At 44.0% G+C, this 72,089-nt stretch overlaps 2 long non-coding RNA genes across 4 annotated transcripts; one reads left to right on the plus strand and one right to left on the minus strand.

The window, feature by feature from the left end:
* Positions 1-6,776: 6,776 nt before the first annotated feature.
* LOC140616422 (uncharacterized) lies at positions 6,777-38,487 on the minus strand. 2 transcript variants are annotated; one of them, XR_012016914.1, is made up of 4 exons: positions 38,337-38,487; positions 14,566-14,765; positions 7,501-7,653; positions 6,777-7,026 (listed from the first exon to the last, which is right to left on the minus strand). It is a non-coding gene; the product is annotated as an uncharacterized lncRNA (long non-coding RNA). The 2 variants fall into 2 exon arrangements; XR_012016913.1 differs by lacking the exon at positions 7,501-7,653.
* On the plus strand, positions 37,823-49,684 carry LOC140616423 (uncharacterized). Of its 2 annotated transcripts, XR_012016916.1 has the most exons (5): positions 37,823-38,049; positions 38,977-39,117; positions 42,542-42,618; positions 45,550-45,716; positions 49,404-49,684. It is a non-coding gene; the product is annotated as an uncharacterized lncRNA (long non-coding RNA). The 2 variants fall into 2 exon arrangements; XR_012016915.1 differs by lacking the exon at positions 42,542-42,618.
* Positions 49,685-72,089: the final 22,405 nt, after the last annotated feature.

Below are 72,089 nucleotides of genomic sequence, written 5' to 3' on the forward strand. Positions count from 1 at the left end.
TGGATGTCCAATTTTCCCAGCACCATTTATTGAAGAGACTGTCTTTCTTCCAATGGGTAGTCTTTCCTCCTTTATCGAATATTAGTTGACCATAAAGTTCAGGGTCCACTTCTGGGTTCTCTATTCTGTTCCATTGATCTATGTGTCTGTTTTTGTGCTAGTACCACATGGTCTTGATGACCACAGCTTTGTAGTACAACCTGAAATCTGGCATTGTGATGCCCCCAGCTATGGTTTTCTTTTTTAAAATTCCCCTGGCTATTCGGGGTCTTTTCTTTTCTTTTTTTTTTAATTTTTTATTGGTGTTCAATTTACTAACATACAGAATAACCCCCAGTGCCCGTCACCCATTCACTCCCACCCCCCGCCCTCCTCCCCTTCTACCACCCCTAGTTCGTTTCCCAGAGTTAGCAGTCTTTACGTTCTGTCTCCCTTTCTGATATTTCCCACACATTTCTTCTCCCTTCCCTTATATTCCCTTTCACTATTATTTATATTCCCCAAATGAATGAGAACATATAATGTTTGTCCTTCTCCGACTGACTTACTTCACTCAGCATAATACCCTCCAGTTCCATCCACGTTGAAGCAAATGGTGGGTATTTGTCATTTCTAATAGCTGAGTAATATTCCATTGTATACATAAACCACATCTTCTTTATCCATTCATCTTTCGTTGGACACCGAGGCTCCTTCCACAGTTTGGCTATCGTGGCCATTGCTGCTATAAACATCGGGGTGCAGGTGTCCCGGCGTTTCACTGCATCTGTATCTTTGGGGTAAATCCCCAGCAGTGCAATTGCTGGGTCGTAGGGCAGGTCTATTTTTAACTCTTTGAGGAACCTCCACACAGTTTTCCAGAGCAGCTGCACCAGTTCACATTCCCACCAACAGTGTAAGAGGGTTCCCTTTTCTCCGCATCCCCTCCAACATTTGTTGTTTCCTGCCTTGTTAATTTGCCCCATTCTCACCGGTGTGAGGTGGTATCTCATTGTGGTTTTGATTTGTATTTCCCTGATGGCAAGTGATGCAGAGCATTTTCTCATATGCATGTTGGCCATGTCTATGTCTTCCTCTGTGAGATTTCTCTTCATGTCTTTTGCCCATTTCATGATTGGATTGTTTGTTTCTTTGGTGTTGTGTTTAATAAGTTCTTTATAGATCTTGGAAACTAGCCCTTTATCTGATATGTCATTTGCAAATATCTTCTCCCATTCTGTAGGTTGTCTTTTAGTTTTGTTGACTGTATCCTTTGCTGTGCAAAAGCTTCTTATCTTGATGAAGTCCCAATAGTTCATTTTTGCTTTTGTTTCTTTTGCCTTCGTGGATGTATCTTGCAAGAAGTTACTGTGGCCGAGTTCAAAAGGGTGTTGCCTGTGTTCTTCTCTAGGATTTTGATGGAATCTTGTCTCACATTTAGATCTTTCATCCATTTTGAGTTTATCTTTGTGTATGGTGAAAGAGAGTGGTCTAGTTTCATTCTTCTGCATGTGGATGTCCAATTTTCCCAGCACCATTTATTGAAGAGACTGTCTTTCTTCCAATGGATAGTCTTTCCTCCTTTATCGAATATTAGTTGACCATAAAGTTCAGGGTCCACTTCTGGGTTCTCTATTCTGTTCCATTGATCTATGTGTCTGTTTTTGTGCTAGTACCACACGGTCTTGATGACCACAGCTTTGTAGTACAGCCTGAAATCTGGCATTGTGATGCCCCCAGTTCTGGTTTTCTTTTTTAAAATTCCCCTGGCTATTCGGGGTCTTTTCTGGTTCCACACAAATCTTAAAATAATTTGTTCTAACTCTCTGAAGAAAGTCCATGGTATTTTGATAGGGATTGCATTAAACGTGTAAATTGCCCTGGGTAACATTGACATTTTCACAGTATTAATTCTGCCAATCCATCAGCATGGAATATTTTTCCATCTCTTTGTGTCTTCCTCAATTTCTTTCAGAAGTGTTCTATAGTTTTTAGGGTATAGATCCTTTACCTCTTTGGTTAGGTTTATTCCTAGGTATCTTATGCTTTTGGGTACAATTGTAAATGGGATTGACTCCTTAATTTCTCTTTCTTCAGTCTCATTGTTAGTGTATAGAAATGCCACTGATTTCTGGGCATTGATTTTGTATCCTGCCATGCTACCAAATTGCTGTATGAGTTCTAGCAATCTTGGGGTGGAGTCTTTTGGGTTTTCTATGTAGAGTATCATGTCATCGGCTAAGAGGGAGAGTTTGACTTCTTCTTTGCCAATTTGAATGCATTTAATGTCTTTTTGTTGTCTGATTGCTGAGGCTAGGACTTCCAGTACTATGTTGAATAACAGTGGTGAGAGTGGACATCCCTGTCTTGTTCCTGATCTTAGGGGAAAAAAAGAGAAAAAGCTCCTCTAATATATCTAAAACACAATCATTCTTTTGTGGGCACCACGGGAGGGACTCCATGTGGTTAGACTCTGCTTTATTATTAGCTGGGTGGTAGTCCACAAGGAAGACCAAATTTTGCCGTGCCTGGTGTTCCAGCCATAGCTTGCTCGCTTGGCAATTACTTGATGAATTGCTTTTTCTGGGACACAAGCCAACTATGTCCCTATTGAAGAATCCCGACCCAGGCAAAGAACCAACAAAAAAGTAAACAATTTTATTTTATTTTATTTTATTTTATTTTTTTTATTTTTATTATTTATTTATTTATTTATTTTTTATTTATTTTTTTTTGTGAATTTTTTTTTATTGGTGTTCAATTTACTAACATACAGAATAACCCCCAGTGCCCGTCACCCATTCACTCCCACCCCCCGCCCTCCTCCTCTTCCAACACCCCTAGTTCTTTTCCCAGAGTTAGCAGTCTTTACGTTCTGTCTAGCAGGCAGAGGGAGAAGCAGGCTCCATGCACCGAGAGCCCGATGTGGGATTCGATCCCGGGTCTCCAGGATCAGGACCTGGGCCAAAGGCAGGCGCTAACCCGCTGCGCCACCCAGGGATCCCAAAAGTAAACAATTTTAGATGGACGTGGATGACATGCTGTAGAGGCAGTCTCCCATCAATACGAATTTGCTAAACATTTATGACAGATAGAACAATCTCTACATGTACAGATGGAAATATCACTCCCTTCCTAAAAGAAAAGACATCATGGTTTCAGGGGGCAAATTCTAGGCAGGCTTTTCAGAATGTGTTCCATGAAGTACTAGCTTTATGAAGTACTCCACTAAAAAAACACTTTTGTTCTCAATTAAATTAGGGAAACACTGCAATCTCACACCTTCTCTGGGACACTCTCTGGTACTCTAACCTTTGAATTATCTGAAAGTGTATTGTCTAACTTCCAGATATTAGTTTTCCTAGATATCACGTTGTTACTTATTTTCAATTTAATCTGGGCTGCAATCAGAGAATATATTTTGTGTCATTTCAATTCTCTTAAGCCTATTGGAGCTTGTTTTGAGGTGAATATGCTATGCGTATTTGGGAAGAATGTTTATTTTGCAGTTGTTGTCTTTAGTATACTAAATATGTTAGTAAGATCAAGGTGGTTAGTTGTTCAGATACTTTATGTCATTACTGATTTTCTTTTGGCCCACTTATTCTACCAATTGCTTAGATCATTTTGGAATTGTCTGCTTCTGTCTTTTATTTTGTCTGTGTTTGCTTCATGAGTCTTGAGGCTCATGTTATTAGTTGCATACTTATTTATAATTGTTAAGTCTTTCTAAAGAACTTTCCCTTTTATGACTATGGAATGACGATCCTTATCTCTGGTAATACTCTTTGTTTTGAAGTCTATTTTACTTGATATTAAAATAGCCCCTCTTGCTTCCTAATGACTACTGTTTGCATGGTACAACTTTTATTTTCAACCTATCTGTGCCTTTCTATTTAAAGTATGTGTCATGTAGGCAGGATATAATATGGTCTTGCTTTATAATCTACTCTCACTCTAAATTTTTTAATTGGAGAGTTTAGACTATTAATATTTAGCATAATTATTAATGAGATTGGGTTTAGGCCTACCCTTTTATCATTGGATTTCTCTTTGTTTCTTCTGGTTTTGATTCCTGTCTTCATCTTTTCCTACTTTGGGACATTACTCAAGAAAATTTTTAATTTTCTATTTTAATTCGTTTGATTTTGGGAGGCTACATTTTGTTCTTAAGTGGTTGTCATAGGTATTAAAATATACACATCTACCTTTCAAAGTCTACTTAGAGTTAATATTGAAACCTAAATTAGAGGAACACCGGGTAGCTCAGTGATTGAGTGTCTGCCGTTGGTTCAGGTCATGATCCTGGGGTCCTGGAATTGAGTTCCGCATTGGGAGCCTGCTTCTCCCCTTGCCTATGTTTCTGCCTCTCTCTCTCTCTCTGTGTCTCATGAATAAATTTTTAAAAATCTTTTTTAAAAAAAAAAAAAAAAAGAAACCTAAATTAGAAAGTTGGCAAGTTTTCATCTCCCCACACTGATCTTTGTATTATGGTGTCATAGGTATTATATTTGTATACGTTGTAAACTACAAAGATAATTTCATAATTTTTGCTCTCAACAGCCATGCATATTTTAAAGAACTCACGAGATGAAAATGGCCTTTTATATTTGCGAAGATATTTGCCATTTTTGAGGCTCTTCCTTCATTCCCAAGACCCAAGTTTTTTTCTGGTTTCATTTCCAGAAGAGCCCGAAGAACTTCCTAGAGCATTTCTTTTACAGCACGTCTGCTGCTGGTGGATTTTTGTAGCTTTTCTTCATCTGAAAATGTCTCTTTTTTTGCTTTGATTATTGAAGGATATTCCTGCTGTTTTCGGAATTCTGAGCTGATGATTCTTTTCCTGCAAGCACTTTGAAGATGCTATTTCTTTGGTCTCCACAGTGTTTGAAGAGAGATCCACAAGTATTCAAATTATTGTTTTCTGTACGTAATGTGTCATTTTTTTCTAGCTGCTTTCAAGATTCTTTTCCCCATTGGTTCTTAGCCATCTGGTTATGATGTGTGCAGGTATTTCTTAAAGAGTTTGTTTTGTTCAGGACTCACCAAGCTTCTCAAAAAGCTCTAAATTTATGTCTCTCGCCAAATTAGGGAAATTGATGGCCATAAACTCTTCAAGTAATTTTCTGTTCTAATCATTCTCTTCTCTTTCTTGGACTTTGTGAGATACATGTTGACACTTTTGGTATTGTCCCAAATAAACTGTCATTTATTTTCACTCTTTGCTGTCTTCACATTGGATAAGATTTCGCTGACTTTATTTCATTATCTATATTCTGCTATTGGATCCTCCACTGAATTTTTTATTTCATATACTGAATTTTTAGATTTCCAACTTCTTTTTTTTATGGTTTCTATTTCTTTGAGAACACGTATATTTTCATTCATTTCAAGTATATTTTTAAAGATTTTATATATTTACTTATTTGAGAGAGGGAGAGCACAAGCCAGGGGAGGAACAGAGGGAGAGGGACAAGCAGACTTTGCGCTGAGGGTGGAGCCCAATGCAGGGCTCAATCCTACAACCCTGAGATCATGACCTGAGCAAAATTAAGAGTCACACATTCAACCAACTGAGCTACGCAGGAGCCCCCATTTCAAGTATATATATATTTAAAAAAAAAAGATTTTATTTATTTATTCATGATAGTCACACAGAGAGAGACAAAGAGGCAGAGACACAGGCAGAGGGAGAAGCAGGCTCCATGCAGGGAGCCTGACGTGGAATTCGATCCCAGGTCTCCAGGATCATGCCCTGGGCCAAAGGCAGGCACCAAACCACTGCGCCACCCAGGGATCCTCAAGTATATTTTTATTTACCTCATGGAGCATAGTTTTTTTTTGTTTTTGTTTTGTTTTTTTTTTAGATTTTATTTGTTTATTCATAAGAGGCACACAGAGAGAGGCAGAGACATAGGCAGAGGGAGAAGCAGGCTCCCCAAGGGGAGCCTGTTGTGGGACTTGATCCTAGAACCCTGGGATCATGACCTGAGCTGAAGGCAGACACTGAGCCACCCAGGTTCCCCACAGAGCATAGTTTTAATGCTGCTTTAGAGTCTTTGCCTAATAATCCCAACATTTGGGTCACTTGGGGGTTGACATCTGTTTCTTTGTCTTTTCCCTTGAGAATTGGTCATGTTTTCCTGGTTCTTTGTATATTGGATAGTTTTGGATTATATCCTGGACATTGTGAGTGTTGTGTTGTGTACACTCATTCCTATCATAACACTAAGGAGGATGCTGAAGTTTGGTTTAGCAGGCAACCAACTCGGTTTGATTCAGACCACAAGTTCTGTCTTAACCTTCTGTGGGCAGCAGTTCACTTCCTAGCTTAGTTCTCAAAGACTTCACTGTGCTGCGGGTCTGTCTTGTGCATGTGTATTGCTTGGGAGTAAAGTTGGGACTTGGGAAGGTTTATGTACAGAATTAGGAGAGCCCCCCTCTCTGGCCTCCTCTACCCCCCAGCCCTCAGGAGATGTCTCTGCTTCCTCTGACCAGAAAGAAATAATTTCTACTGAAGTTTTCCCTACCGGTATGACCATCCCCTGCCGCATGTGGCAGTGTGGCGAGACGTCATCCTCAGAACAAACCTAGAGAGGGGGAGATGGAAGCTAACCTTGGTGGTCCCTCCTTGAAGTTTTGATTCCTCTCCACAATCCACTTGCTTTTATTTACTTTTCAGAGTCAGAGTCCTCAGGCATTATTATTTTTATTTTTCTACTCAAAAAGTTCAGTGGTCCTGGTATAATGCTCAGGGAATCTTCCAATAATAAGAGTCGAGAGGATTAAATTGCTGGAATCATGTTTCATTTAACAAATTTCTGTAAGGGAAGAAAAGGAGCATTTCTAGGACTCTTTAGTTCACGTTTTGGAGACTGGCAGCCTGTGTGCAGGTCCTGGCTCATGATGTTTCCAGCAGAATAAAGGATGGGGCAGGGGGAGATACTGCTTTTTATTTGTAAATGTTGTGTTTTCATTTCTGCTTTTATTACCTCCTATGTTTTAGCTCCAGAAAGCAGGCCAGGACATCTGGGTCAGGAAAAATATCTGGTAATAGGAAACAAGTAGGAGAGATTCTTACTGAGAAGAGAATAGAAGTGAGAGCAAAATGATCTAGCAAATGCTTTTTTTTTTTCTTTAGGTCTTATTTAAATTCCAGTTGACATACAGTGTAATATTAGTTTCAGGTGTACAATACTGTGAATCAACACTTTCATACAACAGCCAGTGCTCATCACAGCGAGTGCCCTCCTTAATCCCCATCACCTATTTCACCCATCCCTCCCCACCTCTCCTCTGGTAACCATCAGTTTGTTCTCTATGGTTAAGAGTCTATTTCTTGGTTTGACTCTTTTTTCCCCTATGATCTAGTAAACTCCTGTGGAGCTCCCAGGGCTTGCCTCATCCAAGTGTACCAGCTTTAATTTTCTGTGGTGAATCGTCTATATGAATTCTCATTCCAATCCAGATTCTGAAGAACTGGGACAGGGCTCTAATTTCATAAAAATTCATAAACATCACCTTGGTTTAGTTACTCCTTTCTCAGTGACATGAGGGAGTGGGCAATCGAGCTGCACAAAGCTTGTAGGAGGCTCAGGGTTGGGTGCCGGATGCTCTGAGTTTAAGGTCTGCCTTGAAGTGAACCTTTCCTTTGGTCTCTCTGCTGAACGCTTCCTATTATGGAATGAGACCAGTGAGCTTTTCTGATTCATGGATTTTCCACTTCAGAGAAGAGCTGTAACCATCATCTTAACAAATCACTTAACTCCCTTTGCTCTTTATTTCACCCCTGAAAGCATAAAATTCTAGCCTCACACTAGATCTGAAACCCAGGGGAGTGGTGATCTGGATGTTTGCTCTGTTCAATCCAAAATAACTCACATTTCCTTAGTAAACTGAATTGAAGAGAAGCTTAACTTTCTGTAATGCTTTTCATGCAGTCATTGCTAATTTATTCCAGAAACATCTATTGATGACTGGCTGTGTGATAGGCTGTCTGCCCAGCTCTGGGGACACAGAGGTGACAAGCATACTGTGTGGGGCCCAAGGTCCAGAGGGAGAGAAAGCGTTTAATGAGGAGATCATGAAGTTGCAGTGTACCACATGCTAAGAAAAGGGAGTGAAAAGTGCTGTGGGCACATGGCCGAGGGGCCCCTCATCTCCTGGGATTGTAGAACAGATCTTTATGTGGGGCCTTCAGCAGGAAAGTTCTAGGCATAAAACAAAATATCAGCAGTTGCTGCTGTTTTAGAAGACTCTCCATGTGTTAGGCTTGTGTTGACATGGTCTCTAATCCTCTCACTAGCCTGATACCTCCAGCAAGCACTAGTGATAGGAAGCTCCTTTGTGAATTCTACACTATGCCTCTGTCCTCTGTCCCCTGGCTGGGCCTGTGCCCTCCTCTGTCCTACTCATTTCCATGGCTCCACTGAAATTATCTGTTTATGCATCTGTCTCTCCCTTTACACTACACTGTAACCCCCTGAGGGTTTTGGACTCTCAATGTCTGATATAGTGTTGACATGCATAAAGCATCTAAAAATTTTTTGCGGAACTACTCACTGAAATGATAATAGCATATGAATAATAGTATAAAATAACTATATTAACCTGTTCACTTTATATATAATCCATATATTATTTAATTAATATACTAATAATATATTTGTCTACTGCTATGTTATGATTATTATTATTATTCAGAGATCCAACTTCTCAGAACATTTACAAATCTTCAAGCATTCACCATATTTCTTGGCTTTCCAAGTTGAAGGTGATTCCTTTTTATCTCTTCTCCCTTTTGATGGGATAGATTCAGCCAGGGGATGGTAACAAATGCCACTGGCTTTCTCAGGCAATCACAACCAAGAAGGGGACTTTGGGGGAGGGTTGATGGTGCCATCCCACCAGCAAAACCTGCTTTCTTTTCCAGGAAGATCCTGGAAGTGATCCTTTCTGAGTTCAGGAAGTTCCTGGAACCCCTCAGGTCCCTGGGTCTGAAGAAGAACATGTTTTGTAGGTATGGTCCTGCTCAAGACAGGGTGACCAGGTGTTCCCCTTCACCTCCAAGGGTGTGTCACCACTGCTCCCTCCCCACCCCATTTCCCTTTGCCAACATGGGAAACATCCAACATCTGCCATTTGCATAACATGTGCTTTTGTAGCTTAACATTCTCTATTTCTACAAATAAATGCTTTTACAATAAAACTGAAATGCCAGAAAAAGAGAGACAACCTACTTTAAGGTCACTGCTGCCTCCCAGCAAGGGTGTTTAAAAATAACCCCCAATCTGCCATGTGCTCACAACTCTCATTGTGCCAGCTCAATGGCAGGCCTAGTGCCAGCCAGGATAGCAGTGTGGAAGTTTCCAGGCTGTGTGTGTGTGTATGTGTGACTGAGAAGGTAAGGGACACTATTCTCAACAAGGTTTGTGGTCCCACCCTGTTGATCTCTGCCAAAGGGCAGAGTGTTGACCTTCTGATAGAATAGTTCTAGCCTCTATTCCCAGCTATGGGGAAACAGCTTCAGGTCCACTTGGAAATGCTCTGTAAGACAGAGAACTCTGAGGGACTGAGTTGGCCAACATAGGTATGTATGACAAGATGTGGCATTGGGTAGTGGGTAGATACTGGGTAGATTCTTCAGTGAGCACTAGGGCTACTGCTCCTAGGATCTGCTTCAGCAAGGCTGACAGAAAGTGGCCTAGATTTTGCAGTTGAATCCCAGAGATGGACTTTTCCAGTAATTTTCAAGCTGTGCTTACAAGATCCCTGGAGGTTCTGGGGCAGATCTTTAGTCCTCCATTTAAGCTAATGGATTATGTCTGTTACTTCAAATATGACCTTTCCCAAGGATTGTCACATTTAACCAGAGAGCACATTGTTAATGGAAGTCAGCGGTAGGCTTCCTGTGAGCCAAAAGGCGGGGGGTGGGGGGATGCGCTATCTGAAGGCCACAGGGCCCAGCACCAGTGCACAATCACCTCATCACCTCAGACAATTGCCTCATGCCCTTGTGTCCAAAAACTCAGCCTGTGCAACAATGTCTGCACTGCTCTTCTGCTCTTCTAGGCAGAGCTGGTGGACAACAGTAGAGATAAATGGGATCCCTAATTCCTGAGAGTTTCCTGAAAGACACCAGGGAATTGGGGTTGGAATCTTACCAGGCAGGGACAGCTAATACCTCCCTCCCATCTCTTTCTGAGAGGCCAGTCTAAGGGCTAATGATGGGACCAGTATCTTTCCAATTCAGATTTAAACAAGGACACCTCCTCCTTGTCTTTTGCTGATGATATCATGAACAGAATGTGTGTCCCATTACACCAGGATCATACCAAGATATTCATATCTATATGCAAAAGAAAAGGAAGAAGCTGGGAATGTCTAGAGTCATGGGAGCAATGAAATCCCTAGAAGGTCAAGAATCTGACATTTTTATCCTTGAGAATCTACTATGTGCCAAGTTCCATGATAAGTGATTTGTGTACATTACCTCACTTACTCTTACCCTGAGAGATAGGTAACACCATTCACATTGTAGAGATGAGAAAACTAAGTTGCAGTGAGTTTTGGACCTTGCCACAAATCTAGTCTTTTTGACTATAAAGTCTGTTCTCTTAACCTCTGAGGACAATCACCAAGGCTATGGACCAAAATGCAGATCAGGTCACATTTGTCCTCAGTGGCTTCCTGTTACATGTGACATTCTTTACCCCTGGTAATGATCCTTGTTCTTTATTTCCTCTAACACACACATGTACACATGCACACACCATCAATGATCTCAGTGTCCCAGTCAACAGCCAGCTGACCAACAGTTGCATGAATGAAGTCATCCTAGATTAACTCATCTGCCCCATCCCACCTCCAGCTAACTAAAGAAGAATAAATGAACACTGACAAGATTGGCAAATCTTGACCCAGATGAACAGAACTTCCCAGCTGACTTGAAAACTCTGAATAATGATAAATGTTTCTATTTTTTAAGCCACTGCATTTTGGGGTGGTTTGTCTTGCAGCAATAGCTAACCGGTACTGGTACATGTAACACAGCAAGTACACCCTTCCCTCTCAGACATTGTACGATGCTTGTTTCCTCTAATATCAGCCCTTTTGAAAAAAATGTATTCTCTCAGCCATATAAATCAGATCAAGCATAAACTGGATTTGTAACTTATCTTTTCACTGTGTATTGCTTGGATTTTGTGACAGCCAGGGTTGTTTTTCATATAATTTACATATATTTGACTTGCATTTTACTTGTTAAAAATAAGAAGCTAAGATCAGGAATCAATCGAATGTGGTTGGCAATACAAATACTCAATAACAATTGACTTTACTGTCAAAGTAATATCTTAAAATGTCAGGGTCAAATTTTAAAAAGTGTTTTTGTGAAAGTCTCGGTTACTCTCCAGGAAAGACTTTGCCTGCAGTGATTCAGAGAAGGCAGTGTTCTGCATCGCAGCTGACTTTGGCAAGTCAGGGCTTAGGAGTCTCCTTCTGCTATGAGTCTTGAAAATGTCATTCTCCCATGAGGAACCACACAGACTGTACTGTAAAATGTTATGTTTTTGTTCCTTATTTTAGCTACCAATCCCAGTTCTTCTGATCGCTCTATGATGTTATGTGCTGAACCACATTGTTCAAAATGTAACAATCTTAAAAATTTTTTTAAAAAGGAGTGATCTTTTACAAAAGATGCAGGGAGCAGTTTCAGCCAGCAGTGCTAGGGTCTATATATTTGTGTCCCCCTCTCCAACGCCCTCCCTTTCCCCTGCCTCTCCAAATTCCTATGTTAAAACCCTAAACCCAATGGGACACTATCTGGAGATGGGGCACTCGGGAATTAATTATTGCAAGAAGGTAGGGTCTTCATGAATGTGATTCATGCCCTAATAAAAGAGGCTCCAGAGGGGCGCCTAGGTGGCTCACTTGGTTAACGGACTGACTCTTGATTTCAGCTCAGGTCATGATATCAGGGTCCTGGGATCAAGCCCCATATCTGGCTCCATGCTCAGTGGGGAGTCTGCTTGAGATTCTCTCTCTCCCTCTGCCTCTGCTCTTCCCTCACCCCTAGTGCTCACTCACATGCTCTCTCTCTCTCTCTCAAATAAATAAATAAATAAATAAATAAATAAATAAATAAAAGAATAAATCTTTTAAAAGAATAAAAGAGGCTCCAGAGAGATCCTTTGTTTCTTCCACCATGTAAATGAGAAGGTGCCAGCTATAAACCAGGAAAAGGGTTCTCACTAGAATATAACCATACTGACATCTTGTCCGTGGACTTCCCAGCCTCTAGAACTGTGAGAAATAAATTTCTGTTGTTTATAAGTCACCCAATATGTGGCATTTTGTTATAGCAGCCAGAACAGACTAAGACAAGTGGTTTAGTCAGGAACCAGGCTGTTAGTTTCTAAGGGAAAAGTCATTGTTGAAAGAAAAGCATGCTATTGGTCAGAAGTGACCATTCCCCACCCACCCAAACATTTTGTCATATTTCTTTAGAATTATTGAATTAATAAAACTCCACAGGAGTGCTTGGGTGGTTCTGTCAGTGCAGTGCCCGACTCTTGATTTAGGCTGGGGTCAGGGTCTCAGAGTGGTGAGATTGAGTCCCAGTGTAGGGCTCTGCCCTCAGTGGGGAGTCTACTTAGGACTTTCTCTCCTTCTCCCTCTGCCCCTCCCCCGGCCCCCACTTGCATGGTGTCTCAAAAAAACCAAACAAACAAACAAAAAAACCCACCACAGATACAAAGCTTTCTATGCACTTGTTGTGCATCTGTTTCCACCTCCTTCCCCAGGGGTAATCACTAACCAGAATATCTGTCACAAGCATAACAATGTTACTAAGGATTTTTGTCAAACTCTCTGTTAAAATCCTGATATACTATGGCTAGAGCTGTAATAGCAACAAAAATTTTTTAAAATTAAATTAGTATAACATTCTCAGTGAACCAAAATTTGTTCCTAGTTATTCATCATATTGCATTATAAACTATATATAATGTATATAATACAAAATGTATTCTCAATTATGTTCTAGTACATTATACTGAATATTTACCCTGTGCTTGACACTGTGCAAAGGACTTTTCACATTTTCAGTCAATTCTTACAATGACCTCTTTGAGATAGATAGTTTTATCTCTTGTCCACAGACAATACAAGTTAGCTTCAAGAAGTTGCTTGTGGATGTAGAATCAAAAAGATTTACATGCACATGGATCTATCTGATTTTTGAAGCCCATATTCAATCCCACTCAGCTCTTTAAAATTTTTCTAGGTCTTTTTTTCAAAAAGGTTTATTTATTCAATTAGAGAGAGACAGAGAAAGCATGCACAAGTAGGAGAGGGGCAGAGAGAGAGAGAGGGAGAGAGAGAATCTGAAGCAGACTCCCCACTGAGCGGGGAGCCGCATGCAGGACTCCATCTAATGATCCTGAGATCATGATCTCAGAGGAAATCAAGATCTATGCTCAACTGACTGAGCCACCCAGGTGCCACCAAATTTTTCTAGATTTTTAAATAAAGCTCAGCATTAATCTAATTGGTACAGTTTTGAAACATGCTCTTTCCAACTTTTTAAAAATTGGAATAATCATCCCTGATTTCTAAAATTCCTGACTTCTAGCACTCCGCCCCTTCCCTGTGCTTCCAGAGGGAGTGGCTCTGAGAGTCCATCCAGAAACTCTAACTGAAGCAAGGGGAAAAAGCGCTCTTATTTTTAAGGTTCCATTTAAACATCACTGCACCTCCAGGGACACTCTCAGCCTCTCCACGCCCTCTGGCTCCAGCTCTAGCTCCAGCAGCTCCGGGGAGCAGCTCCACCCTGGTTGCAGCCTCCCTAACGTTTCCCCCCACCCCTCCAGTGATAGCACACTGTTCTGTTTTAGAGGCTAATGTAGTTCTGGAACTATTCTGATAGGCTTGGGTAGCAATTAGAATCCTGCTTGATGGCATGTGCTGGGAAGACCACAGGCCGGAGGTGTGGTAAGAACAGGTGTCCATGCACCTGGAGCAGTGGGAAGACCCCATCCTCTGTCTGCTGTCTTGGAGACAGCTATGAACAGTGCCCATATCTCACACTCAGCATGCCTTGGCATGGGCACTAAGCTCTATGTGGCTCTAGCCACCAGGGCGGGACTTGGTGGGTCAGCCCTCCACACCCATCTGTGTTCAGAGAGCCCTCAACAACTCCAGGTCACAGCGTGTCCTTGTGGGCTGAACACTGGAGCTTCTACAACCTATGCCAGAAGCTCTTAGGGAGGGGAGTTTTATGCTTGTATCTATGAAGGGTATCTAGGCAGAAGCACACATCCAGGTCTGTGAGGGGTGCTGGGATGAACGGGAAGCTCCCCCTCAAGGAGCTCAAGCCACACACAATGTAATAGTAACCATTTCAAAAGCACAAAAATAACCAAAAATAAAATTAAAAAAGCCACACGGGAGATGTAGCAGACAAGCTAGGTCTCTTCATCCAGGAATGATGAGGTCAGAGAATATGTACAGGCGTCTAGGAACTCTGGGCAGACTGCCTGGAGGTGGTGGCATTGTGCAAGCAGCCCAGCCACGTATGGTACTCACTTGTACTGCATGCAGGGGCCAGCACAGTCCCCCAGTTGTGTCTGGGGGCTACCGGTGTTCCTGTTTATTCCATACTGCAAATGCCTCCTTGCAGCAGAATGTAGAGGTACCAGGAGGCCCTCAGTAAGAAGAGATTGAACACGGAGAAGGAAGTGTGTCCTCCACAGCTCACACTGGGAGAGGGTGCTGCATCCTGCCCTCTGGGAACAGAAGCACAGGCAGCTCAGTGTTGTAAAATGGGATGAAGAGAATTCATTTTTATTATGGTAAAAATGCTCATCAATACCACTCAGGGCACACTCACTCTGTAGCAGGTTTTATGTATGTAACTAGTTATTAGCTGCAGCTGTACGCCCAGAATTCCATACTTCCCTCCATGCCAGCCTCGGCACAGAACTTCGCGTATCTTGGACTCCCCCCACCAAAGTCCATCCACATCTAGCGAAGTGAGTAGTAGGGAAAGTTTGCTGAGGATTCCTTAGGGAAGACTGAAGAGGGAGGGCTTGACTTCAAACATCCTTGAACAAACCCATAAAACTCCACCAAAGGCATGTCCAGCCCCTGGAAGCCCTTCTGGCCAACCAGGGCAGGTGGCAGGGGTGGTGGGGAGTGGGGGAGGCCTTGGGCTCTCTCCCAGCTATATTTTCCCCTGTCCCCAAATATGTCTTATGTATTGACATGCTGGTCACTCTGTCTGCTTGGCAGACAGCTGGGCTTCCCATTCAACAGACCTATTCTCTTTAATTTTTTAAATTTCTTTTTAGATTATTTATTTATTTGAGAGAAACAGAGATAGCAACAGAGATAGCACAAGTGGGGAGGGAGAGGGAGAAGCAGGCTCCGCTGAGCAGGGAGCCTGACATGGGGCTTGATCTCAGGACCCTGGGGTCATAACCTGACCCGAAGGCAGACGCTTAACCGACTGAGCCACCCAGGCACCCCCAGACTCATTCTCTTTAGAAGGTGGTTTCCTTGAGCAGATTTTTTCGAGGTTTCACCTCTGATCACAAAGTGCCTCTTTCACACAAACTCAGTGTGTTCTCCCCCAAAAGAATTTTGGTGAATATGATTTTCTCTACTTTGTATGTGGGTCAGCTGAGGCTCAGGGAGATTAAATATGTTCCCCCAACATTTTGCAAATCTAAGTCACAGTTGGATTTGAGCTCAGGCCTGGTGTGTATTTTCCTGGTGCACTAGTGCAAGGCCCACTGTGTCCTAAGGAAACAGAGGCCCCGCATGGACCCAGGGGATACTGGTCTCTGCAGCCACCCTCAGTGATGGCAGATTTTACCCTGCATCCTCCCGTGAGAGGGATACTAAGATGATGTGCTAAATCCGTGTCAGTAAAGCATTTGTTGATTTTACTGAACTCAGAAGACCCTCCGAAAGTGCCCCATGGCGCCATGGGGCAAAGCCATCAGGGTAGCCCTAAGGACTGATGGAAGTGACGTGGCCACTGCCCAGCTGAGTGCCTGCCTTCCTCTGCCCACGTTCTCTCATGCACGGTCAGGTGCTGGAAGAGCACGCTTGCATTTAGAGAGAGACAGATAGAAAGAAGGCTCCAGTCCTTTAACCCAGGCTCTGACTCAGCCTTGGAAAAGAAAAGCTCAGGTCAGAAACCACCATGGGACCAGTGATGCTGGCGCTGTTCTCTGCTACATCTTTCTTCTAGGGCCTGTCAGTACTCCTGGGGTGGCTCCGCCTTCTCCCGAGGACCCTGACGATCTGCTAGCCGTCCAGATGTCATGTACCTGGGAGGCAGTCCCGGACCCTGAGATGGCCTCTGGTGCATACGTAGTAGCATCTTCTGGTTGTCAATGGTAATAATATTATTATTGATCCAATTATCACGCTACCACGACTTAGGTTAATGACAGTCTTGGTCATTTCCCCAACCACAGCTCGATGCCAAAGTTCTTTATCCTGCTGCTGGCCTTTTATCTTTGCCTCCTGTTTCCTGTCTACAAAGATTTATTGTTGTTGTTTTTCTAAGATTTGTTTATTTATTTTGAGATAGAGAGAGAGAGAGAGAGAGAGCAGGGGGAGGGTTAAAGGGAAAGAAACTCAAGCAGACTCCCCGCCGAGTGCAGAGCCCACACTGGACTCAATATCAGGACCCTGAGATCATCGCCTGAGCCAAAATCAAGAGTCTGACGCTTAGTGGACTGAGCCACCAGCAGCCCCAAGCTTTGGCTTTTAAACCTATAACTCTTGTTTTCTAATATCTTCATGACTTTTTGCAGTAATTCCATCACCAGAGTAAACATAGGAGGAAATAAGATAAAATGAAAGATGAAAGAAAAAGAAAAGAATTGCCTTCCCTTGGGCAGTCTGACCCCCTGACATGGGCTCCTGGGCCTTCTTCCTTCATTCACTGAATCATTTATAGAAGGGGATGAGGGATCCTGCTCTGTAGGGCTATTGAAAGAACGTGGGGCCTGGCCCAATCTCTGGTCAGCTATACAGCTTATTATTTGCCTACTCGTCAGCTATGTCTTACTAAGTGCCTGATGAGCAACCAACAGTGTCCTTGACACTGGGCTTGGGTGTGACCCTACAGCTGGGCCCATCTCCCACCCCGTTTCCACAGCTCACAGAGGCTGGCAAGGCCTGTCCTCTCCCACCCCCCAGGCCTGCTGCCTGCTGGTGCATTTGTCCTGAATAGGAATACCCCCCAATACACACACACACTCACACACACACTCACACACTGGCAATCCTGTTCCTGAGGCTGAGCTCTTAATACCAGAGCCTACCAATTATTGACCCTCAAAGCCCTAGGTCCAAGTCTAGACCAGGTGGCAGCACCCAGACATCCTTGGCCCATGTACCCCATTTCAGGCGCTCTCCCAGTTCCTCTCTAGAGGGACACACATCTCTCATCACCCACCTAGGGGAGAAAAAAACCTTCCGAGGTCCCCTACTTGCCTAGGAGTTTCCTCTACTCAACCTGCTTGGATGGCCACACTGCCCATGGCAGAAACCTGAGCCAGGACTGGGCCAGGGCAGCCCCAGTGTTCTTTCCTTCGACCACCCCCTGGCCCTGTGAGGTCCTGAAAGTCTGAGGACAGCCCCCACCCTGTGGAAGGCACTCAGGCCAGCTCAGGGGACCAGGGAACAGAGGACAAGAGATGGAGGATGCCCTGGATCCTGCCGGGAGAAATAGTGCTTTGACCTCTGCTTGATGCCCTCCCTGAAGACAGACTTGGCCTTGGCCTTGGCAGAGCCCCTCCCAGAGCGGCTGTGGTGCTGGGCCAGGGGGCGAGGCGGGGAGATGTGTGGTCGGGGCCCCCACGCTCAGTAGATGCTGGCGTCTAATTAAAGTTGTCAGGGAGGGTTCAACAGGTTTCAAAGCCGAAACTGCCCCCAAAACCTCGCCCCCGGAGCCCCAGCTCATAAAACAGTCATTCTCCTTCCTCCCTTGCCCTAACTTCATTCTTTTTTGCTTGTGGGCTTTAGGTCTTTTTCTTTTTTTTTTCTTTTTTTTCTTTTTTAAGTTTGACTTTATAAACACAGAGGAGTAGCCTCTGCAGGTCGTGAGGGGCAGAAGCCCTGAAACATGACCTTACGATTTTCCAAGCCTGGGAGCGTGAAGTGGAATCTGCATCCCACTTGCAGGGGCAGCTCTGGGGGTGGTGGGACCCCAACAACAGAGGCTGCTGCACCCCCAACCCTGGGAGACGAGAGCCTCAACCCTGATCCTGAGCCTTCATTCCTGGCAGGTACTCAAGGCCACAGGCAAGAGGCACAGTAGACAGGCAGGGTCCTCCGAAGCACAGCAGGGCCTGTTTCACTAGTGCTGGGCCACCCTCAAAGTGACAGCGATCTGCTCTGCCACCACCCCAGTGGTGCGGCCTCGGCCAGGTGTGGAATGACCAGGGAGAATGAAGGACTAGAACATCTCTTACAGTTCAGACTTCTTGGAACACACTTCCACCCATGATATTACTCTAGAAACACAAGGTATCCCAATGACCAGAAGGCCATTAGCCTTCTGATTTGAGATCTGCCCTATGCTTTCAGTTTTATTACAATATTTACCTGCCTGATTCTTAACCATCAAGGCCTAGGCCTCGGCTCCCTTCTGTGGCTGTAGGAGTTAGTCTTGAGGGGGGAAAAGAAAAGATAAATAAAATATAATGAAATAAAAGGGCTCAAGGGTTTCTGGACTTGGGAATGTAACAAGATGCGGTGAAGGAGGAAACTCAGAATTTTGCCTGGGTCAGCACAGGCGACAGGAAGACTCGGAGGTCAAGAGCCCGGGCTGGGAGGCGCCAGGTTGGCGGCCCATGGAGGAGCTCCCCAGAAGCCCTCCAACCCCCACCGAGAAGCTGCAGTGACCACTGTTCCTGAGGCCCAGAGCTGAGACTGAGTCTTTGGAGGAAACTGGATACGTGACAGATTTCTCAAAACAGAAATTGAATCAAGCAGTGGGGAATATAGATAGTAAATCAACCCCACATCCCTGATTATTTTTATACCAAGCTAATTTTAAATGCTCTATTTCTATAGGAATCAGTGAGACTTTCACCCATCTGCGGCTCCAGCCCCTTATTTTCTTTTTTTTCTAAGCCTTCCCACAGCCTTGGTTTTTTTTTTACAGCACCAACTAAAATCTCGGGAAGCACGTTTACACCCCTGATGCCTCAGGCAGTCGTTTCTCATACACTGAGATACAAGCCTCTTTCTCCAAGGACAAGGACATTCATCATGATTATTATTATTTTTTTTTTAACATAAGCTTCCATGATGCAGTCCCTCTGCTCTGAATTTCCATTTACTTGAGTACTGCTGCTTCCTGGTAAGAGTTTCACATTTCTTCCATATAAAACCCTGAGGGTGGCTTATAGGGGAAAGGAGAGAGAAGAAGGCAGGCCAGCCCTGAGCCAGACAATCAGAAACAGGGAGAGAAGATCAAGGTCAAGTTCCTGGGGGCAGTGGGAGGATGCCACCACCACCTGCTCCTTCCTGCTGGCAGCTCTGGCTGTGAGTCTCTCTGTGATGAGCAGTCATGTTTTCTTCTTTGTCACCTTGCCTGATTCCTTAAATCACATCTGCCATCTCCACCGATCAGACCCCATGAAGCCACGATCCTAGACTTCACCTCCAGTCCGTTTCGGTGCCTACCCCAGTGATGCTCAGCATACATCTATTTAAAGAATGGGCGGCTCCTCCTGACCACAGGAGTGCATGCTTGTTGACGATTTCCAAGTAAAAGTTAAAAAGCACAATTAAGGTCTGTTTTTTGCAAGCCACTGTGCTAGGAACTATAAGATCCTACATCACTCTTTGTTCTTTTCAGAATGTCCTGAGTCTCTGCAAGTCTTGAATTGAAACCGAGAGGATTTGATCCAATGGGTGGTGGCCAGGTAGCTTGGTGGCCTGATGGCAAGTCCCAGGTTCAGAACATGGGGAGTTATGCTCAAGGACCCTCAGCAGGGGAAGGCTTGCTGACAAGAATCTGAGCAGCCAGGATCACCCCAAACATTTTTGGGACCCTAACAAGAGCAGAAATGAAGGCCCTCTTACAGTCTTATTGTTTTGATTAATAATTAAGTCTTTCTATAGTAAGGAGTATGCAGTTTCAGAGATCTTACTTGACCTCTTCAAGTTATCGATTTAATCAAGGGTTTTCTTATTTTCGTTTCCATTGTTTCGATGAATTAAGTAAAGCTTCATTAAATGAAGACTTGATTATATCCTATTTGTAAATTTGTTGTGAGGTAGTTTCACCAGAGGTCTACAAAATTTCATTGGTTCCAGTTTTAAAAAACTTAAACAGATTGAAGATTTTCTATTTTTTTCATCCTTTTTTTTCTTTTCTGAGCTCTATTTTTGTATTTCTGTACGTATCGCAATCTCAACTATACCCATACTCAAGGATTCACCTCAAGGATTGAAAAAATATATAGAACTGTATTTTAAGTATATAGAATCTGAATGTCAGTTCATAAAAAATGTAAATCAAAATTAGTGTGTGTTTTCAAAACACTTATTTTCCCCACAAAGTTTACAAAGTCATCTAGGAATTTCAAAAGCAAATAGGTCATAGTTCATGAATATTAAAAGTGTAAATCAAAATTACTTAAATAAAACTTCGATTTTAATTTGAAAAAGTGATTTTACCCTATTAAATATTTTTATAAAAATAAAGCCATTTACAATTCTAGCATTCAATATTCATCTCATTGTTAAGACTGAGGCTCAGTGTCATTATCCGGCACAGGTTGACTTTCTACCTTTATGTATACACATTTGAGAGCTCTGGGAGGGTTCCAGAATGTAGAACATTCCCTAGCCTTTACTGTGAACACCATACTAGCCAGTACATGCCCCGAGCCAGAAATCAGGTGAGGAGAAGCAAAGAAATGGGCATCAACCCCCCTGGGAAATGAGATTTTGCTATGCAAGAATCAACTGCACTTACGTGAAGAGGAAGGATTTGACAAGTTAATTTTTCTTTTCCTTCTCTAGAAGCTTCCACAGCTCAAATTCCACCTGGACTCGAGGAAGTGTCCTTCTCTGGTGTCAGCATGCAAATCTGCTCAGTATTTGAGCCAAGGGGCAAGACAGTGAAGTCTCTCCCTGGGGCCTGAATGGGGGTTGGAGTTGGGGGGAGCCCTAAGCCAGCACAGAGCAGTGGATCCTGAGTGACAGAGGTGTCATGTTCTTTAAGGAATTGATTGTTTCTATGTTTATGACATGCAAGACCCTCTGAAACAGGGTTGCATGGCAGGGGACCCTCTTGCCCTGGTCTGAGAGCAACACTGTATTGGCCTGCCCCATAGAAACACAGAGAGATATGGTTCTTGATCTCAAGGGCTACATGTGGGGAGCTTTCCAAATCTGGGGAACCATCACCTGCCATACTTACAGGACTGTAAGCCTGCGGTGCTCTGCACGTGTATTGGCAGGCAGGCAGGTTCCACATAGGCTCCAAGCAGCCGATTTCAACACTGTGAGATGAAAGGCGTTGCAGAAGGCATCTCCGACACCCCACTGCCCTAGAATCAGAGCTTTCCTAAGAGCTAAGAGAAGACCAAGTGGCATGCTGCATTGACAGTGGCAGACCTGTGAGATCTGAGATGTGTTTTCTGGAGGGACATAGAGATGATCCACAAACACTGTTAGCCTCAGGGAAGGGAGTGGTTAAAGGAAATTACATTTACTCTGTTTGACTTGAGTGTCTGGTGGCCAGGCAGGCTCATATAATTAAAATCATCTTTAATTGGGTGCATTGCTTATTGATTTGCTTAGCTATTTATAGCCTTCCTTGTCACATTTCTCCAGACTCTGCTTGACTCTGAGGAGAGAGAGGAGTGGGGATGTCATCCCTGTGCCCCAGGACCCTCCCCGTAACCCAACTTCACCTGGGAAGCCCCTCAGACACTGCATCCTGTGGTTCTGTGGCTGTGGCATCCACCCTGCTCTAGACTTCACACACATGGCCTTGGCCTCTCTCTGCATCAGTGACAAAAAGGCACCCTCCACTGCTGGCCTGTAAGAGGTCCGGACACAACCCCCTTCTTTTCCTCTCTCCCTTCCCTAGCTCTGCTCCCCACATTTCTTATGCAAAGTGGTTCTTCCACAAGCCACATTTTGAATGAAAAGCCAAGAGGGGGATAGGAAATCCAACATTTATACATATTTGAGCCAATTCTCCTGGATAAACACAGCTTCTTTCGGGACTTAGGATAACAAACCAGATGCAAACGGTTTCACTCAAGGAATCTTAGAGAAAAATATTTTAACATAGTGTCCATCATATATCCGCCACATCCCCACTGTTTTAGTCAGTTCAAGTTGCTATCAACAGGATACCATGCGCTGGCTGACTTGAACAACAAACATTTCTTTCTCACGGTTCTCGAGGCTTGGACGTCCAAGATCAAGGCGTCTGCAAATCCAGTGTCTGGCAAGAGCCCTCTTTATGGTTTGCATGCAGATGGCCGCCTTCTTGCTGTGTCCCCACGTGGTGACCAGAGATCTCTCTTGTGTCTTTTCTTCTAAAGGCCCTAATCCCAGGGCTCCTGGATGGCTCAATGGTTGAGCATCTGCCTTTGGCTCAGGGCGTGACCCCAGGGTCCTGGGATCAAGTCCTACATCGGGCTCCCTGCAGGGAGTCTGCTTCTCCCTCTGCCTGTGTCTCTGCCTCTCTCTCTGTCTCTCATGAATAAATAAAAATCTTTGAAAAAACAAAATAAAGGCACGAGGCCTAATCATGATGGCATGAGGACTCTAGTCTCATGACCTACTTACCTCACCTATTAATACCATCACATACGGGATCAGGGTTTCAATGTGTGACTTTGGGGGAACCAAACATGCAGTACATAGCACTCATACACTATGCATGTGTCGTCCAGGTAGGACCGCTGTAACCAGCCCGACGCAGAGGTGTCTGTGGTCTACCAAAGCAGTCCTGAAACAGAGCAGGCACCGGAACCCACAAATGTGCGGCTACTCAAAACGGGAGTCCCTCAAGGAAAGAACTTTGAGCTTGGTGAAGAGTGAAGGAAGTGGCAAACACACAAGCCTTCAGCTGTGGTTCTTCTGATTCTGTTTGAAGACGAGGTTTCCTTCAGATGAACTGAGTCCTGATAGCATCCGGCCCCTGCAACCTTAGCGTTTAGCACTCTGAGCTAACAAATGAGGCACCTAAATACAGACAAAAGCAGATGGTGTTGCAGCACTTAGTACACACTGGGAGCCTTTGCATGTAGTCTGACTTGTGAATTGTCCCAGCACACCAGAGTTCAGCAGACAGGAAGCTCTTTATGGATTCACAAGTGAAGAAGCATGCGTCTGTTCAAGCAGGAAAAGTCCTGACTCCATACTGACATCTTCCATGTGACAACATATTAACCCTCAAATTGCAAGCTATCTTTGAATCTGACATCTAATTCCCATGACCAGTAGATGGACAGTGGGGAAACTCACACCTGTCCCTGTCAAGATGTTTCATGCCTTTGGAAGAGAGGTTTCTCAGTCCAGACAAAAGGCCTTTGCTCAGATCTTGGCCTATTTGGCAGTGGGCAAACTCACTTGCAGATTGGAGACTGAGTTACATCTCAGTGTTGGGCAAATATCAGAGCCAATTTTTAAAACTTTTTAATTTTTAAAAATTAAAAATTTAAATCAACTTTCATTAAATTATGAATAAGACACTGAGTCCAAATAGAACTAAGTTTTAAAAATCTTAATCTTTTCAGTTAAATGAAAGTACTTTTTCTTTCTTTCTTTTTCTTTCTTTCTTTCTTTCTTTCTTTCTTTCTTTCTTTCTTCTCTTTCTTCTTTCTTTTTTAAGAGAGAGAGAGAGAGAGAGAGAGAGGAAGGAGGGGAAAGGGCAGAGGGAGAAAGAGAATCCCAAGCAGGCTCCATGCCCAGTGCAGAGTCTGACATGGGGCTCCATCTCACAACCTTGAGATCATGACTGGAGCCGAAATCAAGAGTCGGATGCTTAATGGACTGAGCCACCCATGTGCCCCAAGTGAAAATATTTTTTAAGTCATTTCTTTTGAATCTATATTCAATTGTCAGGTCAACATCATTCTGTTCCAAGGGATAGAAGCATTAACAATGGAAGGAGGAAGCTATTACCTATAGTGGTTTAGGACAGGTTATTAGATAGGTTATTAGAACAACTGGATATTCTGTTTCTCCCTACAATCACACCCCATCTTGCTCCAGTCTGCTTGGAGCCCACAGGTCTGAATCTGCATTGACAGGTTTCCTTATCCTCTGACTGTCTTGGCCAGTGGAGGCACGAGTAAGAGAGGGGAGTGTGTGGGTGGGGGGAGGCCCCGATGAGCAGTGGCTGCATTCTTTCACCAAAGGCCCCAGTTCATACCCAACAGGTCTCTCCTCTGACTGCAGCTCTGAGTTTCTGTAACTCTCTCCTCTTGTCCTGTCTGGCCCAAGGAGATGGTGGCTTCCTGCTTTTCTTAATCAAGGGCAGGTGTTTTTCCCTCCCTTATTGGATTCCCCTGACTCAGTCTACATCTTTCTAAAAAGTCCCTTGGTCACACTCTTCTAGATTACCCTGTTTTTGTGAGCCATCTGCTTCCTGCTGGAATCCTGACTGGCACAGGTGGGAAAAACCTAGGTGAGAGCTGCTGGTAAATTGTTTCTACACTATCTGCCTGTGGGTCTGTAGCTCCTCTGCCAGGGAGATCTATTCACCCAGTAAACATTTATTGGATGCCACTGTATGCCATCTACTGTGTGAGATGGCTTCATGCATCTTAGAGATTAGAGTGGTTATCAACCCAGTTTGGGACTGGGCAAGTAGACAAGGAGGGCTTCCCAGAGGAAGAAACATGTACAATCAGGAGTCTGAAAGATAAATAGAAGATGCAGGAAAACAGGGTGATGGGTAAGAGTGTTCTAAGCGTGGGAAACAGGATGTGCAAAAGCCCAGAGACAACAGGGCACAAGGGAAGACAGAGGAACTGAGTTTCTTCAGCATGGCTGTCAGCAAGGAGGCCAGCTAGTAGGATCTGAGGGACCAGATACAGCAGGTATTATATTTATATTATTTAAAATTTTATTTATTTATTCATGAGAAACACGGAGAGAGAGGGGCAGAGACATAGGCAGAGGGAGAAGCAGACTCCCTGCAGGGAGCCCCATGTGGGACTCAACCCCAGGACCCTGGAATCACCCCCTGAGCCAAAGGCAGATGCTCAACCACGGAGCCACCCAAGTGCCCCTCCATCGGGTATTATAAACCATGGGAGAACATGAGACTTTTTACTTAAGGCAAAGAGTGGTCATGAGGGCTGTAAGTGCAGGTGGATCTTTCTTACTACAGAGTTAAGGAGCAGATGGACAGAAGGGGGGGAGGTGGGGAAATGAATTAGGAGGCCCTTGGAGGATTCCAGGTGCCCAGATCTCAGACGGTGGCAGTGGGATGAATAAAAATGGGTGGATTCAAAAGGCGTTTGGGAAGTAGCACACCTGCCCATCACAGCCTCCTTGCTTTCGTTGCCTTCTCTGACCATGGTTCTAATGATGTTGTTGAGATGCTCACCTGGAGGTTCCTCATGGCTCTACTTCTTGGGGCCTGTCGCCCTTTTTGGCCAATCTTCTGCCCTGGGCCCCCATTTCCCAGCTCTGGCTCGTCAAAACTCTTATGAAAACCCAATGCAGACAGGTGCATTTGTTTGTGCAAACCCAGAGAATGTTTTTATAAATGTCTGCTGTGTACCAGGACTGAGCTAGGGGCTTTAATGTATGATCTTCTGTAATCCTCATCATAATTCCAGGAAGTCTTTATTATTGTTATTATTCCCATTTTGCCAACAAGAAACAGCAGGCCCAATCACCTGAACCAAGTGGCACAGTGGTCTGGTGATGGCAGGCAGGAGACGTATGTGTCTGGCTCCCAGATCCATGCTTTTTTCCCCCAAAAGAGGCAGTGGATTCAATTTAACTGTATTATGGGGACTGTATTATATAAATTCCTACAAATGAATGATTGCCATTTGGAGCAACCTTGAGCAGAGGGGCCCTGCCTTGAATCCCAGGCAACACATAAACTTTCTACCACCTGGCATCAGCAGAGCCTACAAACAGAGACATTTCTTTAAATGTAGAACGATACATGGAGAGTGACACCAAGATCCAATTCCCATCTCTGGGTGGCCCCGGCTCCCACGCCTCTTTTCCCATGAGCCCCAGGCTGTTTGTTCTGAAACTGACAGAAAACTGACACCTCGCAAATTTTGTTCTGCAATTTTAGCACCCAGCTGATGGCTTCACTGCCTTTTAGCTTCTTGTCTAGCTCAAGACATACGTGTGGTTAGAAAAATAATATAACTGTTTTTGAACTCTATAAAAATATGACCCCTTCGCCGTAAACCTGTGAGCTCTCCGGGGGCAGCAACAGTGTTCTCGGCTCCTCGCGCATAGCACAAGCCCACGAATGGCTGGTAAGTGCCACTGAACAGAAGCAACACTTCAAGAGCATCCAGCGCACCCCAGTTCTTCGGGAGGCCTGCAGCTGATCCTTCGCTGCCTCTTTAAAACCTTGCCACACCCTGCAGCCAGTGCCCCCGAGAAGCCGTCCTGCGGGGCCCTGGAAAGTTCACCTATCCCAAGCCATCTCCCTGACCCATTTCATGCGCTGGCCTCTAGCTTACTTTCACCATCGGACTTTTCTGTCCAGGCCAGACTGCACAGCCCCGGCCGGCCCGGGGAAGGTGCTGGGGGAGACCCAGGAGGCCCTGTTCCCACTGGCCGCTCCGCTGCCCCAACAGGTTCCCCCAGGACGCATGGTGCTCTGCCCTAGGGCTGTGAGGACAGTTCTGCGGGGATGGAAGGCTACGCGATTCAGACATCAGAAGCGCCGCACCACTTCGGAGTTACGCTTAGTAAGTGGGGCGTACACTAGCTCCTGTTTCGTTGTATGATCGAGAACTGTGTTTGCCCTGCGGCCTCTCTGAGAAAACCTTACTGACAGTGGGATCTCAAGGTCTTGACTGGTGTTCATGGATCCCCGTGGGAAGACAGAAGGCTATGACCTAGGAGTCATCTTCCAGAGGGGCTGGCCGGGGTGAGAACCCCCGAGAGTAGCTGGTAGACAGGTGCACAGTCCTGCCAGGAAATTACTCTTTAACAGTCAAGAACTGCAGGAGAAGAAAGTGCCGTAGCCAGATTCAGGATGAGTCACATTGCCTTGGATCCTTCAGAAGGCTCCTGACTTCGCTAGGGTGGTGCTGAGAGCACCGACTCGCTCTGCCTGGCAAACAGAGGACAGGATCACGCAGCTGGCTATCTTCAAGGACCTACCTGAGAACCGGTTCAAGGTGATCTCCAGAGAGAGAACACAGGATTTCAGGAAGGAGCTAAAGCGACTTTTAAAACAGAGAAGAGAAAAATGTAGATAAAATTAAAATCCACCTCAGGAGTGCATAACTGTACTGAAGCCAGTCATTGGGTAAAGAGGCACACGTAGGTGTCTGTGTGCCCTGACTGTCAGGCACCCAGCGGGCACCCAGGGTTCTCGGACGCAAAGGGTCTCTGCTTTTAGGAAGCCTCTCATGTGGCTGGGAAGAAAGGTAGGAGGGACAGTGGGGCCGGGAGACGTAGACACCATAGGAACCCCGTCCCTAGACCCGTGAGCCCCAGGAGCAGGGACGAATAGCCAGCCGGACACCTAGATGTGGAGGTAAAAAGGGCTTGCACCAGGGAATCCAACAGACTTGCATGACCCTGGGCAGATTACTTCACCTTACTAAGCCTCAAATTTCTCTACTGTAAAAATCAGGATAATAAGCTCCCTCGGAGGGCTCTTGTAATACTTAGGACAACCACATATGAAGAGGACCCAGATCCTAAGAGGCCCTCAGTCGAGAATAGCTATTAATGAGAGAAACAAACGCTGCTTATTTGCCAGAGGAAATAGGAGGGTGGTCTGGGTCTAAATGCCCTCCCACCCACCTCCACCACCACCTCTTGGTCTCTGGAAGTATGCCCTCGAGCATCCCCGTGATCATTAGCTCACAGATCACACAGAGAAGGGTTTGGGGGGGCACTGATTGCCTGTATCACACAATACAGAATAAGTTATTGCAGAGGGAGTGAGTGATGAATGATCAAATCTCCTGCCTGATTATTATGTAAAGTGATATTTAGAGAGGAAAGAGTTTGTAATCAGATAAAGCAGAGAAACTGACAAAGAAAATTGATGATGTCCTGAAATGTTCAACCCAGCTGACGCGGAGCCAGCTCCCTGCAGAGTTTCATTAATCAAGGAGGAGGTGGCGCAGGCTGAGGCGCAACCGGCAACCTGGATTTGCCCAACCAGGCCACAGAGCTTGCTTCCGTGCAAGAGATCCGCCCTCACAGGAGGAGATCGAAGGATCTGTTCCTCGTCCTTAATAGAACCACGATAGAAATGCTAGAATACTGCGCATATTTTATGAGAAACGGAAAACACACAACTTTACCTTCTCAATTTTACTTTCTAATACAGATCCATCCATTTATGAAACCACAAGCAAAAATTCTACAGTCTCTTTGAAAGATAGGGTTAATCACCCGTTACTTCTCCCGACCTGAAATTGGTGATGGCTCTTTTGTTGAAAAGTGACATCTCATAAGTGCCAAGTGTGAGAGCGTAACAGATGGTAAACACGGTTCTCTCCGCGTCCCGGCACGTGACTATTACAAGAGGAGCCGAGGAGTGTGATACTGTATTTAAAGCCAATCCTGAAAATTAATTTACTACGTCAGTTCTGTCTCTGCCATTATTAGGGTTGGTTTTTTTCTTTCCTTCACATAAACGTACTTCTTTTTGTGTTTTTTTTTTTTATTTTGACATTTGTCAAACTTGCAAATATACAAAAATAGATAGTCAGCATTCCCAGATCAAGAAATACAATGCTGCTCGAAATCCAGTTGGAGCTGACAAGAGTTTCTGGAGATGCTGGGCTGCAGCTGAGATCGTTGGAATGGTTGTCTCCATGGAGTACCAACTTTGAGATGATGGATGCATCACTAACCACTCCGACCCTCAGGAGTCTCACCTGTAAATGGGGTTCACCATACGAATAGTTGCTATTATAATGCGTTATCTACAACATACTATTTGTGGCTAGAGAAACAAAATGTCATTTAAGGGGACAGAGCACCAGAGTCTTATTTGGGCCCCTACAGGAAGGGTTCAGAAACTGGACTTTGTTGGGTCTCTCAGGGACTGTGCCCGCCAATCCAGCTCCAGAAAAACTATAGGGGAGATTCCTGGAGCGATGGTCTTCATGAAGCCCAGAAATGCTGACACCTCCATTGCATGTATTTTATTGCTCATGGGTGTCTGCCCATCAGGATGCCACTGCAGAAAACAGGAACGATTCTGGCCAATTTCAGCATATTAGAACTTAATAGATGTAATTTAATATATTTAATAATATTTTTAAAATATTTAATAATTTAATAATATTTAGTAATTTAATATGCATTTTTACAGAATCTTTGGAAGGTCATGGCAGTATGTCACCATGGGCTGCCATTCTTTGCCCTGCAATGATACATTAAAAGGTCTCCAAACATTCTTCTCCGTTAACTTCTTTATTTAACTCTCTGCTGCCCAAAGTGTTCATCATTTTGCATTAGGTTCTGAAGCACAGAGCTAATTTTTGTCTTCAATTTCAGAAATGTACCCCTATATTCTATGTACCTACTTTTTTTAAATGATTTTATTTATTTATTCATGAAAGACACGGTGGGGCGGGGGGGAGAGAGAGAGAGGGAGAGGGAGAGGGTGAAGCAGGCTCCATGCCGGGAGCCTGACGTGGGACTCGATCCAGGGTCTCCAGGATCATACCCGGGCCGAAGGCAAGCGTTAAACCACTGAGCCACCTGGGCCACCCTACATACCTACTTCTTAAGCTACTTTTATTTTTATTCAATTTTTATTTTTAAGTGTCCTGCTTTACTGGTGTTTTAACTTTTCAAATTGTCTCAAAGTTATTTTGTGGGAGAAGAAGACCGTGAGATATAAATGACAAATACTTCAATATTTCTTTGACTATTTTTATATCGGTACTCTGCTACACGGAGTTATTTATTTGATAAAGAAGCTATAATGATTTCTAGGGGTGCCAGTAGACTATATCTTAATGAATTCATATACTCATCCATCTACAAAAATGTGTACAAACCAGCTACTTTGTGCCGGCACCATACTAGGTGTGACGGGTGAAAAGATAAATACATTTTTTTGTGTCCTGTGGGGGCTTTATACTGTCTTGATTGATGTAGCCCCTGGACCAGCATCAGCATCAACCTGGAAGCTTGTTAAAAATGCAAATTCTTGGGCCCCATCCAAGTCTTCTTAAATCTGAAATTCTAGGGGTGGAGAGGAGGACAGCAGTAAGCCCTGCAGATGGTTCTAATGCATGCTAAACTTTGAGACCTATTCGTCTGGAGGAAAATAGGAAAACACAATTCCTTGTGATAAATGCTAAGCTAGAGTTGTGCTCCAGGTGCTATGGGAACCCAGTGGCAATCACCAGGAGAGAGCAAGTGGTGCATCACAGGAGAGGTGATTCATTAACTGAACCACTTCAGGTTGATTGGGACTTTGCCAGAGAGATAACATAGGGAAAGATGTTGCAGGCAGAGGAAGGAAAAGAACATGTGCAAATATGTTGGCTTGGGTAACTACAAGTCCCTCGTGGTAGAGAGGTTTTAAAACCAGAATTCTCAAAACAGAACTGGGTTGATTTAGATTGAGTCCTCAGCTGAAGGGGAAAATGTGGAGTCAATATCTTAAATCTGTCTCACCAATTTGGTCTGAATGTTTCTCTGTTTGTGTCTCTGGATGGTGCCTTTTGTGATGGTTAATATCACTCTCTAATAACTTATATATCTAAGATTAGTGGTGCCAATGGCCTCTATGTTATCTTTTATTTTAGGACACATTGTGGTTACATTTCAGGACTAGGCTACTGTTACATAGGGAGACACAGGTCCTTTATCTTCCCCATGTTTGCTCTGTAGTTTTGTTCATTTCCCTTTGATATATGGAGGTTAAGTACTGATGACCTTGAGCATGTCCCTATCCTAATTTATTTTATCTCTATTATTAGTCTATTAGCTATAACTCTTTGTTTTGTCTTATCTTAGTGGTTGCTCTAGGTTTACAGTGTACATTTTTATTTTTGAAAGATTTTATTTACTTATTTGAGAGAGAGGGAGCACTCATGGGAGGGGAGGGCAGATGGGGAGGGAGAGGGAGAGAGAATCTCAAGCAGCCTCCACACTGCGCATGGAGCACACCATGGGGCTTGATCTTATGACCTTGAGATCATGACCTGAGACGAAACCAAGAGACGGACGCTTAACTAAGATACTCAGGTGCCCCTGTGATGTACATCTTTAACTTATCACAGTCTACCTTCAAATGATGTTATGCTACTTTGCATATGTTTTAAGAACCTTCCAACAGTATGCTTCCACTTCCCTCTCCAGGCCTTTGTGCTATTATTGCCATACATTCTAATGTATAACATTCTACATGTTATAAAGTCCTCAATACATTGTTACTACTCTTGTTTGGAGCAATTATCTTTTAAAGAGATTTGAAAAATGAGGGGGAATTATATGTTCCCATTTACCTATATAGTTAGGTATAGTTAGGTATTTCCACTGCTCTTCATTCTTTTGTATACTATCAATGGTATCACTTTCTTTCTGCCTAAGAAATTCCTTTCAACATTTCTTGTAATGCTGATGATGTTTGCTGATGATAAATTCTCTCAACTTCTCATTATCTGAAGAAGTCTTTAGTTTCCTTTTTTTTTTTTTTTTTTTTTTTTTTTTTTTGAAGACGTTTTGGTTGACTATAGAATTTTATGCTGGCATTTTTTCCTTTCAGTGTTTCAATGATGTCACTCTGTGGTCTTCTGATTTGCATAATTTCTGATGGGAAATTTGCGATTTTCAGTCCCTTTAAGTAATATGTTTTCTTTGGCTGCTTTTAAGACTTTCTATCATTTATTTGAAGCAATTTGATTATGATACACCTTGATGTCATTTTATTCATGCTTCTTTTGCCTGGGGTTTGTTGAGATTATTTTATCTGTGGGTTTATAATTTTCATCAAATTTCATTGTTTTCTTTTCAAATATTTTTTCTTTCTCACTCTGCTTTTTTTCCCATAGAACTCCAATTACCATACTGTCTTGTTGACGACAGCTTTGTATTAAAGCTTGAAATCCAGAAGTGTGATGCCTTCAGTTTTGTTTTTCTTTTTCAGAATTGCTTTGGCTATTGGGGGTCTTTTGTGGTTCCCTACAAATTTTAGGATCGTTTGTTCTAGCTCTGTGCAAAATGCTAATGGCATTTTGATAGGGATTGAATTAAATGTTCAGCCATCAAAAGGAATGAAATCTTGCCATTTGCAACAACATGGATGGAGCTAGAGAGTATTCATGTTACGTGAAATACATCAGAGAAAGACAAATACCTTATGATCTCACTCCTGTGGGATTTAAGAAAGAAAACAGATGAGCATAGGGAAAGGGGAAAAAGAGAAAAAGGAGAGATGGAAACAAACCAGGAGTGACTCTTAATGACAGAGAACAAACTGAGGGTTGATGGAGGAATGTGGGTGGGGGGTGGGCTAGATGGGTGATAGATATTAAGGAGGGTACTTGTGATGAGCATTGGATGTTGTGTGTAAGTGATGAATCACTGAATTCTCCTCCAGAAATCAATATTGTACTACATGTTAACTTAAAAAAAAGGAACTCCAATTACACGTGTTCAATTGCTTGATATTATCTCACAGCTCGCTGACGCTTTATTCAATTTTTTATAATCTTTTTACTTGCTTTCATTTTAAATATTTCTATCACTATGTCTTCAAATTCTTTGATCTTTCTTTTTGCAATGTTTAATCATCTGTTACTCTCATCTAGTATACTTTTCACTTAATATATAGCATTCTTCAGCTCCAAAAATTCTATTTGGGGCTTTTCTATATCTTCAAGTCATTCATCATAGTTATGTTTTCTTTTATGTTCTTGAAGATTAGTATATTTATAATAGTTGTATTAGCATCTTTGTGTGCTAATTCTAATATCTGTGTCTTTTGAAAACCTATATATATATTATTACTTTTTGCTTATAGTCATAGGTCACATTTTCCTGCTTCTTTGCATTCCTGATTTTTTTATTGTATGCTAAACAGTACAAATTTTATGGATGACAATGTTTACCTTTGTATATTGTTGGAGTTTGTTCTGGGGAGCAATTATTCCAAGACTGGCTTTCATATTTTGTTAGGGCCTGCCCAGGGTCTAGGGTTAATTTGGTCTCACCACTAAGGCGATATCTGAAATCTGCTCTCAATACCCACTGTATTATAAGGTCTTTCCAGCCTGGCTGATGGGAATACAGATTATTTCTAGCCTTGTGTGATCTCTATTGAATTTTTTGCTCACTCCTTTCTTTTTCTTTTAAGATTTCATTTATTTATTTGAGAGGGAGAGTGAGAGAGCACAGTGTGGGGAGGGGCAGAGGGAGAGAGAGAAGCAGACTCCTCATGAGCAGGGAGCCCAACGTGGGGTTTGACCCCAGGATCTTGAGATCATGACCCAAGTGGAAGGCAGACACTTAATTGACTGGGCCACCCAGGTCTTCTGATACCTGGGCCACCCAGGTCACCCTGCCCACTCCTTTCTGTTGATTCTTATCCTGGCCTCAGGTAGTATCTTTGTGTACATGCTCAGATCAGCCTCATCCACACACTCCATAGGATCTCTCTGCAGATATTTGGAGCTCTCTGTAAATCTCCCTCCTCTCTGGTATTTTGCCCTGGAAATTCTAGCCAATTTGGCCTCTTTAAACTTTGACCTCTGTCAAGCTCAACTCAGCCAAACTGTCAGGCTCTGTTTGGACTCTGCCTCTCTGAACATCAGCCTGGAAACCCTATAGGCAATTAACTGAGGCCATTGTAGGTCTCATTTATTGCCCTTCTCTCAGAGGTTACTGCCCTGTGCTGCCTGTCCAATGAAGAGAAACTGTCATGTCATTTATTTTGCTAGTTTTTAAGGCTGGGGAGATTCTGTGACTTCATCATAGGCAGCTTGGAAGACACAGAAGTTTCTCTGTCCTAACCCAGATGGGGCTTTTAAGGATTGAGTTTCATAGTGTGACAAGGAGAGAAAAACTGGACAGCTACATGAGACTCTAGAGTACAAACACTGAAGTTTAATGTCCTCATTCTCTTGTCAGGGGTCCTAACTGTTTGCTATTGGGTATGGGCTGCCATGGTGATAGAAGGGAGCTGAGCAATGAGAAGAATGTGGGTGATTTGAGCTGTGCATTGGGTCTGATGTGTGTTGAATTTGTAAGGATTTAGTACTATGAGCTGTGCTGGAGACGTCCTATCGTTTTCTCAGATGTGTCAGGAAGTTCATACGGTGTCCTGCGAGCCTGCTGGATAATTGGGTGTCTGTCTCTAAGAGGTTTTTATTATGATCCTGGAATGCTTATCATTTCCAGTGTGCATGCAGGGCGGGGTGCATGAGAGGGAATTTCGGAGAGGACAGTAGAAAAGGAGGTGAGGCTTGGTCATGAAAGGCCTAAATATCAAGCCAGAGAATTCTGACTTCTATCACACAGATATTGGGGAGCCACCAAAGGAGGAAAAGCATTGAGAGATACATGAGCTGGTGTTCATTAGAGAAATTTGTTTTCGGGAGTGCCTGGGTGGCTCAGTTGGTTGAGTGTCTGACTCTTGATTTCAGCTCAGGTCATGATCTCAGGGTTGTGAGATCGAGCCCCTTGTCAGGCTCCATGTTGGCTTGATCCCTCTGCCTCTGCCTCTCTCTCTTTCTTTCTCAGTTTCTTAAAAAAAAGAGAGAGAGAAAGAGAAACTTGTTTTCAGAATCTATTGGTACAGTAGATCCAGCAAAAATAGGTATCAAATTAGTATGCAGTTCTACAAAATCAAATACTCTGGTGTTATTGATCTGAATGAACTTCAAGGAAACTATTTTGAATGTATGTGATAAATGGGCTTGAAGTTTGAGCACTGAAGGGAAGAAAAGGAGAAAAAGGCTAAAGAGATGTAAAAAAAAATGTGTATCCTCAACCAAAACCAGAGTGTGTGGCTGTGGATTCACAAATCAGTAAGTAGAATTAAAGTGAGCAGAAAATTAGCCAAAAAGCACTTTTTGGCTGATAGGGTAGTAATACCCCCAGAGCTAGATTAAAAGGGGATTTGCCTGCCAGCCAGCCTCAATGAGGCTGCACTAATTGTAATGAGAGAGAGAAAATTTGACTTTGCAGACCCACTCTTAAGTACATACTGGATATGAACAAAAGGAGTGTTTTCATAAGTCACTTCTGAAGGGCACAAGACCTCCAAAAACTACGTCCAGACATCCTCAGATGTTTAAGAGACTTCTCTGCAGGAGGAGACCTGTTACCCGCAGTTTCCATTCTGCTCAGCAGTATCTGCTACTGGTTCTTAGCAGGCCTCCCTAGAGGCCTTCAGGAACATGGGGGATTGTCCCACCCAAGGAAGGGGATGCTGACTCCTGCCACCAGTGATTTCTGCCCATCCCTCATGCAGTGTTCAATCTCTCTACCAAGTAAATGTTGAATATGCATATAAAGAATATCGGCTGGAAGGTATAATCAATTATCCTGTCCTAGCCTTGCCCAGAGCACACTCATGTCTTGGTCTTGCCCTAATTATCCCAGAAAGGGCGACTGAGGGAGGAATAATAGTCCCTCATAGCTTGCTGTTGTGGGGTTTCTACTCTTACATGGAGCCAGGGGAGAAAGAATGTTTCTTCAACCTCTGGATATAGACTCCTGCAGCAGGTGGGCTTTCCTGAGGCTGGGGTAAAAGTCAAGATCACAAAATTATACAAAGAGCATACCCTGACTTCTCCCCATTCTCCATGCCACTTTTCTCTTCTTCTAGGGGAGTGCCTATAGTGGCTGCTGCTGAGGCCTCTGATGCCATGCATGTGCCAAAAAGCCAACAAGAGCCCCTGCAAAGTCACCTGGAAAACTACATCCCATCACAGCCAAAGCTGCCAAGTCTTGCTCCTGCTGATGCCCAGTCTGCCAGGTCAGCACCAGGCTGCCCATTGAGCCTCTACTGTGAGCACAAACCCTCTGCTATTGCCAGTGCTACTGTATGGAATGTTCTGGAGTCCTCAGTGCATTAAATCAGACTGGGATCTTTACCAGTCCAGAGAGACTTGTTCTTCCTGTTTTCACCAATTCACACTGATCTGGGGGAAGGCTCCTCTTCCTGGTCTGGCCCACATCCCCTTCCCAGGCTCAGAATGGAACAAGTTCACGGGGCCAAATAGGATGGCAGAATGGATTAGGGGCCCTGCCTTGCCCCCAGCAGCCTGATAGCAACATCATCCTTGCTCATGGAACTCGTTCCCTTGGGTTTGCTCTGTCCCAGTGGATCCCTTGTTCTGTCACATAAATAGGCACCTGGCAGCCTGCGCTATAAATGGCCACACAAGTCCAGACTTGCCTGATACTCCCAATAAACACCGGCTGCTGTCAGGCCCCGCCACTGCAGCCTTGGAGGGAGGGCACGGAAAGGCCTTCTCCTAGGACCTAAATTGTTCTGAGTTAGAAAAAGAGACTTTTAGGGAGAGGCAATACCTTCTAGGTCCCAGAGAACTTTTCCATGCACATCATGGTGGGAATCCATTCATTTACCTTGTGTCAACATAACCAACACAGAGCTTTCAGGCACCCATGGGCAAGATCATATGCAGGACACTGAGCGAAGGACTTAGGGGTAATGAATGGAAACTACTTTAAGCTATGGAAGCTTCTGTTCAGGGGCAGAAGAAACAACTATAATTTGTACTAAATTCTGTCCATGAAATAACATGTAATCATTTGTGCATTATTTGATGCACCAGATAGGAAAAGCTACTACTGAAACCCACCAGGCCTGAGCTCAAATACTCAAGTACTTGACTCAAATACTTCTGCAAGAGCTCTCCATCTGTGGTCCAAGCTGTAGCTGTGCCTAAAAGGCCCTATCTCTCACAGCTCTGACCAAGAGAGTGAGAGGACTCATTGATGCTGGCTAAGCCATAGTCTTTTTTTATTTTTTATTTTTTTTGAGCCATAGTCTTTAGAAAATTTATGTCATATTCAAACTTGCTCCAGACTTGAGGCAGTTGGGTGACCTGTGTCTGCCTCAGTTAAGAATAGAAGAGCACCTACCTCATATGTTGTGGACATTAGGGAGATTTTATAGGTGACACACTTAGCATTATAAATGCTGTTTCTGGTTCTGTCTCTCTGATACTCTAAGGTTCTGTCTCTCTGTCATCTCTAAGGTTAGAGAAAGAGTTGTAATCTAGTCTGGACTCCTGATTTTGTGTCTCTAGGTGCTCTAATGCCAAGTTGCATGCTTCTGGGTTCTGCATCCTAATTACTAGACCTTAGTAGTTGTTTATATGCTTGCTTACCATAAAATTTGGAAATACTGTGTCTTTCCTAAAGACTTTCTTTTTTGTTTGTTTTTTTAAAGATTTATTTATTTATTTATTTATTTATTTATTTGAGAGAGAGAGAGAGCATTGGAGGGGAGGGGCAGAGGGAGAAGGAGAGAGAGTCTGAAGCAGACTCTACACTGAGTGCAGGGCTTGATCTCACGACCCTGAGTTCACAACTCTGAGATCACAATCCTGAGCTGAGACCAAGAGTTAGATGCTTAACCTACTGTGCCACTCAGGCATCCCTTTCCTAGTTGATTTTTAAGGAATATTTTGGTTCCAGGCCTGGATGCAAGCTTCCAAAGGCTGGAGATGACCTAGCTTTTGTGCCTGGGTCTCTCTCATGCAAGTACCCTATGTCTGCACCTGTGCTCCTCTGGCCATGACCAGAAGTTTCTCCTCTGAGGGCTGCTATGGCTGCTGCTGTCCTTCTAGATTGGTGCTTTCTGCTTATGGTGACAGAGGGTTCGAGGGGAAGGTAGGGCCTAGGAAGGGGATGAAACTCATTCTTCCTCTGCTTAGACCTGGAACTGAAAACAAGGTTCCCACTGTCCAGAATCTATACATCACAATCTTTTCTGCGCAAGAACCGTGGACATCTGTCTACTAGGTCTTAGTGTTCAATCATGTCAAGCCCAAGCCCTTGGCCTACCAAGGCCATGTAGGTTACATTTCCAGTTCTCACAGATGCATGGAAAAGGGGGCAGGGATCCCAGGGACAAATGCTGCCTAGGATGTCTTCCTTCTTTGACGACATTCACTCACCTTTCTCTATCATGAGGTGATGAAGCCACAAGATGGAAATTGTCTGGAACCCTGAGTCACTCCATGGAAAAGGGCTATCTTGGGGAGTCATTGGACCCCTAGCAGACTTTGAGTGAGTGAGAAGTAAATTCTTACATGTTAAGTAAAAGTATTAAGCAGCCCAGCTATTCTGATCAACTCAAATAGTGATAGTACTGTTCTAAGGGCTTTATATACATTAAGTCATTCAAACATCACAATAACTCTGTGAAGTAGGTACTGTTAACATCCTCATTTTACAGATGAGGAAACTAGATCCAGATAGGATAAATAAAGGGCAAAGTGTCATTTGAATATAGCAGCTCACACGAGTCTTATAGGAGAAAACCCACAGCATAGTCCTCTAGTAAAAGAGGACCTGTCCCTTTTAGAAAGTAATAGCATTTTTCTCACCATCACCACCATCACCTGGTAAGGGTGAGATCCCTTACCATCAAGCCATATCTTTACCCATAGATGAGGCCCCTGTTGGTGAGAGGAGAGGTAGCTATATACATATATATATATATATATGTGTGTGTGTGTGTGTGTGTGTGTGTATACATATGTATATATATATGGCATATTCTTACTACCTTTTCTCCATTATCTTCTGTCTTAGAATGCAGGCACCAAGCCTGTATCTGCTCATTCTGCCTAGAACATGTTACACAGCTGTCTTGATACAGTAAGGAAACTAACCTAGAGCATTGACTTGTCACAGTGACAGGAACTGGAAGCCCTCAGCAGTGTGGTGACAAGGGTAAGTCTCTGACACAGGTTTTCTTCCTTGGAATTCATTGATCCTAGGACAACTGCTTCTCAGTTGCAACATTATTTTCCCTGAGAACCAGCCTCCACCCTACTTCCAACACACACCCACTCCCAGGCCAATAGAAGGGGCAAAGGAGATTAAGCAGCCTGGGGCAGGCATCCTGCTGTCAGAAGAAAGGCCATTCTGGCCTCCCCCCAGGAAAGGGTGCTTCCCTCCCCTCCCCTCCACCAAGGCCCTGGATCTCCCCCTTGCCCATCTCCCTTGGCCAAACCCTATGGCTCTAAGAGGGGAAGGGAGGAAAGAGGAAATCCTTCTGTGATAGGAGCCATTTTCATTAGCCACGCCTCTATTCTGATAATGTCTTTTTTTTTCCTATTTATCTTGAATAATTGACCTTAACTATTTTATTCATAGGAACTGAATAATGACACTTAAAAAGCTTCAGACCATATCATTACCAGAGCTGCCAACAACTGCAGTATATCCTTCAGGCCCAAATTATCATTAGAAGAGATAAATCAGGAAGTACTTATTCCTAACCAGAAAGAGAGAGAGAGAGAGAGATAATTGCCTTTGTCACCAGTGTTTGTTTGAAATCTTATTTTAATTCTTCTGCTGGGATTAAGGAGGTCCGTAATTAGTGTCAGCCACCCTTCACATCTCTTTGAATATCCACCAACCTTTCTTAGAGCAAGGGGCTGGGTAGTGGGGTCATGTGTGGGCTTGCAGCAGGAGTTGTTCAGATTCCAGAGGTGACGCAGGCTAGCTGGGTCCAAGGACCCAGAGCGGGGTCCCACAGGATCAGCCAAGAGGGTCCTAGCTTCATACAAAATGGAAATCAAACACAAGCCAAGAAGTGAGAGTAGAGTTTATTGAAGATATAGAGACAGAGCAGATACTGAGAGCATCTGGGAGGCTCAGAAAGGAAAGGAGAGAGAGTCTGGTCTTTGCTTGGGTCTGGGGGTTTTACTAAGGATTGTGGTCTGGTGCATGTGTCTTCTCAGGCATGTGGGAGCAAAGAGGAATATTTAGGTGTCCTCCACAGTTATTAATGCCCTAGAGCCAGAGGTCATGGTAAATCTGTGGTTTTGAAAAACATTCTTGTTGACCCTGACTGTCCTCTCCTTAGATCTTATCTATTGTACTGGAAGACGCCAAAGAAATCAACTCCTTGATCTTTACAAGGAGGACATACATGATCTGTTCTGTAGGGTGTGTAAAGGTAGGGGCATAGGTCCTAGTGAGAATAGAAGCAGGAAAAGGAGCAAAAAAAAAAAAAAAACCAGTCCTTTATGGATTCCCTTGTTTTCTTGTCCCAGAGGGATGGAGATACGGAAAGAGAAGCCTCCTCAAGAAGCAATGCAGCAAATATTCACAACCTAACATCTAATCATTTGTCAAACATGATTATCAGTATCACACCTTCCCCTTCCTCACTATATTAATAAAAGAAAGTCAGTGAGAGATACTCATTAGTGAGCTAGGGAACACCACCAGTTGTGTGTTAAGAGCTAAGACAGCCTGGCCATCTGCTCTCAGGGTGTGTGTGTGTGGTGGCATTTGGGGGGGCAGGTGGGGGGCAGGTGTTCAATAAGACCATTAAAAAATACATAGAGAAAAGATTCAGTAAAGAGGTGATGCTCCAAACCTTAAGGAGCCACTGCTGTTAATGTTGGTAGAGTCTTGAGACACTTGTTCTAGATGAATGACAGAATTTCTCTTGGGGAGAGAACTGCTCTTTAGTTTGAGGGAAAAAAATACTTAGTAAGATTTTTGACTGCTCAAAGACCACAAATATAGGTCAAGTCTGAGGGGGAGAAGTTCAAACAATGAGGGAGATAAAACTTCCTGTGTAAAGAATGAGCTGGTTGTGATTAGTCTTCCTCTTGCTGCACTGTTCTGTGCCCATGGAGGCTGACCTCCAGGAGGGCACCACACAGGTTCCCTGGCCCCAGGGCTTTCAGTTGATTTCAGTCAATGGGAGGCACCTGCAAGAGAAAAGAGGAGAAAAGAGGAGATATGTACCTGTCACATCCCACACCACTCCCTCTCCCAATCCCTACTTACCCAAGGGTCCAGTGTTGGCTGCATTTTTCTGCTGCCCCAGCTCCACATGGAGCTCCCTTTTCTGTGGCTCCAACCCTCACCAGGTTCTCACAAGATTGGTCAAGTCCAGGAGTGATAACATCTTCCCACCATGGCTCATCCCTGGGGACCTCACCATCTCTTGTTACTTCCCTCTGCTGGTGTCAATAGACCCTTCACTAAACTGTCTTGGGTCAAACCCTCTTATTCTCCATCTGCTTCCTGCTAGCAGCCCCCGCTGCAATCAGCAGGTATGATACTGTGATTTATAATAAGAAATATATGTTTAGTCTTTCTCCCAGTCTCCGCTTCTGGCATAGAGCTCCTAAAACCCTCAGAATTTCTTAAATGATGAGAGTGACAAGGATGTCTTTGTTATGCTAATTAAGTTACTTTGGGACAGCCCTTAATGATGGGGAGTGGTTGCCAGGAAAATCAACCCTCTGTTTAAAGAGCTGGAAATTTCAGTTCCACCCCTGACCTCTGGGGGAGGGAAAGGTGCTGGAGTTTGAATCAATGGCCAATGATTTCATCAATCATGTCTATGTAATGAAGCCTCCATAAAACCCTGAAAGGATAGGGTTTGGAGGGCTTTGGGGTTGGTGAACATATGGAGATTTGGGAAGTTGTTTACTCAGGAAGGGCATGGAAGCTCCAAGCCCCTTCCCACATACCTTGCCCTATAGATCTCTACAGCAGTCTGTTGATTGGTATCCTTTAATATCCTTTGTAATAAACCAATAATCTAGTGGGTAAATTTGTTTCCTGAGTCCTATGAGCCAAAGAGGACGTGGTGGGAATCTCTGATTTATGGGCATCAAACTGGCATCTGAAGTGGATGACAGGCTTGTGGGACTGAGCCATAAACCTGTGGGCTCTGATGTTGTCTCCAGATAGATAGTGTCTGAATTGAGTTGACTTCTAGAACACCCAGCTGGTGCCAGAGAATTGCTTGAGGAGGGGCGGGGGACCCATACACATTGGAATTGGGTGTAGAATCCTAAGCAGGGATATTCAATTGTCCCCTAACATTGAAGTGGGTGGGTCTCTGATCCTTTCAGAGGACAGGGAGGAAAGTCATCTAAAGTAAAGGAGCAAAACTGTCAGATTAAGCAGCACAAGACACTACCCTTGCGGGTGGAATAGCCAGTGCCAAATAAGCAGGATGGCTGACTTTTAAGATGTGTCCTGGTTGGGGTTATTTTCTTCTTGTTTCATTTGATTGTTCAACTCATTTATTTATTATAATTCTCCATTATCTCCAAACCTGTAACAAAAATTTGTCACGTCAACTAACCATATGTTAATGGTACTTTGTTAAATGCAGGAGTACAAGCTACTTTCATACTTTAGGGCAAAATGAAGGAAAAAATGGAGCAAACCAGCTCTGCAGGGGGATCAAAGGTAAGATGACAGCTGAGATGTAAATGCCTCATGCCCAGGAAAGCTGCAGAGCATGGGGACAAGCATTGAGCTCTCTGTAGTTGGGGGCGGAGGGGGCAGCAAGTTATTTTGCTTGGCTATGAAAGGGAAAGGTAAACCCAGAACATTCACATTCAAAGCTTAAAGAAAAATCTCTCTGAAGATATAATCACAGGGACGTGAGAATATAGGTAACCTTTGTCAGAACACTATGAAATCAATGTCTGAAAATTTTGTTCCAATTTAAAAATTAAACTTTTTAGAATTTTAAAAGAAATTCTATCACACATCCTGGATACGGGAAAATAAAAACTAACAAAAATACAGTAGGCATGAAAGGCACAGTATAAAACTCAAGACCAGCTCAGAACACACTTTCTCCCTTGAAGCAGGACATTGGCAAGAGCAGATAGAGTCCATTGTGGGAATGGCATGGCCTTGTCGGCCTTACTAAGACCAGGGTTTAGTGTGACTTCTGTCATAAGCTTCCACTTATAATAGTTTCTAAGCATGTGTACATTTTTAAAGAAATGAAGTTATCTATAGCCAGGGGCAAATGTTTGGGATGTCCACAAACGTGTTTTAAAAGTATGAAAATTATGCAACAACAATCTTATGCAAGGACCCATTTCAATCCCTCTGATTTATGTTCAAACATGACAGGTGCTGCCTAATGAAGGACGTGCATCTAAGAGCCATTTGGCCGTTTAATTGTTCTTCTGCAGTGTGACATGATTTCGTGAGCCTTCGCTTGGGAACATTTAATTATCAGGAATAGTAAAACAGTGCTAGGACAGTATTGGTGTTTTTGCCTCCCGCTCCCCATCCCCACCCTTCCCTGTGTGCATATGCACACGTGCACATGTACACACACACACACACACACACACACACAGAATGAGCGATTATCCTCCCGCATAAAACCTTTAGGAGCAGCGGAGAGTGACAGAGCTTCCGCAAGTCACCAGAGCTCAGCCTGAGCTACAAAGAGTTTCAGTGCCATAAGGCCTTTCCTGCTCTAGTCTCCACTTACCTGCCTAGCCTTATAACCACCCACTTGCCCACTAAGCGCATCCTGGTCTCCAACTGATTCTCCAACTGATTTTACTTATTCAAAAATAGTGACCAAGTGCCAAGTGCCCCTTCTGGACGCCCAGGGCACCTCATATTGCTCATAGCACTTAACACACATGCTTAAATTATCTGTCCCTATCTCTACCTGGACTGCGTGCGCCTAAAGTGTGCTTGGCATATAATAGGCATTCAGTGAATCTAAAGCTAGTGAAGAAATGAAGAACTCAATGAACACTCACAACCTAACTTCACAATTTGACCAAGAAGTCATTCTGCATTCTTGTATTCATACTCAAGTTACTAATCCTGAATAACATTCTGTTCTCAAATTGGTAGGGCTAGTTTTGGGGCTCAGAAACATCCATATCATGAATCTTTGCTTGGATACCCATTAGAATCTGCTTTATATTTATATTATATTTCTATAATGTGTAAAGCCTCTCTTTGAATATTGTTACACTAAAATATGCTGAAATTAAACCAACAGACACAGTGGAAAAGGTACGGGAATAACTCTGTAGTTTGAATTTTGCAACAAACTAGCCATGACTGTGGTCAAGAAACTACCCATCCTTGCATTTCATGCTCTCATTTGATCCAAAAGGACTTAAACTAAGTGATGTCCTTCATCCAAGAATAATAGCAGAACACCTACCCTGTGGTCCGTCTTGGGTTACCATACTGGAGTTCACATGAGGAGGTAGGGTGGAGAGACATACGTAGAAGACTATAGCTGTGCTTCATTTTATTAAGTGGGGTGACAGGGACACAGACAGATGGGGATGCCTAAAGGTTGGTCTCAACTCAAAGGACAAGGCAGCGTTAGCCGGGGTTGGAGAGGGTGGTGTAAAGCACCCCAGGTCAGTGAACTCTCTGGGAGAAAATAAGAGCATTGCAAACAATAGTAGAATGAATGAAAAGATGCAAGATATGTTCCAGAAAGGTCTATCCCAGGAACACTCACACTGCCTGGAGTTCCCTCAATTTACTACAACTCTGGGATAGGTAGACGCTAGGAGGGACTAGTAAGGGGACCTGGTTTAGGTCCGGGGCTGTCATCGGGAAGGGTGTCTGAGGAATGGCATTTTTGCTAACATCTGAGGGTAGGCAGGAGTTTGGCATCAAGAAAGGCACCCAGTGATGGAGCTGAGGCACTGACGGCCGGCCCCACGACCCCTTATCCTGGCTTCCTGTGATAGGAACTTCCTTCCTTTATTTGAGCTTCACATTTTCAAATCCTTCTGTGGTTCTCTGCAGTATATATGAGCATGTCTCACCCTAGAGAGCACAGGTGGGGTTTCCATATCTTGACAACCTGGTGGCTGGCCCTGTCCTTGCACATGGAGGCCTGTGCTCAGTACCTGTCCCCTGGGGAATGATGAGGCTCATTACCTGCAGCCCCGACACAGTAATGCACCTGAAATTCAGGACAATTTCAGAAGAAGCAAAGGCTCATTTCTGGTAGTACAAACTGCATTCTTTTATTTAGATTTTCACAAGTCAGTTTTTCTTAGAGGCAATAGGGCCAAAACAACATTCTCTAGACTGGAAGAGCAAGTTTTGAATTTGTTTCCCTGGAAGCTCTACTTGTTACAGTGAAAACCTCCAACGTTCCTCAGAGATAAAATGGGTAGAATTGCTAGAGGAAATCCTAGGGATAAGCCAGTCCTCTGGACCCCAGGAGGCAGTGTGTTTGCTCCCTAGGGTGCCTACCTCTTGTTTGTGTGATTGTGAACAATGCACATCCTGATTTTCAAAAGTTTTTACAAATGACACAAAATACAGAATTTTTTGTGAAAAAACCAAATGCATACTGTCACTATCCCTTGACATTAAAAGGGCGAGGACATTGTTAGAAACACTGTATCCCGTGTCCTGAAAAGCAGAAGGATGCTAGTGCAAGACCAGGGTCCCAAGCAAGGCTTTCTCCAGGAGCTACTTTCCTCCACCTGTTCACATGCCCATGATGTCCACAGAATTCATGAGGAGAAGCATCCTTCTGGAAGGTGAGTACCCAACAGACTATGTGAAGAACAGAAATTTCTTTCCTTTTACAATTATGAAAATGATCTTATCTACCCTCCAAGCAAATTATTTGAATTGTTAAGTATTACCCTCCTGTGATGAGCCAATGATGCTGTAGACTCCTAGCAGATCTAGTAATACTAGAGTACTAGTAGTACTACCACCACGAAATCTGCTACTACTACTAAGTTGTCCTGAAACATTCGATGTGGATGGAGTATGTTTTTAAAAAATATACAAATTTTTATATAAGTTATCTCCAGAAATAGATTTAAATTAAACAGCATCTGCATAAATTACTCTTCTTGGAAAAATCTGGTTATGACTAGTAAGAAATGCTATCATAATATGCGATTACATTAATCAAAATTGATATGACATTTTATAGCTAAGTGGTTTCTGTGTTTTCATCATTTATTTTGTTGTTTTTATTATGATTAATAGGAATAAGCATTTACATAGTCATCAAGGTATATAGCAAAATTTTGGGGCACCTCGGTGGTGCACTAGGTTGGGTGGTCACCTCTTGGTTTCAGCTCAGTCATGATTTCAGGGTCATGAAATCAAGTCCCATGTTGGGCTCCCACACTCAGCACAGAATCTGCTGGAGATTCTCTCTCCCTGTCCCTTTGCCCCTCCCATTCCTGCTCTCTCTCTCTCAAATAAATAAGTAAATCTTCTTCTAAAAAAAGGTATATGGCAAAATTCTAAAAATTGTTATAAAGGAGGTTTCTAATGAAATAATAAACTGAACCACTTGTATATACATGTAGGGCTAACTACTTGTATATACAGGCTAGTCCTAGACCTTTGGCCCTAAGGAAAAAGCCAGGCTCTATCATTCTCTGTATTTCAAGGAGCTTATTCTCAGGGTCAGTGATCCTGTTCATCTGGTAGTCAACAAAAATCTATTAACTCTCTCCTGTGTGCCAGGCATTATTTCAGGTAGTGGGAAATTGGTAGTAATTAAAATACGGTCCCTGCCTTCACTCAGCTTTAGGTGGAATGGGGCATAGAAATAAGTAAATGTGGTGTATTAAAAACTGTTTTAGGGGAACCCACAGGTGCTGGGAACTTTGCTCAGACTTAGAGTGTCCAAGAAGGCTTCTGGAAGGAAGTACAGTCTAAGCTGAGAACCCAAGGATGAGCTGGGCTTATCCAGGCAGGAAAAGCAAGAGACTGGGTGTCCCAGAAGGAAGGAACAGCATGAGCAAAGGCCTGGAAAGAGGGCTCATTTAGGGAACCAGAAGTTAACAGAAGGACCCTAACTACTGCCTATGCCCATCCAAATATTTGTAAATTCGGACCTCTTGCTCTGGATCTCTGGGTAACAAACTCGTTTAATAAACCCTACTAAAACTCTTAAAGAATCCATCCAAAAAATAGTGACAGATATTTCTGAACAGAATGGATTGAACTGAGTTGAGGAAAGCCTTCAGGTTAAATCAATATATTTTTACTCTGGTAGCTTCCAAAGCTTCTCTGTGTTTCCATCCAGAAGTGGTTGCTGCAATCAGTGACTTCCATCAGGACAGGAGCTGAGCTGGGGGGCAGCAAAGGCAGCAGGAAGTAGCTGAGCAGCCAGGCAGTGCAGGGGAATCAAGAGTCGATAGCCTGGGGATGTACAAACCCACCCATGCTGCCTGCCAGAAAAATAGACAATCAAATTCAGGGCATGGAGCCTTCCTAACCTTGTTATCACAAACCCTTTCAAGCCATTACATTCAATTACATGAAAGAGGCCGGGAGGTTAATATGAGCCCATGGATTGCCGAACAGTTAATGAAATCACAATAAAAGAATTCAATGACCACAATCAATTATTAATGTAAAGTCTGATTTAATAATGGAGAATAATGTCACTGTGTTCATATCTTTCTAAGTGATGAATTGCTCTTTCCATTCAACAAACATTTATTGAGTACCTACTACTTGCTGCATGTGAGATGTTGAACACCAGGAATATAAAGATAAATAAGACATACTCTTCGACCTCAGTGGATAAGACAGAAACACTACAAACAGTGCGGAGAGAAAAGAATCCCGTTTAGCCATGTTTTCTGTTCCCTTCCTTGCTGAGAGCCTATTTCTTTTGTGTTCCCTTTCATTGGTCATTTGCCTAGAAATCTTCCCTCATTGCCATAGAATTTTATGGAATGACAGGTCCTTAGAGATCATAGAGCGTTTTTTGTTTTCAGACGATAGGATCCAAAGGTTTCTTGGCAAAGCCAAATGGGCCATCTGTTGATAAATGCCTGATGGTTCTATGTTCATTCATTCATTCATTCATTCATTCATTTAACAAAGTATAGAAGACCTACTTACTCCAGCCACAGCACAAGGCATTGAAGATGTGGCAGTGAGCAAAAAAATAGAGGCCTGAAAGTTCACGGAGGTTCCTGCCTATGTGGCATTTAGAGTCTGTAGGGAAGAATATTAATGGAACCATATCATCAATGTATATTTATGGCTGTGACACATGCATGAAGCAGAGGTACATCTCACAGGAGTGTGGTAAATACAGGATCTGACCCAGTCCAGGAGGTTCAGAGAAGGTTGCCTAGGGAAGTGGGGCTGGACCAGAGGCCTGAAGGAGGAATGTGCATTAGATGGGTGGGGAAGACATTCATAGAGAGGGATGGTGTGTGCAAATGGCTCAAGATGGGAGGGACTGTGGTGTCTTCAAGAGAGGAGAGTGACGGATGGAGCTCCGAAAATGGGGTGGGCTGTGAAGCAAAATGAAGCAGGTATACAGGATCCTGTAAGCCCCATTATGCATTTGGGTCTTCATGTCCAGAGCCATGGGAAGCCATGGGAAAGGATAATAGATTGGAGCACAGGGCTGGTGAGATGATCACATTTGACCTTGAAAAGTTCCCTCTGGTCACTTAAAGGAGTATGTACTGGAGGCCACTGCATGAGTGTCAGGCTTGGCAAGGGAGCTATGAGAAGTGATTCAGGCAAGACACGATGCTGTGTGAACCTAGGAGTGGGTGGCAGAGAAGGCCATGTAGCTGGTATGAATTGTCCTGTGACTCCCAAGGGGCAGGAAATGCTCCATTTCTTTTTTAAAAAACAAACTATATTTGGCTCCAAGTGACCACTCACCATTGAGAGTGAGTGATAACATGGAGTCAGATTTTCTTTGATTGTCATGAGTCCCCATGTGATGTCATGGTACCCGTCTCCATCCCTGGGGTCACTCTAGTGCTCACACACACAAAAATTGGGTGAGGGCGTCAGAATTTTTTCATGGCTTGCAGTCTCTTTCCATCTAGAGAAGGCTTAGCTGTGTCTATCACTTGATTCTAAAATGAATTTGGATCTGCATGACCCAAAATGCCAGCCATCTGTCCTTGTCTAAAAGGCAAAACCATAATAAGAGGCACTGACAGTTGGAAACATTTGTTTGAACCTATTTGACCACACACACACACACACACACACACACACACATACACAGATAGCTTATAGATTATAGCTCTTTTGGATTCCAGCTTTTCAGTTGCTATAAAAGTTTACAATTGCTGCCAGAGGAAGGCATTCTCTATGCGTTTAAAATATATCCAAAGAACCTACCTGCGAATCTGCATGCAGTCTCTTTTCTATAGCAGAGCTGGTGCTCCGCAGTTCATTGTGGCCTATGCTTTTTGTCTTATCATACACAGACCATCTGGGATTGGACAACTCTGCTGATGGGCTCAGCTCCCTCCACCCCAGCTTGGCCTGCAGAAGAACCTTCGCCATGGCTCTCAGGATGAAGGTGCCAAGTCTGGGTTCCCAGGCATCTCTGAAGCCTCCATCCTCCCTGGAAGCACGGCGCAGGGCTCTGCCTCCCCTGGACTGTCTAAACCTGTCTCCTCTTCTAAACACCTTCATCTTGTTCCCTCGCAGCCCCTATTCTTCTTGGCTATGCAATCCTCATTCCCCTAGATGTTGCAAATAAAGAGTTGTGCCATTTGGGGATGGAGATGATTTGAGGGGGCACCTATCTCCACTTTGCTGGAATCAGAAAAAAAGTGGTCAACTTCCCCTAGAGCAGGGGAGCCCACAATTCTGAAACCCACAAGCCCAAAGGAAGAGGAGAGAATACCTTTTTCTATTACTGGTGAATGGAAATTGCATTCCCACTGCAGCAAAAAAAAAAAAAAAAAAAAAAAGACAAGGTGCTAATTAATTTCTTAGTGAGTCATGCTGTGTCTGGTATTCCCTGGCTCCATCCATAGCCCATCTCCCTTCCCTTGAGGAGGATACCCTGAAGGTCGGGCAGTTCCCATAGTCACAGCATGCACAGCCCAGGTTGGAAAGACTCAGGCGCCTGCTGTGCCCACAGCTCTCTTCTGAATGGCTCCTTACCCAGAGGGAAGGTTTGTACCACCTGATCACTGCTCAGGTGAGTCAGACCAATTGGGCCAAGGCTGTGTACCCGAGGGCCACTGCATGTGACCTTGTGGGTGTGCCTTGGTCAGGACATTTGGCCAATAGGGCAATGGGCACTGAAACCCAGGCCACACTCAGCGCAAAAAGTCATATACTGGCTGTGGGTGCAAGAACCTATGGAAAGAGCCCCCTTTTTTGAATTCATCCAGTCAGAGACAGTCCTTTCTATAATTATCTTCCTAGATGGGGAGTCTTTTTCCATTTCGCAGAAAGATACTGCAGGTGGTAGCAGGGGCCCTGGGCACTTGACCCAGAGAACTGGACAGTTGCTCAGGGTTGAGCCTGATGCCCAAAAGCTCTATTCAAGACCAACTCTGTATATAGGATGAGGGCTAACCCAGCTGGGCAGAGGATCCCAGAAAGTTAGAATCTTATAAGGTAGGATCTTAAAAGATGCAGAAGAGCTGAGAGGGAAAATGTAGGGACTGAGCACAGAAATGTGGTAGTAGGTCCGAGCCGTATGGAAGAGTGGAACTGGCTAGTGGTACTGTCAATGTGGCTGAGTTACCCTGGAGATGGGGCCTAGATCGGGAGCAGTGGGTGCCTATTCCCTGAGGCCAACGACTGGGGTGCCCGTATACCCTGGAGCTGTGAGTAGCCACTAATCTCCTGCCGGGTGCTGGGAGTGGCACCTGCCAACTCCAGGCCACTGCACAGCCTTGATATTCCCTTTTAACCTCTCTGGTATCTTAACAATGAAACATATCACTTGAGACAACCCAAGGATTTTCTTGGTCCTCGCAACCCAAAGTAGCTCAGGAGCCAGCACAAACTGTGAGAGCAAATGGACAATACAGAAGCCCAGAGAAGTGCAGGGAACACCCACCGTAACACACATTGGAGACCAGTCACACCTGCCTCAGTGTAGAGATGACTTTGTTATCCTGAACTCCAGGACAGAGCTTCTCAACAACAGCCTTCTATCTCACCCCCACTCACCAGTCCATCCTACCACTGGGACCATCATACTTCACCAGGAGAGTGGGTGGTTCTGTGGCACACAAGGCATAAGGCCATGGGGTTATCAAGCTTCTAGTCTAATAGAATTTCCCATCTTAAAAAAAAGGAAAATCCCTTCCTTCATAGCACTTGTCTGAATTGTGATCATTGTTTGTTATTCGCTTTATATTTAGCTCCTCCACCAAGTAATGAGCTTCCAGAGGACAGGGAGCCTCTCATACTATCCTTCCTGTCCAACTTGCTGTAATAGCTCCTCACTGAATCGAATTGAACATGCCACAGTATGTACCTAAGGAATGTTGTTTTCTACAAAATAGCACCGTGGTAGGCATTTTTCCCTAAATATTTGGGAGCAAGCCTTTTAGAATTATCCTCAGAAAATTAGTGTAGAGGCCTCATAAGAAAAAGAAGCCTTAATGTTTCATGCAACCAACAGTAAATGAAAAACAGAACCATATTAATATACACAAAAATCAGCTAAAATCCAGCTGTTTAGAGAAACACTTTTAAGTGGCTGACTCTTGCATTTTTAATTCCCAAGATTTCTACTTCTCTGGCCTCTGCATATAGGAGTTTGTTAAAGCCAGAGGGCTGACCCCTTACCGGAAGAGCTAGAGGCTCACGCGCATCTGTCATAATGCAGAAAACTGTATTTCCAAATAGGCTCACACATTCTCTTTCTGATGAAAAAAAAATCCACTGGCAATATTTAAAATCCATATTATGGCTTTGGTCTCCCTTTTGTTGTCAATACTCAGGCCTTAATTCCGGAGCCAGGGTCATTCACATTTGGTGTGGACGTGCTTGGGCAACAGAAAGAATTCATCAGCCCTGGAGTCTCCAAGTCCTGTCATCTCCCCAAGTCACGTGTGTAACTCCCTGATGGTGACTTGTGCCCAGTTATGGGAAGATGTAAATTCCACTGTGGGACTGAATCACAGTGAACCCAAGAGGACCTAGACCAACCTACAGCTCAGTCCTCCTCCTGGGGTGGTCAGTTCAGCCCAGGTTTTCCACATGCTCCCTACACTCAAGGGGATCCTTAGCTTCTCCCAAGGAATTTATTAAATGGACCTCAGGTCAGAATAAAACACCTTGACGTCGAACAGAAGGGCTTGAAATCCTTTGGGGTGATCTGAGATTTTCCCAGCACTAGTTTTTACTGAGTGTCACAGGAGCACAAGTTACAAGACACAGAAAGCCCTTCCCAGCCCATGGCGCCATTTCATAGGACCCCCCACATTCTGTGAGGCCAACGAAGCAGGGCTGGCCAGAGCAAGGCAGGTCATGCAGGGCTGGACACAGAGGCTGTGAGCATGTATGCACCTTCCTACAGCTTTGCCCCAGCAGGACCTGTGCCTGCCAAGCTCTGCATCTTGGTGGTCATAGGATCAACCCCACCATGGGACACATAGGCAGTGCAGAGAACACTGGCCTGAAAACCAGATGCTCTGGGATCTCTTCCCCAGACTGCTAACCTTTGGAAGGCTGGGCTGGAGACTCTTGCTGTCTTGAATTCGACATTCCTGGTTCTTCAAGCCTTCAATCCTTGGGTTTCCCCAAGCATAGCCAGTGTCATCCTTATCACAGAAGCCTCCCTGGGATATGCTTTGGGCCCTAGCTCCTAATCTGGCCCTGCTGGCACCTATGTGCCAGCAACACTAAGGTGGGGGCCTGGCCAGATGTGGGGGAATAGCACAGGACACGTGACAGAGACTGTGGGGTGTGCGGTCAGGGGTAACACTCCCAGAGCCTCTTTGGTGACATTCACGCCCAGCCCTGTCTTCAGACTCATGCCCTACCTCCCTGCAGCCCTGCTTCCTGCTCCATCACACTAGACTTTGCATTGTTTTTAGGCAAGTCATGCTTCCACACCCATGGTTAATCTTTTCTTAAAGATTGTGTGAATACTTTTCTTAAGAAACACAATTGATTACTGCACAAATCTGTTATACAAGATTCATTTTAACTTGGATACTTTTTTAAAGTTCTCACAGATTTTTAAGCCTTATATCTTCAATGCAGTAGCAAATCTATTACTAGAAATGGGTTTCCATCTGTAAGGAAATAGGTACCAGGCATCAGGTCAACTGCTTTACTCTAGCCATTTCATTATTCTACAAAGTGGGTATTGACATTCCCACTTACAGATGAGGGACCTCTGGCTTCAAAAAGTTAAGTAACTTGCCCCAAATCACAGGAAGTAGCAGCAACAGACAATAGCAAAGGAGAGAATAACATAATTTTATTATGAAGAATTTGTGCTAAGATGTATACATATGTTTAAAATACTTCTCTAGGACTATTCATATGGGGACAACAGCCTAGGAGCTCCAAGGAACTGTCCCCCTGCCAAACAACCACAGCCTGGAAAAGACACAGCAGAAGACACACTGCTGGTCTCATAAAAGAACAGAGAGCTCTCCAAAGCTCTCAGTGTAGCCTGAGCCAGAGTAACAAGTTGCTGGGTGGGGGATTATGCAGTGGGGGGCAGGTGCCTGAGGAGGTGGGGGGTAGGGGTTATCAGTGGGGATCACTGGTAGCAGCAATGCCATGGGGAAATGGAGCCAGACAAAGGTCAGGAAGGAGAGGCTCCCAAAATGAGCCTGTACTCCCAAACAGAAGCTGAAATAATCCCCAGTTGGTGATGCACCCTGGCTTCCAGTGAAAGCCAAAGCCCATATTCTCTGCAGGAGAGCTTACCCATGCCCGAGTGTAGGCCCACAAAATCGACGCAGATTATGATCAAGCAGTGGGCTCACAGTCCAAGTCTCACAACACAAGAGAGTAAGGCACTGTGGGTCAGGGAGTTAAGAGAAGTAAGAGACAGCAGATAGAGATGGCCAAGGATGTAGACATTGGAGTTGTCAGAGAGTATAGACTAGCTGTGTACGAGTGATAAAAGAAATAAAAAATTCAACTGCAGAGATGATCAATTAGCAAGAAATGATTAGAAATAGTAAGGTGGAATTTTAATAATCACAATTCTAGAAATGAGAAAAATACCATACCAGTTCCAATAAAAACATAAGTGTCAAATAGCAGATTAGACAGAGTCGGAGAAAGAATCATCAGCGAAGTCTTCTACCCAAAGAAATTACCTAGAAGATAAGGGTGTGGAAAATATCAAAGAGATGATAAGAGATACGGGTGAGACATCTAATCAGATTTCCAGAAGGAAAGAACAGAGAGAAGAAAGAGATCCAGGATTGATGAAAAAATGTGAATCCACAGATCTAGGGGGCACACCGAACCTCAATCAAGAAAGATTGCTAGATGGATAGCCCTGAGCAGGGATGACCAGCAACCTCTGCTCCCTTCCATCTGGGCTCAGCCTGTAGCCCAGAGGAGCAGGAGTTAAGGAAAGAAGGGGGACCTTGGGCTGACATTTAACTGCAGCCCCTTCCCCCGCCCTCTGCTTGCACCTTGTCTGGGATGGGATGGGGCAGGGGCTCAGGGCCGAGAGACAAAGGGGCCTGTAAGCATAGCTGGTGCTGTTCTGGTTCCTGCTTGTCTGGCAAAGGCCTTCTGTTTTAAAAGATTTTCAAATCCTTGCTCTCCCTTTAGTGAGCTGTGTTTCTGGGCTGGTCTATTTTGCCCATTCTTTTAGTCACCGTCCCTGATACTCTTACAGCTTCTTGGCTAAAACCTCCCTTGGGCAGGATCCTTCAGGATGATGTGGACCTGATTTCCCTCCACAAGGACATTCCCAGCCCGACCAGCTGTCCAGGGCGGCCTGCTCTCATTGGTGCCTTCTCTCCTCTCTCTCAGCTGGCCACAGTCTCCCTCCGCATGTGCGCCCCAAACTTCCAGGGACATCAGTCACTCTCTCTCAAGAGCCGTCTGCTCTGGTAGCAGCATGGGCCAGGCCTAAGAGTTGTTTCTCCAGCTCAGTGAGCACTTGGCAGCAAAGTGAGATGCTTTCTGGGTAACCTCAGTCTCTAGCAAGTCTTCTGTGGGGGCTCCCTCACCTGGTTTGAGGTAATGGGGGGTGGGCAGGGGAGCAGGGGGAAGCACTTTCTCCTCTCTGCTTGGTCATGGAGCAGAGTCACCACTATGCTCTGTGTCCATGAATTCCTTTCAAAGACTTCTTTTCAGGGAAACTCCAACCTCCTTGATAATCATCAAGCCTGAGGTTTGTACTTATTGGATTGACCTAGGTATTTTATTTTTTATTTATTTGAAGATTTTATTTATTTATTCATGAGAGAGACACACACACACACAGAGACAGAGACAGAGACACAGGCAGAGGGAGAAGCAAGCTCCATGCAGGGAGCCCGATGTGGGACTCGATCCCGGGTTTCCAGGATCATGCCCTGGGCCGAAGGCAGGCGCTAAACCGCTGAGCCACCCAGGGATCCCCAACCTAGCGGTATTTTAGCTGCATGGACAAGTCTAGAACTTTCCTTTAGAATAAAGAGCTCTTGTCATTCATTTTCCTCAGCTTTGAAACTTGAGCACGGGTCCCGAGACCAGCAATGCGCTGGTTTGTTGTTTGAAATTGATGTAGACAAAGAACTGCTCATAAGCCCAATTACTCTGTGTGTGGAGCCTATATTGGCCAATGTTCTAATTTTACTTAAGATGCCAACTGTCCTTGCGAGCGTAGCATAAACAGCAACCAACAGGTGCACACACACTCTGCACTTACCTCTTGCTATGTTGGCCTTCATCATTTTTTTGTCTCACTGGAAGACAGACAGTCACTGGTCTCCCCTTCTCTCTCCCACCCTCAACCTCCATACCTCCTACTTTATTTTCATCCCAAAAGGAAAGGACTCGCCTGGCCTTGAGCCGTCAGCTCCTAATGCGCTCATGTGCGGGTGCTTCCACACTGGTGTGCGCTCCCACACGGGCGTGTGCACGGGCACAGTGGGGCTGGGGTGGGGGGAACCTCAATTTGCCCCTGCGGACCATTCACAGAGGGACTCTTGGCTCAGCTCTGTTTCCTTTGTCTTTCCCTTCATTCCACACTTTTGCTCAGTACTCAGTGCCATAGGAAAATAACACACATCTGAAGCCTTTTCATCCAGAAAACAAGCAAGGGAGTGTATCTAATTATCACTGGGTTGTTTCATTTCCCAAAGAGAGAACCGCACAGATAAAACAGCATGCCGAAAGCAATCCGCGATCCTCCTTTTCGGTCTTTTTCAGTAGCTGTGTTTTTCTCTGCCTCTTGGGTATGCTAAGCAGATCCACAATCTCTTACTCAAAACCTTGAAGGCTGAATGTGTTTTAGACCGCAGAAATTTTCAGATTGGGGGAAGGTAATATAGTGCAGATATCGTATTTTATGTCACAGCTCCAGGGTTTAGGATAGTGCCTCATAATTAAACTCATTAACATTTCTGTGGCAAAGACTATGAAGAGTCACCCTACATGAAGAAAGATCCCAATTTGCTTCACACCATTTTAGGTCAGGTTTTGCCACCAAATGGGAGAAAGAACAAAAACAAAAATCCCTCAGTTTTTGGACATTGGAATTGTAGAGAATGCATGATGAGCTTGCATTCCCAATTTTTTTGACTTGCCCCATAAAAATCAATTGTTACATCTTTTTCCCTTCCGCTTATGTCTTCCTTTGTTCCTACTGTTGGTCTGAATTTGGAATCTTTCCCTTGTCCTTCCCCAATCTTATTCTTAAGTGCCTCAGGGATAATCACCAAACTAGTTTATACTTGAGGATCCTGTAGCCTCAACACCCTTTGTGCACAGAGGACATTCTGGCACAGAGGGACGTGGCCCGGACTTGGCTTGGAGGCTTCCTATAAAACAGGTTTCTGTCTTAAAAGCTTTGCAGACACAAACTGAGTGACTTACAAAAATATATAGGGCCTCCGGTGTTTGATGAGCTAACACTAAGAAAGATATTTCAGATGATCCAGCTCCCTCATCCTTCATTTATTGGTTAAATCAATGAGGGATTATCAAATGGTTCCTAAGCAACCGATCTCATAAGACTCTGAGAGCTGCATTCCGGTTACAGATGACTTTCTGAAGGAGCTCATAGTTACAGTCCACCGCTTATGCCAGGATATAAAACCTTCAAAACACAATCCAGCTGAATGTAATCGGATGTTTCCAGCAGTAAACGCTGATTTTATCCCTCTCTGGTGGCCTCAGCCTTGGGTCGAGGCTCCAGATCTCATGCAGTTTACCCAAGAATTACTAATCTCAGGGCACCTGGTGGCTCAGTGGTTGAGCGTCTGCCTTCGGCTCAGGTCGTGATCCTGGAGTCCTGGGATGGAGTCCCGCTTTGGGCTCCCCAAGAGGGAGCCTGCTTCTCCCTCTGCCTATGTCTCTGCCCCTCTCTGTGTGTCTGTCATGAATAAATAAATAAAATCTTTTTTTCAAAAAGGAATTACTAATCTCTTTGTGCAACCAAATAAGCATCCAAATTATTTGCAATAGCCAAAAGGTGAAAGTAACCCAGGGATCCACTGACATGTAAACAGATAAACAAAAAAATGGTGTATGCATGCAATAGAACATTATTCAGCCTTAAAAAGGAAAGAAGCTCTGACACAGGCTACAACATGAACAAACCTCGAGGACATGATGCTAAGTGAAATAAACCAGTCATAAAAGACAAATACTGTATGATTCCTCTTACATGAAGCATCCAAAGTAATCAAATTGCCAGAGACAGAAAGTCAAAAGGTGGCTGCCAGGGGCTGGCAGGAGGTGGGGGATGAGGAGCTATGGTTTAAAGGAGACAGAGTTTCGGTTTTGCAAGATGAGAAAGTTCTGGAGATGTGTGGCACAATGACATGCACATACTTAATGCTAGCAAACTGCACACTGTAAAAGGTTAAGATGGTAAAACTTACATATATATATATATATATATCTTACCATGATTAAAAGTAAAAAAAAAATAAGAATGAGCTACTGAAAACAAAAAGGGGAAGGAAAATCTGACACATATTACAACACGCATGAAGCCTTGAGGAAACACTGTGCTAAGTAAGCTAGACGCAAGGACTAATGCTGTACCACTCACAGGAGGTACGCAGAGCAGTCACAGTCCCAGAGACACAGAAAGGTGGCTGCCAGGGGCCGGGGGAGGGGATAGGAGGGAGCTGTTTAATGGGTGTGGGGCTTCTGTTTGAGAAGATCAAGGGGTTCTGGAGATGGGTAGTGGTGATGGCCACACAGCAAAGTGAATATATACAATGCCCCTGGACCTCATACTTATAAACTGATAAAATGGGACATTTTAGATTCTATATTTCTACCACAATAAGAAACAAATTGCAAATGCAAACAAAGATAACTCCTGTTTGGCAGAGGCGCTTTCTGCTTCAAGTACTAACACGACCCTCAAGTGACAGAACCAACCATTCACATAGGCCTAAAATTAAAAAGCAACAAGGAGGGGTGTTTGGATGTCTCAGTGGTTGAGCATCTGCCTTTGGCTCAGGGTGTGATCCCAGGGCCCTAGGATCTAGTCCCACATCAGGCTGCCCGCAGGGAACCTGCTTCTCCCTCTGCCTGTGTCTCTGCCTCTGTGTTTCTCATGAGTAAATAAATAAAACCTTTTTTAAAAAAAAAAAAAAGGAAAAAAATGGAACTGATCACCCCCACAAAGAAAATCTTCAAAATGGTCTTGTCCAGTTTGCTTTTGTGTGTAAACATGTTGAATTTACAGCAGGAATGACTTTGAAAAAGGGACACCAAGTGAATCTCAGCTTTAAGAAAACTAGGACACAGTTATCATTTATAGAAACAAGTGCAACTGGTTTTCTTTGGGATTTTTTCTTTAGGATTTTTTTTCCCCTCAACTTTCTTCATTATAAATAAAAGCAGACACCATGTCAAATGAACCAGGGATCTTTGGCCACAGCTGTTGGCAAATTGCTAAACTCCTTGAAGATCAAGTTTATCTCAAATGTTGTGCACCCTGACTTCTTGGCTCTGTTGCTGCTGCTGGTTCCAGTGTTGGCATCGGCTCTGCGGTCACACGGAGGAGTAGGCTTCCCAATGCTCACAATTATTCCTCAATTGGATCTCCACTGAGTCAAATGCAATTGTCAAGCCCTTCTTACCTTTTCCAGCACTGGTTCTCTACCTCGGCCACACAGAATCACCTGGGAGATGTTTTAAACCCGAATGTGTAGGCCCTCCCTTTAGCCAAACAAAATCAGAATCTCTGGGGCTGAGACCCACAGTGGAGACAGCTGTTTTAAAGTAACTCTACAATCCTTTATAAGGTATCTGTGAGAGTAATACAACTATATAGGTTTTCTCCTTAAAAATATATCCTCTGTTTTCTGTCCTTGTGCTCTTTCCTTTGAAAATCCCACCAATGATCCTCTGAGAAGCCCATATCCCATTCCCACTTCTCAAAATAATTGGTTGAATTAGAAACTAATCATTGGCTTCCAGTAAACATGTTATTTATTAAGTACCTACTATTCTAGACCCTGCGAACAGATTGGTGAACAAGACAGCTTGCCAGCTCTCCTGGGGGATCACCTTCTAGAGGAGGCAGATGTACCCCTTTTGGCTGGAACATCCATCCTGCCAGCTGGAAGGAGGACTGGCTGCCCATGGCCACAGTTGAGCCCCTTGAGGGGAGCTGCCTCACCCAGGGCCAGCCTGCAGCCAGTGATTGGTCCCTGAGGGGTACAGTGCAAAGGCTTGGTCTTCTTGCCTCCATTTGGGGCAATCTGGAGCCATCCAGAGCTCCCCATGGGGTTGGCAGAGGCTTCTGGTACCACTGAACCTCAGTTCTCCCTCTGCCCAGGACTGCTTTCCTGGTCCCCACCCTTGCCCATGTTGGTCCCAATAAACACCCAGCATGCAACAACCCCCATCCTTGGGGGTTTCCCAGGGAACTTGCCCCAAGTCTGGGATGGATACTCAGGTGGCGGTGGTGGAGGTAGGCAAGGCAGAGTGGTTGAAGATGTCTGTTGGAAGTAGAGCTCCATGGATTAAATGTGAGATGTAAGGAAAAGAGGCATCAGGGGTGCTTCCTGGGGCTGAGGCCCGAGCCAGTGATGTTGATGATATTACCCAAACTTCTCTTGGGGAGAAATACTGGCCACAGAAATTGTGGTGTGTGCCAAAATAAGGGCTTCCAACTACACTTTGTAAATTAGTAAATGGCCCCCTGATAATAGCTATTCGTTTTTCATGTTCTAAGCAGTTTAGATTAGATACCTTAACTCATTCTCATGAGAGCACAACCAGGTAGATATTGTTTCCCTATTCCTGAAAGCCCTCGGATTCCACACCTCACCATTTGCTCCCTCCAGCTCAATAGGCTGCACTGGCTTTCTCCCCATCTTGGCATGCACCAAACACTCTGACTTGGGTGACCTCAGGCCCTTTGTATGTGCTGTCCTCCACGTGGAGCCCTCTTCCCACTACCCCCACCTCTACCCCTCTGGCTGTCACCTTCCTCAGGAATAGCCTCAAAAATCAGTTCCTCAAAGTGACTTCTCTTATCCTCTCAGTTTTTCAGTTGGGTTCTCCTGGTCTCAAATTATTATTTTTTAAATATTTTATTTATTTATTCATGAGAGACACACACAGAGAGAGAGAGAGAGAGAGAGAGGCAGAGACACAGGCAAAGGGAGAAGCAGGCTCCATGCAGGGAGCCTGACATGGGACTCGATCCTGAGTCTCCAGGATCAGGCCCTGGGCTGAAGGTGGCGCTAAACCGCCGAGCCACCAGGGCTGCCCTCAAGTTATTTTTTTAAATTAATTAACTCTAGAGCATTCCTTTTTGAATGGGCCTATGATATTTAATATTTCTATTTTATTAACCGTATAACATTTCTTGATGATTCACTACAATTATAATTAAATGACTATTTGTGCAATGAATCTCTTTCCCTATATGTTTTAAGCTCCATGAAAGCAGGCCCTGCTTTGCTCTGCTCTTGACCCTAGCACAATGCCTGGCACGTAGTAGGTTCACAAGAAATATTTGTTGAATTAATGATGGAAATATTGAGGCTTAATTAGATTACAGAATATCCCAAGGTTATAAGTCAGTTTGTGATAGAGCTAAGTCAAGCAGGTATGTTTGACTCCAAAGGTCAAAGCACATCATAATTTGCTGACCTAAATTGGGTAGGCTGACCCATCAAACTGGTCAATAATATCTGGTTTAATCCAGCTTAAGACTGCTTCCCCAAGGGGCACCTGCCTGGTTCAGTTAGTAGAGCATGTGACTCTTGATTTCAAGGTCATGAGTTCGAACTCCATATTGGATGTAGAGATTATCTAAATTTTAAAAAAATTAGAGGCAATAAAAATGTTATGTATCTATATAAGAATGTTTCCCCAAAACTAGACTAAAATGTGGGTTCCTGTAATACCCAAGCTTCACTGGGACCTCTCCCAGAACAGCAGGGAAATAGTAATTTTTCTTCCATGCAGGCAATTCTAAAATAAATTCAAGTTGACTTGTGTGCTCAACATGATGCTAAAGAATGGGGGTGGGACAAATTGGGACAGGGGGACAGGAAGCTGTGATAATGTATAGTAAACTAGAATCCTTGGAGGCTGAGATGGAATTGTTCTAATAGGTAAGATCACTACTAATTGACAAAGTATTCGCTAGAAAACCCCTTTTATTTCAATCCTCACAATAAATCTTTTTAAAATGGGTTAGTCCATGGGGCACCTGGATGGCTTCATTGGTTAAGCATCTACCTTTGGTTCAGGTCATGATTCCAGGCTCCAACCCCTCTGTTGAACTCCTTGCTCAGTGGGGAGTCTCTCTCTCATTATCTTTCTCTCTTAAATAAATAATAAAACCTTCAAAAAATAAAATGGGTTAGTCCATTATTCTGCAAAAATAAACACTCTTTTGTAAACAAAATCTAATTTTTTAGTAATGATAGAATTCCAGTGGGACCCAAGGTTACAGCTCTGATGATCCAGTGCTTCATTGAGGAATTGGAGAAAGTCGGGCACACAGCAGAGAACTCCCTGGGTAAGTGAGCTCAGGACAAGTCCTGCCTTTTCCTAACACTCAGCTGGTGAGCAGGAGCAGGGCGATTCATCCATGCTGACCTGTGTGTCTTCATCTGTAAAATGATAATGGACCATATCAGTGTTTGTCACATTATTTTGACCACAGCCCACAGTTGAGTTCAGTGCTACTCAGAGTTCTTACACACACACATCTATGTATGTTTATATAGAATTGAAACAAGTTTTATGAAAAAAACTTCCTCTTTTGTATGCACTTTTTTTTCTTATTTTATTTTCGAAGAAATTCTGGTTGCTGATTTCATGACCCACTAATGGATTGCAAGGGCTATTTGAAAACCCCAAACCCCACCCCAGATTTATGATTCTCAACAAAGAACTGGCTGAGTAAGGATACACCTTTAACATGCACAGGGATTTATTTGTTTTGAAAACTAAATGTCATGTTATCTTTGATTATTAGACTCATTCTTCAAAAAACTCAGTGAAAACCCCGTACTTTCTGATTAAGAGAGAATTCTAGAGTGGTGGTCGTTCTCGTTGATTGAGGTTAATTTAAAACTCCCCCTACACCTGAGGTACCATAGGATTTATATGAAGAACAAGGAGGGGTCAGCACCCAGTGGTACATTATCAAAGCCAAAGGCATCTGGCAGTGATGAGAATGCAGAGGGGAATGAGGAAATGAATCCTTTGCTCAGATCTGGGTCCCCTCTTCTATGACTTAAAGGAGTTGAAGTGGTAGTCATCATGGTTCCTTCTGGTTGCAGGTTTCTATGAGTAAATTGCTGTGACTGCAACCCTTAGTTCTGAAATCCCTGAGACCTGGCATTGTCAACGGGTCTGGAATCTCATGGGTGTCAATGGAGGAAGGTGAGAACGAACGTTCTGCTCATCCAGAAGCAGGAGGTGAGACCTCTTGACCTCTTTACGCTCACCCTGGACCATGAACCCTCCTGTCAGTACATGGTGACCAGAAATGTGGGTAGCTCAGTAACTGGGCAGAACCACAGGAAAGACAGCATAGACCTTGCCTTTGAGACCTTCAAGCAAGTGTATGATATGAAAATCTGCTAGCTCATTTTCCTTGTATCTTAGGGACCTCAACAAGCTTCACTGTGCGTGAAAACCAAACCCACAGCCTGGTTCACGGCACACACTGCAGTGTGTCAGCTGTGCCTGGCACCTCTCCCAACCTGGAAAGGCATAGCTGCCTTTATGGATTGGAAAATTAAGACTCAGGACACCTGGGTGGCTCAGTGGTTAAGCATCTGCTTCTGGCTCAGGGTGTGATCCCAGGGTCCTGGGATCAAGCTCCACATCAGGTTCCCGGCATGGAGCCTGCTTCTCCCTCTGCCTGTGTCTCTGTGTCTCTCATGAGTAAATAAATAAAATCTTTTTTTTTTTTTTAAGAAACAAAGAAAATTAACACTCACAAAAAGGGAAAAGCCTAAATTACCCTCAAGTTAGGGACAAGAATTGGGTCTCTCGGCTCCCAGTCCAAAACACCAGCACTTACTCCTTGTGCCTGAATGGAAGGACACTCTCAGGAATGAAAACAGCATCTACCATTGAGCACTTCATAAGCATCTATTATGTGCCAGGCCCTGCTCCAAGAGCTTCACATGCATTGATTAATTTAATTTCAAACTATAAACCCTGTAAAACTGGTGCCATTTTTATTCCTGTTTCCAAGCTATGTAGACTAAGAGTGGGAGATGGGGTGTTTTCACTTCCTCCAGGCCCAGGAGTACTTTCAAAGTCCAAATTAGGGAGCATGGAGCTCACTATTATTGAAAAAAACCAAGATGGCCTTTGCCTGGACTCCTCTGAGTCATGGATAAATACATTATAGAAGGAAATGAATTCAATTGAGCTAATTCAAATTTCATGCCATTTAATTTTAATGGGAAGAATATTAGCCCATAAATAACACTTTTAAATAGTTGGAATATGAATATGTACAATTCAATGTTGGACTAAAGACATTATTTCAACATCATTTAATCTGATTCATCTCAGGGGAAATGAAGGAGACATTTTTAGTGGCCACAGAGGTAGATGAGTGAAATTCTAATAAATCTGGGAATGGATGAATAAAGCATTGTCCCATGACTGCAGACCAGAGTTTAAGCATCTCTGAAGCATCTGGGGGCTCAGCCCAAAGCAGATGTGCAGCCCCTTCTTTTTTCCATTGTAATGTTCCAGGAGTTAGGCGGAGCATGTGTGATGCTGATCACAGCAGGTTACTCTGCTCTACTCTTCTTTCTCCTTTAATACTGTGAGCCCTGTGCGGGGAGTCATGTCCTTGGGGGTCTTATATCAGTAGCCTCTTGCCCAATGCTTTTGAATGAATTATTTTTTAATATTTTATTCATTCATTCATTCATTCATTCATCCATTCATTCATTTTAGAGAGAGAATCTGAAGCAGATTCCAACTTGAGTGCAGAGCCCGACACAGGGCTCAATCCCACGATGTTGAGATCATGACCTGAGCTGAAACCCAGAGTTGGATGCTCAACCAAGTGAGCCACCCAGGCACCCCTGAATGAGTTATAAACACTGCTGGACAGCGCTACCCAATGCACATTCTGGCCTCTTCCCTCAGATACATTTTTCTATCTAAAAAGACTTCAGTGGCCTATGGATCCACCCAGCCCTCACCCTGCTACCCAGTAACAATCATAAAATAAACCAACTACATGCATTTCCAACTTCCATCAACCTTACAGCAGCATTTCCAAATATTTTCTGGGAATGTTCAAGAACATTCCAATAAGAATGAGAAAAGGTTTCCCTGCTAAGAGTGTGAAGCTCTGGGTTAAACTCAAATGTTTCTTTACAGAGGATTTCTTATAGCCTTTAATAAGCTACCAAGTGCTGTGATATTCCTAGAAGGACCTGCAGCATTCAGCTTTTCTGTCTTAATTTGGGTTTCCACAGAAGCAGACCCTAAGACAAAGATTTAGTATAAATAACTCATTTGGGGTATATTCCCAGGAAACACATAGGAGTGGAGAAGTGAGAAAGCAGGCAGTGAACAGATTTTTTAAAGCATGTTACCTGTCATGGACTAAATGTTTGTATCCCCTCAAAATTCGTAATTTGAAGTCCTAGCCTGCTATGCTAGTGTGGCTGAATCTGGAGATTGAACCTTTGTAGTATAATTAAGGCTAAATGAGGTCATAAGTGTGGGGCCCTGGTCCAATAGGGTTAGTGTCCTTGTGAGAAGAGACACGGAGAGCTTGCTCGCTCTTTCTGCTTGGACATATTCCCCCAAAGAAAGGCCATGTGAGGACTTAGTTGAGAAGGCAGCCATTTTTGAGCCAGAAAGAGGATTTTCATCAGAAATCGAACTCAGCTGGAATCTTAAACTTGGGTTTCCAGCCTCCAGAACTGTGAGAAAATAAACTTCTGTTTCAGCCACCCGGTCTGTGGCCTTCCACTGTGGCAGCCCGAACTGACCAAGGCGTTCCCACCACAAGTTGCCAGAGCTGCGGCCTTCCAAGAGTTAGAGTAAAACATGCACCAGGAATGTGATTAAAGCACAAGGAAACAAGCTGCAGAGTTTGACTCTGAAATCTCCAAACAAGAATAGGACCCAGAGCAAGCTCTCTGTGCTGGAGTGCCTGGCAAACCTGAAACTGAGTGAGCAATGCAAACACAACCGTGTACCTGTCATCCCAGTTGTGGTGGCTTCTTTGGTCTAAGAAGATTATGGTGATCGATTAGTCCAGATACATGAGACCCAGGGAGGAGAGAGGAGGGTGCTGGGGTATGTATATCCCTGTTCCCAACAGTCATCTGCAGATGGCTGCTCCGAAGGCATACACTTCCTGGCACTTCAATCTGCAATGCAAGGTGGCAAGGTGGGCTCTAGGCCACAGAAAGTCCTCAAGTAGGAGATTTGGGTACTCGTTGCTGGGAGTTAGCTAGGGTGCCCTGATGAGCAAGGGGACAAGTCTGGGCATCAACAGCACCTGGTATACTTTCCAAGCATGTACTAACATCTTGTGGAACAGTTACGGTCCTTGACACCATTTGGAAAGCTCTGCTATATACCAATTTCAAGCCCCCCAGAAAAACTTGACTTCCTGTCAGAATCTGTCCATCTGCTCGTACTCATCTGTGTTAATCTGCACCGGCTGTCATAACAAAGTACGACAGGCTGGGGGAGCTGACACAACAGAAATTTATTTTCTCACAGTTCTGGAGGCTGGAAGCCCAAGATCAAGGAGTCCCAAGGTTGGTTCCTTCTGAGACATTTCTCCTTGGCTAGTAGATGGCCATCTTCTCCCTGTCTCCACTTGGTCTTCGCTCTCTCTGTGTGCATCTGTGCCCTAATCTCCTGTCTACCCTCATGACCTCAGTTTAACTTAATCATATCTTTAAAGACCCTCTCTCCAAATACAGTTGCATTCTGGAGTACTGGGCATTAGAACGGCAACATACAAATTTTGGAGGACAGGATCCAGCTCATAGCATATCCTGTCCCTCTGCTGACATCAAGGCAGGTCACTTGAAAAAGACAAAAGGGCTCTGAAGAGAGCAGGACTTGCCTCAAACCTGATCCATAGATCGGCCTGTCTGAAAGAACACATTATTCTGATTGGCGGGTGCGGGGGGGAGGGGATTCATTCCTCAGGGAGGCCCGTGCAACTTTGCCAGGGAGAGGCTCACTTGGTCATTAGATACTTAGTGTCCCAAATACATTGTGAAGACCTGCCCTGCAGTGAGGTGCTGGATCTCCATCCAACTTTGCAACATCCAGTCCTTCTGACTTCCTTTCCCAATTCCATGATCCATTCATCAGAAATAAGGCCCTTCCATGCACCAGGCCACATTCTAGGAACCAGAGAAACAAAAGTCAACCAAATGGAGGAAATAGTATTATGGGGAGGACACAGATAAACAACAGGGAAAGAAAGATAAAACAGGTGGTATATCAGAAGGGGTCAGCGAGAAGGAAAGAAAGAAAGCAGGAAGAGGACCACTGTGTGTTGGGGGTGCACAGTGTGGCCAGGGTGGCTGAGGCCTCTTTGAAATGTGACATTTGAGGGGAGACCTGAGAGAGGCAAGGGCCAGTCATGGGGCATCAGGGAAGAGTAGTTTCAGGTTCACAGCAAAAGTGAGCGAAAGTACAGAAAATTCCCAACACACCTTCCCCCCACATGCACACAGCCTCTGCATTATCCACATCCTTCCCTACAGTAGTACATTTGTTACCATCTATGAACCTGCATTGACACGTCATTATCACCGAAAGTCCATAATATACATTAGGGTTCATTCTTGATTTTTTGGGCAATTGTATAATGGCATGAATCCACCATTGCAGTGTCATGCAGAGTAGTTTCACTGCCCTAAAAATCCTCTGGGCTCCACCTAGTCATCCCTCTCCCTCCTCCAACCCTTGGTAACCACTGATCTTTCTATTGTCTCCATAATTTTGCCTTTTCCAGAATGTCTTTTTGTGGCTTAAGAAATTTTTTTAAAGAGCTGAATAATATTCCATTGTCTGGTTTTACGGTTTATTTACCCATTTTTCACCTACTGAAGAACATCTTGGCTGCCTCAAAGTTTTGACACTTACGGATTCTGAAAGTATTTTGAAGGGAAGATCAAAAGGATTTCTTGACAGGTTGGGAAGTTTGTGGGCAATGACTCTGAGGAGGTACCCATTTGGCCAGTACAACAGAGAGGAAGGAATCACCTGGATCTCCGCACACACAGGGGACAGGAAGATGACACACTGACAATGGCCATAGCAATGATCACAACTCCTGTGTACAGACCCTTAGTTTTGTGCCAGGCTGCGATAAGTGTACTGTCTGCTTTATCTTGTGTCACACACCTGCCTAGGAGGTAGATGCTGTTAACATTCTCATTTTACAAATAGGTGAGTGGTTTATTTATTCAAGGTCACATAGATCTGTGCATACTTGGCTCCCGAGATAGTAAATATTAATTATATGATAGCTGGCACTGTAATGTGACTGTATCAGTCTGGTTAATGTAAAAACTCCCCAAACCAGGGTAAATTCACAGAGAAATTAATGTCACTATGTAAGTCATCATAGGAGGCAGCCAGCTCGCCATTTCCCTGATGATACCATACAACATCCTGGCAGTGATTGAGTATTTTCTAATTCCCATAAAGTGAAGAGCTCATGACACAGGGTGGGTGTTGTATAAACATGAGCTATGAGTTTGGAGAGGTGAAGAATGTTCCTGAGTACCTAAAAGAAAACTGTGTATAATTGGAAACTTTACCTGTACATTTTCCCTATTGATGTGACAAGAAAATGTTAAATCTCTTCAAGGGTTCCTTTGAGTAGATACAAAATCATCATGTCCATCAGTGGTTCTCAAGAGCCAACCTCTGACCAACCTGGGCTGTGACAGTTTCCATCCATCTCAAAAATGGATGTTCTACAAAAAGAACAATGCGGTAAGTTTTCATTAAACCAGATCTATTTCATTTAAAGCACTTTCTTATTGTTTGAGATATGTCTGTGTGTGTGTGTGCGCACACGTGTGTGGTAAAAATGTCCTTTTAGGGACGCCTGAATGGCTCAGCAGTTGGGCATCTGCCTTCGGCTCAGGTCGTGATCCTGGGGTCCTGTGATTGAGTCCAGCATCAGGCTCCCTGCAGGGAGCCTGCTTCTCCCTCGCCTCTGTCTCTGCCTTTTTCTCTCTCTGTGTCTCTCATGAATAAATAAATAAGTTTTTAAAAATGTTCTTTTAATATAAAATAATAATAAAAGTAATTAGGAGTTTGCTTGCTTAAATGAACTTATTTGGCTAAGTAAAAGTTTGGAAACCCCATGTCAGTCTCCTTATTTTGTTATTGTTGTTGCTGCTGGTGAAATTTACCAACTGAAGGAATCCAAGTTTGGGGGTACCTCTGATCTTAAATAATCATTGTAAACTCAGTTGACTGTAAAGCAATCAGAAACACAAGCCTCCAATGTAGAATGATCAAGAGTTAGGACAGGTCAACTTTATTGCCAAGCAAAGCATGCATTAATCACCCACCACACATTACCCTGAGCTAGGTAAGCATCATTCAGAGACACTAACACAGAATGAATAATTCTCCTTCACTGTTAACGAGACCACTGCCAAAGCTCTTCTAGTAGCACAGTGTCACACCTGTGTACACATCTTGCAGAAGTTTGGCTGTAAATTTATCATCCTCAACCTGTTTGCATTGCTGAAGGAGTCAGGTAGAGGGGAAGATACCGTACACTCTACAGAAGCCAAGGGCAGGGCATTGAGCCAGTGCTCTGGGATCTGGTTATTCCTTCCTCTCCCCTGTCCCTTCTCTCATTTCATTCACTAGCCTTTTAAGCCAGGATTTCAAGAGCCACAGGATGGGGGACTTGCCAAATAATCATGTTTTGACTAAAATTTATTGATTACAATTGGCTGCCTGGCCCTTCTGACATAGTAAAAGAAAAATTAGAAGCAAAGTAGTACATCAGCAAAATACACTGCTTCCCTACTTCTAGCTACTCCTGGAGTATCCTTCCATCTTCCCCCTTTAAAGAAAGAAGGCGCATCCAGTAGGAGCGTGCCAGAATTTTAAAACCACATTAGAAGAAAAGGCTATATCTTTGCTCACGATGCACATTTCCTCCAAGCCTCACAGGGAAGTCCATCAGATACAATGAAATGTAGGTCACAAGAAAAAGAGAGAGATTGAGAACACATGATTCATGATGTATCAAGTGATAGATCCCCTAGGAATGCTTCTTTGCAAAGCAAGTGTGTGTTGTCAAGCTGGCCTGCCAAGATGTTTAACTCTTCATCTCAAATACAAAGCATTTAGATTGTGTGAACAGTGCTGGCTCCTTAGTGATTCAAAAAATCAATACCAAGCCTGATCACTCCATTTCTCTCTTTGAGTTCTTGTGCAAACACAGCCAGCGTGTTGAGGCCCAAGAAGATAACTTTCCCGGACCTCTGCCCAGTGGAGCGTGGCACCATTGAGCCAGCGACATGCAACAATTCACAGCTATGATGCCCACCTCAGGGTTGGTGGTCTTTGTTACAAGGCTGAATGAGAACAGTGTACAACCTGAATGGAGTTACAGGTGAACACTTTCTCTTTATACCCAAAAAGTAGCTGCCTTGGCCTCTACTGGCTTGATTGTTAAAATTCAGATGTCCTTAAAGCATCCTCTAATGATGTGATGAGTCCCCAAAGAGGTATCTCAAGCTCAGGCTCCCTCTCTTCACATGCCTGTCTACCTCAGGAGGAAGTGCTGGCCTTGCCCCTTCAGAGGCTGGCCCTGGTGCGGGCGTGGTGCCTGGCTCCTGCCACTCCGTGCTTCCGATGTCCTGGCTGAGAGAAGGTCTCAGGATTCCACCGAGAGATGCAGACGTGGCTCCTCCCCACCCCATGGCCAACGCCCGTGCCCATGTTACTAAATGAAAGAAGCTGGTTCAGGAAGGCACCGTGCGGTATGACTCCAACAACATGACATTCTGGAAAAGGCAAACCATAGAGACAATAATAAGATCAGTGGTGGGCAGGGGATGGGGGAAGCGGGAGGGAGGAACAGGTGCAGCAAAGGGCATTTCCAGGGCAGTGAAACAGCTCTGAATGATACTTGGATGATGAAGACATGCCATTACAGATTTGCTAAAACCCACAGAATGTACACCACTACGAGTGAAGTCTACTGGAAGCGATGGACTTTAGTTCGTAATAGTGTGTATCAATATAAAAAAACCAAAAACCTAAATTTATTCCAGAGGTAAGAAGTCAAAAGTGGGTCCCTAGAACTGTGTTCCTTCTAGAGGCTCTGGAGAGGACCCATTCCATTGCTCTTTCCAGCTCCTAGGGGCTACCTACACCCTTTGGCTCCTGGGCCCCTTCCTATGTCTTCAAAAAAGATCTCAAAAGGACCTTTGTGGAGTGCCCGGGTGGCTCTCCAGTTAAGCATCTGACTCTTGATCTCAGTTCAGGTCTTGATCTCAGGGTCGTGAGTTTGAGCCCTGTGTTGGGCTCTACACTGGACGTGGCCCTACTTTATTAAAAACAACCACCACAACAACAAAACAAACCTTTGTGATTATGTTTAGGACTTGCCTGGATAATCCAGATTATCATTTCCACATTCCAAAATCTCTTTTGCCATATCAGATAATACAGGTTCCAGGGATCAGGATGTGGCTCTTTGGGGGGGGTCACTGTTCAGCTACCACAGGGAAGAAGAGGCAGCAGGAGACACTGCAGGAAGAGCTGGTGTGGGAAATGGAGGGCCGATGAGCACCTAAGAGTGAATGGGAACTGTCCCTGTCTGGCCATTTACAACATAACACACAGAAACCAGACTAACCAGTGGCTCAAAATCCAAAGAACATTTAAAACTATTTCTCCAAGCAATGAGAATAAAATATTTCTGAAAGTAATTCCTCAAGTTACTCTGGGGAAAAAGAATCTCCAATAAATGCATTAAAAATGTATATTAACAAAAAAAAAAAGTTCACAGCGTCTCTCTCTGGAATTGAGAGTTGAGAGTACAGGTAATTTTAATTTTTAATTTTAATTGCAGGCAGCAACATTTCCATAATGAATATGTATTATTTAATAATCAAAAAAGAACTTTTATTTTTTTTAATTAATACAATTTTAGAAACACAAAAATACGTACAGAAATGAGGTGATGTTAGCACTGGCAACAGAACCCTTCCTTTTCACACAGAATCTCAGACTTAATGTTATCTTTATGTGATGTGTCCTTTCTTTTTTTATCTCCTTGATGTGCCCACAAAATACATTCCTCCTCAATTAAAACAGGAAGTTTAAAGGATCTTATAAAGGGGAAAAGAAGGGGATGTTGTGATTTTTCATAGACCCTTCTCTGACCTTAAATAGCAGTCAGGGTTTGTTTAAATAGAAAATTAAATATTAAAATGTACTTTGATCGAGCCTTCGGAATATACCTAATAGAAGTACCTACATATGTGCATTAAATGATGTGTACA

Source organism: Canis lupus, chromosome 24 (assembly GCF_048164855.1).
Source record: "Canis lupus baileyi chromosome 24, mCanLup2.hap1, whole genome shotgun sequence".
NCBI lineage: Eukaryota > Metazoa > Chordata > Mammalia > Carnivora > Canidae > Canis > Canis lupus.